The sequence below is a fragment of the Choloepus didactylus genome, chromosome 27 (genome assembly GCF_015220235.1).
Source record: "Choloepus didactylus isolate mChoDid1 chromosome 27, mChoDid1.pri, whole genome shotgun sequence".
Classification (NCBI taxonomy): Eukaryota; Metazoa; Chordata; class Mammalia; order Pilosa; family Megalonychidae; genus Choloepus; species Choloepus didactylus.
In genome coordinates, this window is record NC_051333.1 from 2,729,827 (window position 1) to 2,796,129 (window position 66,303).

At 40.4% G+C, this 66,303-nt stretch overlaps 3 protein-coding genes and 2 pseudogenes across 3 annotated transcripts in view; 4 read left to right on the forward strand and 1 right to left on the reverse strand.

Annotated features, from left to right (window-relative positions):
* Positions 1–13,451: 13,451 nt before the first annotated feature.
* On the forward strand, positions 13,452–16,448 carry LOC119520926 (ret finger protein-like 3). The gene is made up of 2 exons (XM_037818784.1): positions 13,452–13,737; positions 15,831–16,448. Exons 1-2 carry the CDS (start codon positions 13,452–13,454, stop codon positions 16,355–16,357), a joined length of 813 nt encoding a protein of 270 aa, XP_037674712.1. The 3' UTR covers positions 16,358–16,448.
* Positions 16,449–22,404: 5,956 nt separating this feature from the next.
* LOC119521841 lies at positions 22,405–23,974 on the reverse strand (annotated as a pseudogene).
* Positions 23,975–29,676: 5,702 nt separating this feature from the next.
* Positions 29,677–30,980, forward strand: LOC119520925 (ret finger protein-like 4A). The gene is made up of 2 exons (XM_037818783.1): positions 29,677–29,962; positions 30,388–30,980. The coding sequence occupies exons 1-2, from the start codon at positions 29,677–29,679 to the stop codon at positions 30,957–30,959; spliced, it is 858 nt and encodes a 285-aa protein (XP_037674711.1). The 3' UTR covers positions 30,960–30,980.
* A 13,275-nt stretch (positions 30,981–44,255) lies between these two features.
* Positions 44,256–44,971, forward strand: LOC119521842 (annotated as a pseudogene).
* A 20,523-nt stretch (positions 44,972–65,494) lies between these two features.
* Positions 65,495–66,303, forward strand: part of LOC119521843 (ret finger protein-like 3) — a 2,657-nt gene continuing 1,848 nt past the window's right edge. Inside the window, exon 1 of the mRNA XM_037820517.1 lies at positions 65,495–65,795. Coding sequence (XP_037676445.1) covers positions 65,510–65,795 — 286 coding nt within the window. The 5' untranslated portion in view covers positions 65,495–65,509. The remainder of the gene's footprint in view (positions 65,796–66,303) is intronic.

A 66,303-nucleotide genomic window follows, 5' to 3' on the forward strand; every position in this document is an offset into this window, starting at 1 on the left:
GAATTCTTCAAATTTCCTTGGAGGTTCGCTAGTATTTTCCCCCGATATGTGTATGTATATTGCATATATATGAATATGTAACGACACAAATACAGTATTTTGATCACTTAAAATTAATCTGGCTTCTTCCACCCTGTCCTCTGAGTCTGCATTCTCCTTCCCCAAGCACAGAATCACTGGGCGTCATCTAATCCGATAGAAATATTTGAAGAGGAAAAATTCTTTTAAAAATTGTACAAAGAAATGACAAACATTCATTTAATATGTGATAAGTTTGAGGTGGTGTGATAGCAAAATTGTATTCAAATTATAGGACATTTGAAAACAAAGCTGTAAAGATACCAATTAATGAATAGAAGAGGGAAGAGTATGAAAGAGATATTATAACAAAAAAATGCAGGGATGAGACAAAAAGAAGAAAGTGCAACTTTCCTGCCTGTCACCATCTCTGTTTGAGGACAGTCTCTATTCTTTCCCCCTGGCTGGTGTCCTGGTGCTAATGAAGGGTCTGTTGTGGATGAGGAGTTTAATGGCTCATTTCTCACTTTTACCAATTACTGCTAAGAATTATCATATTTTTCAAACCAAATATACATAAGTGAAGGTGAAGACGCTACCTGAAGTCTCATAAGTGGCCATAAGCACTGAGCCTTTGGTTCTAACGTATATAAAATGAGTTTGTACCATTGAGTAAAAAAGCAAATGCAATGATAGGGAATAATCCATTTTAGGAAAGTGTTAAGTGTATAAAACATAAAGAACCATCACAACTGTCAATTGATAGGCACAAAAATCTCTGAAATAAGCTTCTGAAAATAGTTAGGTCTAATCTAATTTTAACTGATAGCAATGTAATCTTATGTTTATATTAAAATAAATATATGCTCAAGATTAAAGGTTTCCTAAGTTATTATTAACTCTAAATATATCACTGGTGAAAATCTCCTTCTATGCTACTATTGATAATAGTCTGATTAGGTTAAGGAGGAGTGGCAGGTGTGAATAGGGAGGAAGGAGGAAACCTCCCCAATAAAAAGCCCTGGTATGTAAATTTCTCACAAATCCTAAACTACTCCTGGGAGAAGCTGGGGGCCAGAGGAGAGATTTAGAATGGGGGAAATAAGCCCAATGTTAAGTATTTTCTTCCTAGGTCTCAAGTGTCTAGAGATGACAGTTAAGAATGGGAAGATAACAGGAATTAATTAATTTGACAAATGTTGTCCAAGTGTTAGTTCAGTCACACTGGCTCCTGCTACTCTAGGAGTCATAGGCACTGAATTTGGTCTCAGTTCCCAGGCTACACAAATGGCATATATCTAATCTTTGTAAATCCAATAGTTAGTTGCATGGGTTACTCTAGGATATAGTCAGTTGCAAGCCTCTTTAACTGTTTCTAGCAGAGATGGTGCCAGGTAACATATCCAGATGGACCCATTAGAAGGGCTGGGGGGGGTCCCCATAAGCATGGACTCTTCCTCTACCTTAGCTCAAAGAATTATGGTTTCTGCTTTAATCCCAATTAGAACTTCAAACCTCTGAAGATATGGACCATGTGCTTTCATATTTGCACTTTCATTGCTTTGTTCTAAGGATGGAAAGAATTGGGACATAACTCTATGCAAGTCAGTGTTGTCAGATGTCAGAATTAATGGTCATTAAATTCTTGGAAATTCATTTTCAAGTATGTTTTCCTCCTTGTAGAAGACATGTCTGAACTCCTGCAAGAAGCACAGTAATGTGTGATCTGACCAGCCTATACTGAGAAACCCATGTATCTGAAATGTGAACATTTCTTCCATCTCCACTGCATTTCCAATTTGGAAATAAAGTTAAGGGAGCCCTTGACACATGTTCAAGTGGCCTTTCACACTCAATTACAATTTTGGTTCTGAACTTAGCTACAAAATAAAGCTTCTCTGTCAGTTTTTCAGTCGCTTATTAAGAACTTCTCATTAATTGCTAAAAGTTGTCATTAATCACAAGAATTAGTTGATGGTGTTTTGCACTGGAGGTAAAATTTGCTCCTCATTGGAGATTCCCCTATTCTCTGTGCAGACATAGTCACTGATAACAGCTGATATGCTATTAGGATCTCTCTCTCTCTCTCTCTCTCTCTTTGTATTATATATATATCTACAATTTTACAACAACAGGGTGAGCCCCTTGGATCTGGTCTGTGTCTACTGTATGGGTCCCTGGTCCTGTATTGCCCAGGAAATACTGATAAACCAAGTGTCGAAGAGAAGCCTTAACACAAACACAATCGACAAAAAACCCTAGAGAAGATGGAGAAACCAACCTTCAGAATTAACCCATCAAGATAATCAGATGCCCAGATATCAGCAAAAAATCACAAGCCATGCAAAGACTCAGGAAGATATGGCCCAGTCAAACAAACAAATGAAAAAGCCATAGGAGATACAGGGTTTGGAACAACTAATCAAGGATGTTCAAACAAATCTCCTAAATCAGTTCAAGGGGATGGCTAAAGAGATAAAGGATGTTAAAAAGACACTGGTGAGCATAAAAAGAGGAATTTGAACACATACTAGGAAAACTAACAGATCTTACAGGAATAAAAGGCACAATTTAAGGAAAGAATGGTTGAAAATTTCCCAAGTGTTATAAAAGAAGTAAATATGCATATCCAAGAATGACAATATACTCCAAATGGAGTATATTTGAATAGACCCACTCCACAACACATACAAATCAGAATACCAAAATGCCAAAGATAAACAGAGAACTCTGAAAGCAGCAAGAGAAAAGCAACTCACCGCATAAAAGGGAAGCCAAATAAGACTAAGTTCCAATTTCTCATCAGAAACCACGGAGGCAAGAAGGCAGCGGTAAGATATATTGAAGAGATGGAGAGAAAAATTTCCAGTCAAGAATTCTTTACCCAGCAAATCTGTCCTTCAAAAATGAGGGAGAGTTTAAAATATTCACAGATAAACAGAGGCTGAGGGAATTTGTTAACAAGGACCTGCTGTATAAGAAATACTAAAGGGAATTCTGCAGGCTGAAAAGAAAAGATAGGAGAGAAAGGTTTGGAGGAGAAGGTAGAAATGTAGATTATCAGTAAGGGTAACCAAAAGGATGAAAAAGAGACAGGAAAAAATAAGATAAGACAAATAAAAGCCAAAGGATAAAATGGGTGAAGTACATACTGCCTTTACAGTAATAATGCTGAATGTTAATGAATTAAGCTCCCCAATTAAAAGACATAGATTGGACTTCTTCTTTGGCTGACCAGTGAAGTGTTTCCTGAGGAATTTGTCAAAGTTGCCAGTTCATTTCCTGAGGAGTACATCAAACATCTTCATTGGAGTTACCAGTTTGCTGACTGCCCTATGGAATTTGGACTCATGCACACCCACAGTTATATACCGAGTTGGGAAGGTGGAGCAGTGTGAATTAACAAAGCCCCATTCAGCCATCATTTCAGCAGACTGGGAGCCTCCCTACACAGCCCAGCAGCCCAGAACTGCCCTGGGGGGACGGCACTCACCTGTGACATAGCACAGTCATCCCTCAACAGAGGACCCGGGGTGCACGGCCTGGAAGAGGGGCCCACTTGCAAGTCTCAGGAGCCATACGCCAATACCAAGGACTTGTGGGTCAGTGGCAGAGACAAACTGTGGCAGGACTGAACTGAAGGATTAGACTATTGCAGCAACTTTAAAACTCTAGGATCACCAGGGAGATTTGATTGTTAGAGCCACCCCCCGCTCCCTGACTGCCCAGAAACACGCCCCATATACAGGGCAGGCAACACCAACTACACACGCAAGCTTGGTACACCAATTGGACCCCACAAGACTCACTCCCCCACTCACCAAAAAGGCTAAGCAGGGGAGAATTGGCTTGTGGAGAACAGGTGGCTCGTGGATGCCACCTGCTGGTTACTTAGAGAAAGTGTACTCCATGAAGCTGTAGATCTGATAAATTAGAGATAAGGACTTCAATTGGTCTACAAATCCTAAAAGAACCCTATCAAGTTCAGCAAATGCCACGAGCCCAAAAACAACAGAAAATTATAAAGCATATGAAAAAGCCAGACGATATGGATAACCCAAGCCCAAGCACCCAAATCAAAAGACCAGAAGAGACACAGCACCTAGAGCAGCTACTCAAAGAACTAAAGATGAACAATGAGACCATAGTACAGGAGACAAAGGAAATCAAGAAGACCCTAGAAGAGCATAAAGAAGACACTGCAAGACTAAATAAAAAAATGGATGATCTTATGGAAATTAAAGAAACTGCTGACCAAATTAAAAAGATTCTGGACACTCATAGTACAAGACTAGAGGAAGTTGAACAACGAATCAGTGACCTGGAAGATGACAGAATGGAAAATGAAAGCATAAAAGAAAGAATGGGGAAAAAAATTGAAAAAATCGAAATGGACCTCAGGGATATGATAGATAATATGAAACGTCCAAATATAAGACTCATTGGTGCCCCAGAAGGGGAAGAAAAGGGTAAAGGTCTAGGAAGAGTATTCAAAGAAATTGTTGGGGAAAACTTCCCAAATCTTCTAAACAACATAAATACACAAATCATAAATGCTCAGCGAACCTCAAATAGAATAAATCCAAATAAACCCACTCCGAGACATATATTGATCACACTGTCAAACACAGAAGAGAAGGAGCAAGTTCTGAAAGCAGCAAGAGAAAAGCAATTCACCACATACAAAGGAAACAGCATAAGACTAAGTAGTGACTACTCAGCAGCCACCATGGAGGCGAGAAGGCAGTGGCACGATATATTTAAAATTCTGAGTGAGAAAAATTTCCAGCCAAGAATACTTTATCCAGCAAAGCTCTCCTTCAAATTTGAGGGAGAGCTTAAATTTTTCACAGACAAACAAATGCTGAGAGAATTTGCTAACAAGACACCTGCCCTACTGGAGATACTAAAGGGAGCCCTACAGACAGAGAAACAAAGAAAGGACAGAGAGACTTGAAGAAAGGTTCAGTACTAAAGAGATTCGGTATGGGTACAATAAAGGATATTAATAGACAGAGGGGAAAAATATGACAAACATAAACCAAAGGATAAGATGGCTGATTCAAGAAATGCCTTCACGGTTATAACGTTGAATGTAAATGGATTAAACTCCCCAATTAAAAGATATAGATTCGCAGAATGGATCAAAAAAAATGAACCATCAATATGTTGCATACAAGAGACTCATCTTAGACACAGGGACACAAAGAAACTGAAAGTGAAAGGATGGAAAAAAATATTTCATGCAAGCTACAGCCAAAAGAAAGCAGGTGTAGCAATATTAATCTCAGATAAAATAGACTTCAAATGCAGGGATGTTTTGAGAGACAAAGACGGCCACTACATACTAATAAAAGGGGCAATTCAGCAAGAAGAAATAACAATCGTAAATGTCTATGCACCCAATCAAGGTGCCACAAAATACATGAGAGAAACACTGGCAAAACTAAAGGAAGCAATTGATGTTTCCACAATAATTGTGGGAGACTTCAACACATCACTCTCTCCTATAGATAGATCAACCAGACAGAAGACCAATAAGGAAATTGAAAACCTAAACAATCTGATAAATGAATTAGATTTAACAGACATATACAGGACATTACATCCCAAATCACCAGGAAACACATACTTTTCTAGTGCTCATGGAACTTTCTCCAGAATAGATCATATGCTGGGACATAAAACAAGCCTCAATAAATTTAAAAAGATTGAAATTATTCAAAGCACATTCTCTGACCACAATGGAATACAATTAGAAGTCAATAACCATCAGAGACTTAGAAAATTCACAAATACCTGGAGGTTAAACAACACACTCCTAAACAATCAGTGGGTTAAAGAAGAAATAGCAAGAGAAATTGCTAAATATATAGAGACGAATGAAAATGAGAACACAACATACCAAAACCTATGGGATGCAGCAAAAGCAGTGCTAAGGGGGAAATTTATAGCACTAAACGCATATATTAAAAAGGAAGAAAGAGCCAAAATCAAAGAACTAATGGATCAACTGAAGAAGCTAGAAAATGAACAGCAAACCAATCCTAAACCAAGTACAAGAAAAGAAATAACAAGGATTAAAGCAGAAATAAATGACATAGAGAACAAAAAAACAATAGAGAGGATAAATATCACCAAAAGTTGGTTCTTTGAGAAGATCAACAAGATTGACAAGCCCCTAGCTAGACTGACAAAATCAAAAAGAGAGAAGACCCATATCAACAAAATAATGAATGAAAAAGGTGACATAACTGCAGATCCTGAAGAAATTTAAAAAATTATAAGAGGATACTATGAACAACTGTATGGCAACAAACTGGATAATGTAGAGGAAATGGACAATTTCCTGGAAACATATGAACAACCTAGACTGACCAGAGAAGAAATAGAAGACCTCAACCAACCCATCACAAGCAAAGAGATCCAATCAGTCATCAAAAATCTTCCCACAAATAAATGCCCAGGGCCAGATGGCTTCACAGGGGAATTCTACCAAACTTTCCAGAAAGAACTGACACCAATCTTACTCAAACTCTTTCAAAACATTCAAGAAAATGGAACACTACCTAACTCATTTTATGAAGCTAACATCAATCTAATACCAAAACCAGGCAAAGATGCTACAAAAAAGGAAAACTACCGGCCAATCTCCCTAATGAATATAGATGCAAAAATCCTCAACAAAATACTTGCAAATCGAATCCAAAGACACATTAAAAAATCATACACCATGACCAAGTAGGCTTTATTCCAGGCATGCAAGGATGGTTCAACATAAGAAAATCAATCAATGTATTACAACACATTAACAAGTCAAAAGGGAAAAATCAATTGATCATCTCAATAGATGCTGAAAAAGCATTTGACAAAATCCAACATCCCTTTTTGATAAAAACACTTCAAAAGGTAGGAATTGAAGGAAACTTCCTCAACATGATAAAGAGCATATATGAAAAACCCACAGCCAGCATAGTACTCAATGGTGAGAGACTGAAAGCCTTCCCTCTAAGATCAGGAACAAGACAAGGATGCCCGCTGTCACCACTGTTATTCAACATTGTGCTGGAAGTGCTAGCCAGGGCAATCCGGCAAGACAAAGAAATAAAAGGCATCCAAACTGGAAAAGAAAAAGTAAAAAAAAAAAAAAAAAACATAGATTGGCAGAATGGATGAAAAATAGGTTCCTCTATATACTGTTTGCAAGATAGGTTTTCAATTCAAACTACATTATTATAAACTTAGGATGTTAATAGTAATCATCATGGTAACCACTAAGAAAATAACTAAAAGGTATACCGAAAAGAAAGTGAAGAAGGATTTAAAAACATACACTAGAAAAAATATCAATCAAAAATCAAAAGGCAGTATTGGAGGTAATGAAGACCATAAAAGATAGAATTATAGAAAAAAAATGGCAAAATGGCAGAAATAAGTTCTTCCATATCAGTAATCAACTTAGATGTAAATGAATTAAACTCACTGTTTGGTTTGCTAATGCTGCCATAATGCAAAATACCAGAAATGGATTGGCTTTTATAAAGGGGGTTTATTTGGTTACAAATTCACAGTCGGTAGGCCATGAAAATGTCCAAATGAAGGCATCAACACAAGTATGTCTTCACCGAAGGAAGGCCATGGGCATCCAGAAAACCTCTGCTAGCTGGGAAGGCACATGGCTGGCATCTGCATGCTCCCAGATTGCATTTCAAAATGGCATTCTCCAAAATGTCAGCGTCAGCTTTCAATGGCCTTCTTCAAAATGTCTCTGTAAGCTGCAGCACCAAAGTCCTTCTGTCTGAGCTCTTAAAGGGCTCCAGTGATTTAATCAAGATGCATGAGGAATGAGCGGGGCCACACCTCCATGGAAATAATCCAATCAGAGTTATCATGTATAGTTGGGGGGGTCACAATTTAATGGAAAAAAACGTAATCCAAATATTCCAACCTAATGAAGACCAATACCTCTATTCCTACAAGACCGCATTAAAGAGCATGGCGTTTTGGGGGACATAATACATCCAAACCGGCACATTCACCAATCAAAAGACAGAGGCTGAATATTAGTAACACTGAAAGTTTGGGATTTTTGAAAGTTATCACAGTTAAATTAAAATGGAGTTTTTATTATACATGATTGAATTGATTACAGATCAAGCATGAGTTGTATCAAATATATATATATAATTAAGCAGAATATCCAGATTTAATTCTGTATATTAAATAAACCTCCTCCCACAGGTCAAAGCCACATTGATAAACAGTGGCTACAAGCAAGGCTTTGTGAGATTTGCAAATGCTTAGAACATGGAAAACTAGGGATAAATCCTCCATGAGCACAGGTCAATGAAACTACAAACATGAGAATAAGTATCCAAAAGTATGAAATATTGTAAAATGAGTTATAAAATAATTTAAACCTAATAAAATATTAGGATAAGAATTGAAGACTATATTTATAGAAGGGTGGACAGTGTGGTAGGTCGAAATTAATCGGTCACAATTTTAGTTGGAGTTGTTTGATTTTCAGTTGCCTTAATCAGTTCTTGAGATAAGCCTTTGTTTTGCATTTGAAATATAAGATTATCCAGGAAAAATCAGTAATAAAGCACTATTTAATTTAACCATCTAAAAGTAATATATCCCACATGCTCACCCTTCTCCCATAATTCCCAGTTTTTCATTCTCACTCCTACAACCCTGATCACTTATGAATCATCTAAAACCAAATATATTTGTTTTAACAAAGAAAATCTGCACGATTTTTTAAAATAACATTTGAGGTAAAGGAACTAGTAAGATTTTAAAACAGCAGCTCCTTTTGATTCTATAACTGAATACAAAAACAGGACCTTAGAGACTTCACACAAGGTATCAAAGTAGGCAAATTCTTGGTGAATTTTACCAAATAGTTAAAGAAGAATTAACACCTGTCTTTCACAGATTCTTCCAAAAAATTGAAGAGGAGGGATTACTACCTCACTCAGTTTATGAGGACAGCATTGCTCTGACACCAAAGCCAGAAAAAGACAGCACAAGAAAAAAAGAGAAAGAAATGGAGGAAGGAAGAAAGGAAGGAAAGAAGGGGGGAAGGAAGGAAGAAAGAAAGGAAGGAAGGAAGGAGGGAAGGAAAAGAGAAATGAGGCATCCAAATTGCAAAGAAAGAAATAAGACTATGTCTTATCACAGATGACGTAATCCTATATCCTGAAAACCTCAAAGAATTCATAAAAATGATACCAGAACTAATAAACCAATTTAGGAAAGCAGCAGGGTACAAAATCAACATGCAAAAATCCATTCTACACACCACCAATGAGCAATCCTAAAAGAAAATTAAGAATACAATTTTGTTTGCCACAGAATCTCAACAGATACAATGTAAGATACAAGATACAAGACATTGTACTTGGAATTAATTTCACTCAAAAGGTGAAAGTCTTGAACACTGAAGACTACAAAATGCTGCTGAAAGAAATTAAAGAAATTAAAAGTGACCTAAATAAATGACAAGACATCCCTTGTTCATGGTTGGGAATAATTAATATTGCTAAGATGTGAATACTACTTGCTCCGGTTTGAGAAAGCCCCTGGTATGCAAAATACCAGAAATGGATGGGCTTTTATGATAGGGTTCTATTAGGTTACAAATTTTCATGACCTTGGATTTTGCAGATTGTTAGATATGACACCAAAAGCAAGAGCAACAAAAGAAAAAATAGATAAATCCAACATCATCAAAATTTTAAAATTCTATCCATTAAAGGACATTATCAAGAAAATGATAATTTACAGTTCTAAGGCCATAAGTGTCCAGATTAAGGCATCAGCAAGAGGAAACCCTCACTGAAGAAAGGCTGATGGCATCCAGAACACCTCTTTTAGCTGGGAAAGCACATGGCTGGCATCTGCTGGTCCTTTGCTCCTGGGTTCTGGTTTCAAAATGGCGTTCTCCAAATTGTCTCTGGGTTTCTGTCTCTCTTAGCTTCTCTAAGCTCTCTGCTTAGTCTTCCTGAGGCATTTCTCTCTAAGCCTGTGGGAGTCTTCTCTTAGCTTCATGGGGGCAAACTCTGGGCCTTATCTCTTAGCTAAGCATCTCCAAATGTCTTTCATTTTGCATCTCCAAGCATCTGGGTCTGTATCTGTCTTAGCTTCTCCCAGGGCCATATCTGGATGACATATCTTAGCTTCTGTCCAAAATGTCTCTCTCAGCTTCTAAGGATTCCAGTAATCTAATCAAGACACACCCTGAATGGCTGGGGCCACACCTCCATGGAAATAATCTAATCAAAAGGTCTCACTCACAGCTGGGTGGGTCACATCTCCTTGGAAACAACCTAATCAAAAGGTCACACCCATAATAAGCCTGCCCCCACAAGACTGCATCAAGGAACATGGTCTTTTCTGGGGCACATAACAGCTTCAAACCTGCATGGATGTATTATATGGTTAATAAGTATATCTCATTAAACTGCATAAAAAAAAATCCTGCAGTCTTTTTTTGCAGAAGTGGGAAAGCTGTCACCAAAGTTCTGTGGCATCACAAGGGGCCCCAAACAGCCAGAGCAATCATGAAAAAGAAGAACAAATTTGGAGGACACAATCTTCCTGATGTCAAAATTTACTACAAATAGAGAATATCAAAATAATGCACTACCATCAAAAGGATAGATATGTAGACCAATGGAATAAAATTGAGACTCCAAAAAAAAAGCACCCACATATCTATCGCCAGTTTGATTGTCCACAAGAGTGAAAAGTCTATTCAATGAGTAAAGAGTAGTCACTTCAACAAATGGTGAAAGGAAAACTTGCCACCAACACAGAAAAGAATGAAGTTGGATGCCTACATCATAATATACACAAAAATTAATCCAAAATGTATCAGTGACCTAAACATAAGAGCTAAAACCATACAATTCTTAGAAGATAACAGAAGGTCAAATTTTCATGACCTTGGATTTAACAGATTGTTAGATATGACACCAAAAGCAAGAGCGACAAAAGAAAAAATAGATAAATCCAACTTCATCAAAATTTTAAAATTCTATCCATTAAAGAACATTATCAAGAAAGTGAAAATTCTTTCTATATAGTGGGAGAAAATAGTTAACACATCATGTATCTGATAAGGGTTAAATATCCAGATTATAGGAAGAACTGCTACTACTCAACAATCAAAGACAAATAACCCTACTGTAAAATGGGCAAGGACTTGAATATTAATCCAAAGATGATATCCAAATAGCCAATAAGCACATGAAAAAATTATACACCATTAGTCATCAAAGATACGCAAATCAAAACCACAATGAGATACCACTTCAATGCATTATGATGGCTGTTATTAAATACAGCAAAAAATGGAAAATAAGTGTTGATGAGGATGCAGAGAAATTGGAAACTTAAGGCATTATTTGTGGGAATGTGGAAAACAATTTAGTAGTTCCTCAAAAAGTTAAACATAGAAGTACCATATGACACAGCAATTGCACTTCTTGGTATATATGCAAAGGAATTGAAAACAAGGACTCAAACAGATACTCTTATGCCAATTGTTACAGTAGCATTATTCACAAGAGCCAAAAGGTAGAAACATCTCAAGTCGCCATCAGCAGATGAATGGATAAATAGAATCCAGTATATCCATACGATGGAATGTTGTTCAGCAATAAAAAGAATGATATTCTGATGGGTTACAGCATGGATGAACCTTGAAGACATTATGCTGAGTGAAATTACCCAAACACATAAAGACAAATGTGGTAAGATTCCACTTACATAAAATACCTGAAATAAGCAAATTACTAGAGGCAAAAAGAAGACTGCAGGGTAGCAGGAGCTATGGAGGGTCAGGAGTGGGGAGTTATTGATTAATGGATACAGAGTTTCTGTTGGGGGAGAGAAAAGTTTTGGGAATGGATGGTGGTAATAGTACAACATTGTAAAGGTAATTAATTTCACAGAAATGCACACTTAAAAATGGGTAAAATGGCAACAATTATGTTTTGTTGACACATTTTTAAAAATAAGAATTATTTTTTAAATAAGAAGTAATGATGATGTCTAATATGTTGTTTAAAATTTTTCTGTAATAATTCCAAATGTTCTCATCAACGGAAATAAAAGTTAGATGTCATCCATAATGACAATATGATATTTTGTCCATATTAAGAAAAAAACATTCTCAGGATACAATGTTCTTTGTTTGTCCTAACCTTTCTAAGTCATTAGTAGAACATTCATTTCTGCCAAATTAAATCAAAATCTGATTGAATTAAAGAGGAGGGAGTGGCAGGATGTGATGAGGAGGGAGGAGGGGCCTATGTATAAAAGCCCCTGATCTGTGGCTCTCACTCCAGAACTGAGCTGTCAGTGGAACCAGCTAGAGGCCAGAGGAGACTCTCGTGGAGGAGAGGTGAGTCCACTCTTATCACATATATTTCTTTAGTTATCAGATTTCTACAAATGGAAGATATGATCGAGCAAGGTCCAAATACTTGAGAAAAATATTAATGCTGCAAATACTTTCTGGGGCCAATTCAATGTCACACAATATGTCCATTTAGGGACTCTTGAGATCTCTGTTCTACGAGCAGTCAGAGAACCTGGATTTTCAAGATCCAGGCTGAAGAAACCACAGGATCTTTCATCATTAATCAAAGCATAGCTTGGCCAACTCTACCAGATGGTGAACTGAGGTTCTCCATTGACTTGTTCAACCTCACAGCTGCTCCAGAGGCTTTTCCCATACTCGGTTGGATTATCAGGGGGAGTTGGAAGATCTCTGCATCTAGACAAGCAATGTCCAAGAGAAACATCATAAGACTCACTTATATAATTATATTTATTCTAGTATCCACATTAAAGAAAATAAAAAGAAATAGGGCAAATTAGTTTTAATCAGCAAAATATTAGTATTTCAACATGTAATCAAATTTTAAAGTACTTAATGAAATAGTTCACATTCTCTTTCTCACTATGTCTTTAAAATTGGTGTGCATTTTGTACTCACACCACATCTCAGTTCAGAATTGCCCCATTTGGGTGCTCAATAGCCACAGTGTCTCTTGACTACCCTATTGGACAGCCCAGGTAGAGACTTCTCAACACCTAAACTTTTATTTTCTAATTTTACTTTCTTTTATTTATTTTTTATTTTAGTTTCAATTTTTTAAAAACTTTTTCTTCGCCACCTAAATTTATGGAGTGAATTTGAACCAGCGTTTCAAATTTCAGAAGTTCAGGACCATGACTCTTTCTATTTGTATTTATATATTATCTTCATTACCTAGTACTAGGGATTGCGCAGAGAAGGTAAAAAATTTCTCTAGGCATGTAGGAAGAATGATGTCCAAGGTATATTAGGCAAATTATCATTTAACTCTTGGAAACTCCATTATCATGCTTGTTTTCCTCCCCAGATAGTGGCCATGGCTGAATACTTTAAAGAAGCAAGTAGATGTCTCGTGTGTCTGGACTATCTCGAAAAACCAATGTATCTGAAGTGTGGATTTGTCTGCTGCTTCCGCTGCATCACCTCCCTGCACAGGGGGCCCCGCGGGGAGAGCTTGCTGTGCCCCTTCTGCTCCGTAGTCTCTCGGAGGAACCACCTCAGGCCCAATCGGCGGTTGGGGGGGCTGGTTTCCAGGGTCAAAGACCTGGACCCCCACCTGAGAGCTGCTCTGCAGATGAACCCGAGGATGCTGAAGTTCCAAGGTAAGGCCTCTGCACAACTTTTCCCCAACCCATAAAGGGCCCTTGAATGAGCAAATGTTCAAGATGATCTCTATTGAATACGGGCATGAGCTGAATTCTGGCACCTCAAATTTTTATTTCCTGCAATCAACAGTTGTTCTTACCTCTGAGAATACATTAGATCCACCTGGAGATATAGAAATAAATATAATATTTATTTCATGCCTAGACCTGTGCTGTCCAATATGGTTATCACTGCTGGCTACTGAGTATTTTAAATGCAGCTAATGTGAGATACAGAAATTATAATCTTTTTCTATATATTTGGTTAAGTAAATTATGCTTTAAAATAATTTTCATATGCCTTCTGATTTTTTAACATCCCTAAAGAAATGTTAAACTTTCACATGTGGTTCACATCATGCTTTTATTGGGCAGCAAAAAGTCTTTTCCTGGTTTCTCAATTTGAAAATGCATTAAATCACCTGGGACCCTTCTTAATATGTGGATACTGTTTATGTGGTGCTTGTCTGCCCTGAGAATCCGGATTTCTGCCCGAGCTGAGGTGTTGCTGAGGCTACTGGTTCCCAGAGCACACTTACCTGCCCCCCTCCTTGGCTCCACGTCCCAGGAGTCTGCAATGTTCAAATCACCCAGGTGACCCTAATCCACAGTGAGCGAGGGTAACCGCTGTGATGAACGCATCTATCCCTGAGCTCAGGCTTCCTAGCACCACCTGGAAAAGTTCTGCGTGGCTGTTGGTTCTGTAGACCTAGGTTCAGTTGCAGACAATAGACGGCAGCTCATCCTTCCTACACTGATCAGGAGCTTGAGAAAATAATCCTGAATTGGATGTCACGATTGTGAGTTGTGGTAGAACCTGGAGGAAGTTATGCAGTTACACGGAATAATCACAGCTCAGCTGCATGTGTATTGGTTCTAACGTCAGGGTCCCAGGCCAGACCTACCACATTCCCGAAACCAGGCTCCTCTGAATGTGCCAGGTACTTGCTGATTCTCTCTCTCTATGAACAATATCTGTTAAACTGTGTCATATAATAACAGTGTCTTGGGTGTCCACAGGATGAGTATATTTTGGTAGATATCCCAGCCCACAGAATCAATTGGGAAAATGAATTACTTGTGTTTTCTGAGTTACTGTGCTTTTGGGTCCATGCAAACCTGCATTTGTAATGGGCAGAAATAACCCAGTTATACTACATCCTTGAGAACACCTCTGCAGGTGCCAGAAATGTCCCAGTGCCCTCCACCAAGCCAAGTCATGAGGGAGCCACATGAAATAATTGGTCATGGTCCAAAAGGCTCACTTCTGATTCTCATATTGGCTCTGTCCACACTGTTGCATCAGTACAAGCAGTTCTGCACCCAGATCCTATGAATTTGAGCTGGTTTAGATCCTGGAAATCCACAGAGCCACTCCTTTCCAAGATTACCAGCCCCTCTGAGCACTGCACCCTGCAGGTTCTGGGTGTAAGTTGCTACATAGACCCAAAGCAAACTCTCCTCACACCCAGGGAATCCCTTCCTCTGTCTTCACTCCCACAGAAATGACCTTTCTTGTCTCAGGACTCCTCGCATTACCTCTTCATTTCTGTTATAACTCTGGGAAAACAAAAGCCTGGAATGCAATCACATAGTCAACAAGATTCAACAGGGGAGCCTAATTGCAAAGAAAAACAATTTTTAATATTTGAACATTATTCTACAATAATTCAAATTTTTTTCCATTATTCCAAATACCTATTAGATACCTATATTTTCATAGGATGTGTGAAAATTTGTATAAAATTTTAGAACAGACAAGCATCATAGTCTCTACTTTCATGTATCTCACACATTAAGGTAAGAAAAATATTGAAACAAATAATGTATAAACAATACCTACCATGACTAAGAGGACTGGTTACAATTATATCCCTCCATTCTGGATATAAAATTTGATTAAGGAGGACAGGGAAGTTTCCCAAGGAAAATTTTGACTTAGTGATATAGACATAAAGAAGTGAAATTGAAGTGGACATTTGGGCTGTGGCAGTAGAAGTAAAGAGGGGGGAGTCTATGTATTTGCTGAGCTCCTTATATTTTTTCCACAGTGGATATGACCTTGGATGTTGACACGGCAAACAACTACCTCATCATTTCTGATGACCTGAGGACTGTCCGATGTGGGAATTTCAATCAGAATCGGAGAAGACGTGCTGGGAGATTCAAGTCTTCAATCTGTGTCTTGGGCTCCCATCAGTTCACCTCTGGCCGCCATTACTGGGAGGTGGATGTTGGCGCAAGCAAAGAGTGGGACCTGGGTGTTTGCACAGAATCTGTTAATCGAAAAGGGAAAATCCATCTGTCTTCAGAACTTGGATTCTGGACTGTCGGTTTGAGAAACGGAGAGTCCTACTCAGCCAGCACGACTCCCGTGACAACCCTAGGTGTGAACCTCCGGTTACACCGAGTAGGGATTTTCCTGGATATGGATATTGGCAACATTTCCTTTTGTGATGTCAGTGATGGATCCCATATCTTTACATTCACCAAGATTTCTGCTATGGAGCCACTGCGTGCATTTTTCGCTCCTTCAATCCCAAGTAATGACGAGCAAGGCGTCTTGCGTGTCCTGTGACAAGTCTAAGCACTGCTATGCCTCCACTTTATCCTGGGAAAGACAAATGAACTTTTGACCACAAAAAACATACATGGAAAATTACTTTGTATTCAGAGCTAAAACATTTTCTGTTGGGTACACATGGTATAAATTTACAGCAGATATGGAATATTTTATGAATTGTGAACATAAGTAAATGAATTCGGGGAAATTACATTTCAAATGTTTAGTTTCTGTATGGTTTTCTTCTTGGAGTTTTATATTTATATATCATATAAACATACGCTGAATTTCAGATCTATTTCCAAATGTGTTCCTTTTTATTTTCTATAAGATCAACTGTGTTATGGTTTTAAACTATGTAAACATTTGGGTGTGAACCAACAGATTACATAATTTTCTAAATGATAAGGAAACAAAGCCTGATGTAAACTAAAAAAATGTGTGTGTTTCAAGTTGAGAAATGGATCAATGCCTGTACAATATCCAGAATTGAGAAGACAGATTTTCCACCTCACAGCAAAGCTCATCTAAAGTGTTTTTTTATATCTGTGCATGTCTAAGCCTGTACTTGTGGTTGTATAAAGATGGAATGGTTTAGTTTCCAATTTAGGCTCTACTCCTAGTACCATCTGACCTCCACACTCATCATTTCCTCCTACGGTACCATTTAAATTCATGGAGGAACAAGGCACGGGTAATTCTTTCCATTATTAACTTTTTCAAAAGATAAATTAGAGTGACAAGTTCAACTTGACAAAGGGTATCTAAAAAGACTCTACACCAATCATACTAAATCATGATAGCCTGGATGATTTTTCCCTAAGTGTGGAACAAAACAAGGATATCTCTCTTATTCAACATTGTACCCGTGATTTCAGCCAGTGCAATCAGGCAGGAAAATGCATAATGGGTGTATGGTTTCTGACTTTGGAGATAGAAAGGTTTTAATATTGGAAGATGGTGAGAGTACTAGAACATTGTGAATGTCATTAATCACAATGAATGGTGTACTTGTGAGTGGTTGAGATGAGAAAGTTTATGTTGGATATAAGTTTCCACAACTTAAAAAAAAAAGAGCAACTAAAGAGACAATGACAATTGAATGCAATACCTGATCCTGAATGGAATCTAATAAAGGAAGAGAAAAGGCTCAAATGGACATTACTGTGACATGTAAAAAATTGGAATGTAAACTATAATCTTTTTATAAATGTTAAATTTCTTGAGTTTGACAGCTGCATTTAGGTTGATTGTGTATGAATATTCTTGTTCTTAGGAAACATACATGGTTGTACCAAGAAGCATGATGTATACAGCTACATTCAAATGTTCAGAAAATAGATTGCTAGGTAGAGAAGGAAGGAAGGATGGAAGGAAAAGAGGGAGGGAAGGAGGGAGGAAAGAAGGAACAAATGAAGGAAGGATGGAACGAAAGAAAAACAATACATGTGCAAAAATGCTAAAATTGGTGGACTGGGTACCTAGGGAATGGGGATATGTTGGAGTTCTCAGTATGGAATTTGTATTATTTTTTCCATGTCCTGGAAGTTTGAAATTACTACTTAAAAAATGTTTTTAACCCTCTAAACTGCCCCCAGGAATGTAAACACATGTTGATGTCAAATGATTGGCTCTATCTCCCCTCCTATCCGTTGAGCCCACTTCTTTCACCAGGTGCTTCTCAAGCTCAGAAATGTGCTCATTCAATGGCCGTTCATGAAAGGTCCTTGTGCGTGGCTGGATGCAGGCCCAGGAGATGCAGCCTCAGACAGAATGAAAGTTTTTCTCTCATGTAGGCTACATTCAGGTGGGAACACACATCATCAGCTCAAAGCACATTTCAGCCAGCTACAGAGGCGCATAGAGGACAGGGGCGATCGTTCTGAAGGGGAGGGGTAAGGACGGTTGGTAGATTTCCCAGAAGATGCTGTTTGAGTAGAAGCATCTTGTACCATGAATGAGCTGGCCAACTGGGCATTTAGACATCTCAGAAGAGGGCACCAAATACTGCCAACATTCCTAGTTTTGTTTAGGATGAGCTTTCAGGAGGGACTTGGGTTTTTATCTATTTAATAGGGTTCCACAGAATGTACAGTAGGCAATTCTGGTGAGCCGTGGTCCAAGTGGAACTCTATCAGCTTAGAAAACCCAGTGCATTATGAACACTACTGAACTGTATACCTGAAAGTGGCTAAATGGGAAATTTTGTGTGGTCTATATGTTACCACAATAAAAAAAATTTAAATTCCTGCCCAGAATTTTTGTTTTAAACCACTAGAACATATTCTAGATTTTTTCATGTAAGTGTATTCATACAGTATTTGTCCATTTGTGTCTGGCATATTTCATTCAACACAATGTTTTCAAGGATCATCAGTGTGGTAGCATGTATCAGAAATTCATTCCTTTTTAGGCCTGAATAATACTCTATTGTATGTATATGCCATGGAGACAGAAATCAGACAGTTGGCCATTTCTTCAAAAAGCTAAGTATAGAACTATCATATGAGCTTGCAATCCCACTGCAAGGTATATACCAAAAAAATATTTTTTTGAAAGTAAGGATTCAAGCAGATATTTGCACACCAATGTTCATAGCGGTGTTATTCAGAATTGCCAAAAGATGGAAGCAACCCAAGTGTCCACTAACAAATGAATGGATAAATAAAATGTGGTATATTCATACAATGGAAGGTTATTCAGCCATAAAAATGAATGAAGTCCTGATACTTGCAACAACATGAATTCATTTTGAGTGAAATAAACCAGACACAAAAGGAAAATATTGTAGGATCTCATGGATTTGAAACAATTAGAATAAGCACACTCATAGAGTCAGAATATAGAATATAGGTTACCAGAGGATAGGGAATGGGACATTAAGGCTTAAAACGTACATGGTTCTTATTTGGACTAGTGGAAATATTTTGGTAATGGATGACAGTAGCACAACAGTGTGAACACAATTATGCACACTGAAATATATATCTGAATATGATTAAAAGGGGAAATGTAGGTAGTATATATGGTAACAATAAAAAAAAATTTAAATCCATGCACTACACAGTGAACTCCAGGTTAAAAACCATGGCCTGTAATTTATAATAGAATTATAAAGATGTGCTATTATCAATTTTAACAAATGCTCAACACCAATGCAATGTGTTGGTGATGGGTTGTATATAGGAATCCTGTATTTTATGCATGATTGTTCTGTAAACCCCCAACTTCTCTAAGAAAACTGGAAAAACCCAAAACAAAACAAAACGTGAGGGCTCTCATGGTCTCTTCTCATATCACAGAAACCCATGAAGAAGATATTACTCTGCTAGAGACAGCTGTAAATGGATCATGGAAAATACCACTAGCCCAAGCCAAACTTATGGGTGTTCCGTTCTGGGACCTTAACAAGGGGTAGACAAAACAGCCTTATTTTGGAAGACGTTGCCATCTAGGACTTTCACAGCTAAAGAGAGGAAGTCAATGTCTGGCTTCAAAATATTGGCCACCTGTCTTGTTTGGGGTACTGCAGCTCATGAGTTTAAGTTGAAGCTGGTGCTCATTTTCCATTCTGAAAATCCTAGAGATTAAGAATCCTTAAGAATTATGCTAAATCTACTCTGACTGTGCTCTATAAATGGAACAGCCTCCCCCCTACGTGGGATCAGACACCCAGGGGAGTGAATCTCCCTGGCAATGTGGAATACGACTCCCGGGGAGGAATGTAGACCTGGCATCGTGGGACGGAGAACATCTTCTTGACCAAAAGGGGGATGTGAAAGGAAATGAAATAAGCTTCAGTGGCAGAGAGATTCCAAAACGAGCCGAGAGGTCACTCTGGTGGGCACTCTTATGCACACTTTAGACAACCCTTTTTAGGTTCTAAAGAATTGGTGTAGCTGGTGGTGGATACCTGAAACTATCAAACCACAACCCAGAACCCATGAATCTCGAAGACAGTTGTATAAAAATGTAGCTTATGAGGGGTGACAATGGGATTGGGAAAGCCATAAGGACCACACTCCACTTTGTCTAGTTTATGGATGGATAAGTAGAAAAATAGGGGAAGGAAACAAACAGACAAAGGTACCCAGTGTTCTTTTTTACTTCAATTGCTCTTTTTCACTCTAATTATTATTCTTCTTATTTTTGTGTGTGTGCTAATGAAGGTGCCAGGGATTGATTTGGGTGATGAATGTACCACTATGTAATGGTACTGTAAACAATCGAAAGTACGATTTGTTTTGTATGACTGCGTGCTATGTGAATATATCTCAATAAAATGAAGATTAAAAAAATAAATAAATAAATAAATAAATGGAACAGCAAAGCCTGGATGATGGTTTGTCAGTTTACAACATGATTTACTGAATATTTTCAGCCCATTTGTTGAGACCTACTGCTCAGGAAGAAAAAGATTCCATTAAGAATATTACTGTTCATTAACAATTCACCTGGACACCCAAGAGCTCTGATGGAGCTGTAAATAAGAATAATGTTTTCATGCTGCTAACACAACATCCGTTCTGCAGCCCATGGATCAAGGAGTAATTTCAACTTTCAAGTCTTATTTAAGGAAAACATTTTGTAAGGCTCTATGGTCTAGCTGCCATGGATAGTGATTCCTCTGATGGATCTGGGCAAAGTAAACTGAAAACCTTCTGGAAAGGATTTGCCATTCTAGAGGCTGTTAAGAACATTCATGATTCATGGGAGGAGGTCAAAATATCAACAGTAATAGGAGTTTGGGAGATGATTCCAACCCTCATGGATGACTTCGAGAGTCTCAATACTTCAGTGCAGGAACTTGCTGCAGAAGTGGTGGAAAAAGCAAGAGAACTAGAATTGAAGTGGAGCCTGTAGACGTGACTGAATTGCTACAATCTCATGATAAAACTCAACTGAATTAGAAATTGATTCTTATGGATAAGTGTGTTAGGGTTCTCTAGGGAAACAGAATCAACAAGAGATATCTGTAAATATAAGATTCTATAAAAGTGTCTCACGCAACTGTGGGGATGCACGAGTCCAAATTCCATAGGGCAGGCAATGAACTGGCAACTCTGATGAAAGTGTTCAATGAACTCCTCAGGAAACGCTTTGCTGACTAGCAGAAAAAGAAGTGAAGGTTCTTTCTCTCTCTCTCCCTTAAAAGTCTTTAACTGATTGTATTAAATCCAGCTGATTGAATTCTCTCATTGTGGAAGACATACCCTTTGTTGATGTAATCAGTCAGTTGCAGTCAGTTGACTGATGATTTAATAAACCAGAAGGCTGATGATTTAATTAACCAGACACAAATGTCCTTGCAGTAATGGTTAGGCCAGTGCTTGCTTGACCAGACACCTGGACACCATCACCTGGCCAAGTTGACACCTGAACACAACCATCACACATAAGCAAAGAATGTGGTCTCTTGAGATAGAATCTACTCCTGGTGAAGATGCTGTGAACATTCTCAAAATGACAACAAATGATTTAGAATATTACGTCAACTTCATCGATAAAGCAGCAGCAGGGTTAGAGAGGACTGACTCCAATTTTGAAAGTAGTTCTACTGTAGGTAAAATGCAATCAAACAGCATCACATGCTACAGAGAAATCTATTGTTAAAAGAAGTGTCAGTCAAATCAGGACTTCTTGTCTTTTTTTTCAAGAAATTGCCACAGGCACCCCAAACTTCAGCAACCACCACCCTGATCAGTCAGCACACATCAAGATGGGGACAAGACCCTCCATCAGTAAAAAGATTACAACTTGCTGAAGGCTCAGATGAGCGTCAGCAATTTTTAGCAATAAAGTATTTTTAATTAAGGCATATACATTGTTTTTAAGAAATAAATAATGTTTATTTGTTTTTGTATACTTCATAGTGTTTTATACACTTCATAGAATACTTAGTGTGGTCATAACTTACATAGGTACCAGGATATAAAAAAAATTCATGTGATTCACTTCACTGTGATTTTCACTTTATTGCAGTGATCTGTAACTGAATCTGCAATATCTCCAAATAAGACTTTTTTGATGGCTGACAAGCCCACTGGATTTTTAATTAGTTTCTAATAAACAGGCATAGTTAGAGGAACTGTGTCTTGAGGAGCCAGGCTCATTTCATGGCCATAGAGAAATAAAGGTGGGGCCGTTCACACTTCTTTTATCTATTGGTGTTGATTTAACTGGGTGTTCACTTTTGTTTTCTTCTGAGTTATGGTTTGGAACATGGCAATCGTATTCAACTTCTGGTTTAGATAAGTCTCAGCAGAAATACAAATCCACTCTTTGCTTGGAAATTTTGTCAATGTGGGCACCTGACAAGAAAAATGGGATGCTCTGAGAAACTTTTCAAAGCATCAGAGTCCCCTCCATTCTGACAAACTGCACACCACTCCTCGTTGGGGTCACCCTCTTTCCTCATTGCTCCAACATGAAGCAGAGACTCCCGGGAGGCATCAGTCACTCAGCCTTTCTGTTTGAGGAATTTTCCTGGTGAAGTCCTGACTGATCTGTGCTATGGAAGCCTCTAGGTTAGCACAGACTCCTAGGAGGAGCCCTGACTGCTATTTAAGAGTAGGGATGAGAGTGCACTCCTTGAATAGTCAGTATTTTGATGTCTAGAGTCTTCATCTGTTTATTGTTTCTCTATAACAGGAAAATCATAATTTTTGGTGGTCCCCTGTCCACTTCTTTTATTCCAATCAGCTCTACCATGACCACTGGGACTTTGCATGTAGGATCAGCTCCTGTTGGTTTCCTAGAAGAGCCCGAGCATCCTCAACTCCCAGAGCTGGAGGCACTGGTGCACATCTCAGCATATACACTAGTCACAGCAACAGGTCCTGCACGGCCTGGAGATGGCACTGGATAATCTGGAGACTGGACGGTTCTGCTTGAGGGAGGTCTTGGCTGGCCATGATCTATGCTAGTATCTTCCATCCTGATATCATCCAGAATAATAGATCTTGAACAGTCAGTATCTGGAAGAGAAGGAAGATTACAAGCACCTCCCACTGGTGAGCTCAAACTGATCCTAGGGGAACCCAAAGCCTGTCCACGGTATCCTGCAGTATTGGTAGTGGTGGCACTGGAAGTTGTACGGGATGTGCCGTTGGCAGTCGATGGGGCAGCCGTCCACCGCTGACCTGCAACTCTTTATGGCTCACTGAGTCAAGAAAGGGGTCGGGAGCTATTGCTTGCCGTGGTATATTCTGGTACAGTAACTTTAATATCCTGTTCCACCAGCGTTTGATTTTTATTTACTTCAATTATTGTGTTTTGGATCTGATTTCCTCTGAACTGTATGTATTTTGTCTTTCCATCCGTTTTATGATCAGTGTATCCATGATCAATTTCTGACTCTGAAAAGCTTCTTCTATAAATTGATGTCTTTGTTTTTATCGTCTAATAATTGGCAGTCCCGATTGGTGAGTTTGTCACATGTCTCACGGTAAAGCTTCCGCTGTTCCTTTTCACGAAAAGGACAATACACTGGTCGCTGATGCTCACAGCAGCTGCCCCTGGAGACACTCCACCCTCTGCTGAGCTCTCAGGCAAGTCTCCCACTCGCTCTGCCCTGTCCTCACAGCGTGTCCACAGCTGCCGAGACTTCTCTGCTGTATGCTGGAACCTCATAGTGTCCTTCACAAAGAAACCGTCTATGAAGGGGCTTTCTGCAGCGAATGACTCCAACCCGGGTGGGGAACCGTGAGGAGCTGCCCCTGGAGAGCCGGGCGCGGGGACCCGCGGGGGGACTGTGGGGAACCAGCATCCAGGCGGAGCAGACGCGGCGCTGGGGCTGGGGCTGGGGGTGCCCCGGGAGGTGCCGGGGGGCCAGGGAGCTCCAGGGGCGCGGGCAGCTCGAGGGCGCTGGGGCGCGCGCGGGCAGGCAGCGGCTGGGCGCGGGCTCTGGAAGTCTGGGGGCCCCTCGCAAGGCTCCCACAGGCCGAGCCGGCCGCCTCGCACTCGCGCTCCGCGTGGGGACCTGCGGGGTCTCGGCTTGGTTCTCCCCGCTCAGCGCTGCGGAGCCCCCGACCCCTTCTCCAAAACCACCTCCCCGTGCTGCCCCCGATGGCCCCTCCTGCTCCTCCTCGGGCCGCGCTGCTGACCCCGGTGGGGGGGGACGAGGGAGCCTCCAGGCCCCGGGGATCTGCGTCCCCGATGGCGCGCGCGGAGGAGGGGCTGTGTCCGACTTTCCAGCGCACTGCCAGACTCCCTCCGTCCTAGACATTTCTTTTGACAGCGCTTTTCAGCAAACCCGAGGCGATAATGTGATTCATGACAATCGTAAAATAAACCCTTCAGCTTGGTTATTGAAAATCAAATCTACACCCACAGCTCCTGAAGGGCAGAGTCAACGGGCGACAAATTGCACACGCAGTAGTTTCTCGGCAGAAATAGCTTCACTGAGGATGCAGAAAATGTCCATTTGCTGTCTCCTGCCACGGTTTTCAGGTCTCTGATTAAATTTATTAAATAAAGTCATTTAGGACCCACCGCTCCTGAATTCTCCTCTGACTCCAACGTGCTTATTCACCGAGCTCAGTTCTGATGTGAAACGGACCCACGTGCGTTGTTCTTTATTGGAAAGTTCTCTCCTCTCATCTTACTCACACTCTGCCAAGCTTCCCTAAGACCATCTCATTTTGATTTAAAGAAGTCACCAAATCGAACGTTATGTCCTAAAAAGTTAAATGGGAAACATTATCTTGACTTCCAGTGGTTCTGCCCTAGGGATGATTTTGCTGCTTAGGGGACTTTGAGAAATGTCTGGTGAGATCCTTGGTTTCCACAACTGCGGGAGGGGGTGCTGCTGGCATCTGGTGGATAGAGGCCAGGGGGCTGCAGAACATCCGGCAGTGCCCGCCCCCCACCACCACCAAGAAATCATCCAGCCTTAGGTGCCAACACCCCAGGTGGGGAGACCCTGGCTCAGGCTGTGCCCAGTGAGGGTGTCCAGGACAACGGGATTCCTGCTGGGTTCTTTTCACAGGTAGTAAGGAGGTAATATCCATCCACATAGAATGAGGTCGCTTATCCAGCTGCTGAGAAAGGAATAACACTATTCTCATATTTAGATGAAGAGAAGTCATGAAACCTTGTCAGAAGTGTGCTCTAAAATCTCACTCAGTAGCCACAATCATTTCTACCAAATGTTTCTCTCATTGATTGCAAAAATGTATTATCAGAAGTTTTTTAAGAAAAAAGACTAGAAATTGCCCCAAGACTCTGTGTAGCTGGACAATCACCTACCTTTAAAACAAAAATATGCCAGGAAGTATAATGCAAATAAAAGACATCATCTAAAGACCAACAAATCATATAATCTGTGTTTTTAACCAAGCCTAAAACTCAGATCCACATAAAAAAATTGTGACTCATCAGCTTATTCCAAAGATATTTTCATCCCTGGTTAACCCTAATTGTACATGCATTTCAATTCTGTTAGTGGCTTGAGAAAAGCACAAACCTTTACATTTGTAGTAGTTTGGAGTGACATACCTCAATCTCACGTGTAACCATAGTTTCTCCTTTCTGGTATTAAATAATTATCATATGTTTTCATTTGTTTATCAGAGATTTGGAAATGTTTGATAATGCACAAGTGTTTACAAAAAAAATCATAATCTGAGATATTAAATTGCAAAAAAATTTAATATAATTAAATATTTTCCCTTCTGAATTCTATATTAAAGTTCAGAAGAACTCCATTTTTTTTTCTTTTTGATGTATAATCAATTTTGTGCTCTTCAGTTATAGTATATTAGTGTTTTACCTGACCCACAGAGGATCCAGGATTATGTAGAAAGGATGAAATATCACAGAAAATTATCAAGAAGCCAGCTGATTTCAAATCATAGGATGGAGGTAGGAAGCCAGGCTCAGAACGGGGAAGGAGGACGCTGTGCAAACATCGACACAGTGCCTGGGAGGTTGCTGGAGACACCAGATGTGTGTGTTATTATAACTTCATGGACCAAATGCTGTTAAAAATGACTACATTGTCACACAGGAAAAAAATCTGTGTGGGATCATTATACTGAAATAATAAAGGCCAAAAAAATGTTTAACATCAAAATTTCAAACTGCATTGAGGGTTCTGTAATATGGATATTTAAAATATGTACAATTTGTGAAGGGTCATTTTGACCTTCTCATCTTTTGAATGTGAAAAAAAAGTTTTAATGGCATCATGATTTTTGGCTCAATTTTATTTTTACGTCTAAATGAGCTGTAAAACAAGAGGACACTAAGGTTTCTGCTCTCTAGGCATTGGTTGGAAGTAAAATCAAAATCAGAAATGCCTATCCTGTAGAATGATTATAGCATGGCCAAATTCCATCCCACTATGCCTTCATACAGCATGGTTACTGTGATGGTTAGGTTCATGTGTCAACCTGGCCGGCTGATGGTACCTAGCTGTCTGGTCAAGCAAGCACTGGCCTAACTGTTGCTGTGAGGACGTTTGTTGCTGGTTAATAAACCAACAGGCTGGTTTATCAAATCATCAGTCAATTGGCTGCAGCTGTGACTGATGACTCAAGGAAGGGCGTGTCTTCCTCAGTGAGAGAATGCAATTGGCTGGATTTAATGCAATCAGTTTAAGTGAGACAGATAGAGGACCTTCACTTCTTCCGCTAACCAGCGAAGCGTTTCCTGAGGAGTTCGTTGAAGCTGCCAGTTCATTTCATCGAACATCTTCATTGGAGTTGCCAGTTTGCTGACTGCCCTACGGAATTTGGACTCGTGCATACCCACAGTTGTGTGAGTTACTTTTATAAATCTTATATTCATAGATATCTCTCATTGATTCTGTTTCCCTAGAGAACCCTAACTAATAAAGTTACTTAGAAAGATGCTTAGAAATAAGGGGAATGAGACTATATATCATGTATTAATGTATGGTGAATGTTAACAAGACAAGGCTGAAAGTTTTAGATCTTAACAAGGTAAAAGGCAAAAATAAATGTACAGATCTAATTTTTTCTTCAAGTCAGGAAAAAAAATTGTGAATATTTACCAGGAAAATCCTCTTGAGATTTATAAACACTCAATATGAAATTTCTGAACATGCAATTCATTTTGAAATTTAATTACAATGTGGTATGAAACAATTTATGGTTTTCTTTGTCATTGGTAAAGATCCTATGACTGCCACAATTAAATCAACATAGGATTGGATTAAAGACGCGTGGTCTGATGTCAATGAGAAGAGAGGAAGGGACCTCAGTACAAAAGGCCCTTGACAGCTGATTTCACTCAAGAACCTTGGGAATCAGCTGGAGGCCAGAGGAGAATCTCCTGGAGAACAGTGAGTCCAATTTTATGTGATTTCTTTTTCACTTCTCAGACTCCTATGAAGGGCAGGTGTGAGTGAACAAGGTCTGGGGAATTAATACTCCATGAATGGAGCAAGGGTTGTGTGAAGCCAACTCGGTGCCACACACGGTGTGAGCTCCCAGGGCCACTCAGGCCCCAACTCCAGGAGCAGTAGGCAGAGCCTGGGGTTTCCATATCAGCCAGAATAAATGAATATTCTTCATTTTCCTTAGACCAATAATAGCTTGGGCTAGTCTACCAGAGAGATGAATTGAGTTTCCACTGAAACTTCAATCTCTCAGCGGCTGTTGTGGGTTTTTTCCTAGTCAGGTCACACCAGCTGGAAGGATTGGAGTGTCCACCAGCCCAGACCAGTGTTGTCCAGTGGAAAGATGATGTGGCCACACATGGGATTTTACATTTTCTAGCAGCCATGGTAAAGAAAGTAAAAGAAACCAATGTAATTTTAATAGAATAATATTATCATTTCAACATTTAATCAATTTGAAATGCTTGTCAACCAAGAAATAACAAATGAAGCTGCAAAGCAACAGAGGCATTTAATGGGGTCTTAGAACAACAATTTGGGAGCCCAGATTCAGGCAGCAACCCAAATTGTGCTCCATCTTGGCATTTCCAGACAAGGTTTTTTAAAGGAGAAGATTAGACAAGTTGTTTGTGGTTGGTAGATATTTGGGGTACTCTCGTTATCCTTCAGGTTATACAGTTAACTGGGTTCTTCATCTTGTGGTTTGTTTTATGGTTTGGATGTCCTTGGGGTTTTGAGGAACTTGTTCCTTGAGGCTTTGCATGCTGTGGCAGCCTGTGATCCATGGTTGAGCCCTGCACAAGAGTCACCTCCAGAATGACCTCCTGCTCCATGTTAAATCTTTTAGACATAGTGTGCCAGTTGGAATGTATTATGTCCCCCAAAACACCATTATCTTTGATGTGATCTTTTGTGGGCAGACGTATCAGTGTTGATTAGATTGTAATTCTTTGAGTGTTTCTGTGGAGATGTGTCCCACCCAACTGCAGGTGATGACTCTGATTGGATAATTTCCATGGAGCTGTTATCCCACCCATTCGGGGTGGGTCTGAATTAAATCACTGGAGCCATATAAATGAGCTGACAAACAGAAGGAACTCAGTGCAGCTGACAGTGACATTTTGAAGAGGAGCTACACCCAAGAGGGACACTTTGAAGAACGCACAGGAGCTGAGAGAGGAACTACAGCTTACAGACATTTTGGAGACAGCCATTGAAAGCAGACTTTTGCTCCTGAGAATCTAAGGGAGGACAAACACCCCAAGAGCAACTGAGAGTGACATTTTGAAGAGAAGCTGCTTCCTAGAGAGGAACGTTCTGGTAGAAAGCCATTTTGAAACCAGAACTTGGGAGCAGACGCCAGCCATGTGCCTTCCCGGCTAATAGGTTTTCCAGATGCCATTGGCCATCCTCCAGTGAAGGTACCCGATTGTTGATGCCTTACCTTTGACACTTTATGGCCTTTAGACTGTAACTCTGTAACCTAATAAACCCCCTTTATAAAAGCCAATCCATTTCTGGTGTTTTGCATTCCAGCTGCATAGCAAACTAGAACACAGAGTAACACCAGTTTGTTTTATTTCTTTTAACACAGTAATCAGTGAGACAGCTTACATTCCCTTTTTCTCAGGATGTCTTTGAACTCAGTGTGTACTTGATGCTCACAGCACATCTCAATTCAGACAAGTTCCATTGCAGAGGATCAGTAGCCCCCATGGAGAGTTCAGCTCTAGACCCTTTCACCACTTCAACTCAAGCTTGAATGGTGAATTGTGTTCCTCGTTCCACCTGGCATTTCAGGGACATGAGTCTTCATATTTGCAAGCTTACTGCCTAGTACCAGGGACAATAGCTTTATGCACGTAGATGTGAAAGAGCCCTAGTTCATTCATCTCATGGAATCTCCATTCTATAAATCATGACATTATATGACACAATTAATATCCTCATTCTTTCTCCTGCAGGAGACATGGCAGAGCACTTTCGAGAAGCCAGCAGATGTCCTGTGTGTGAGGCCTATTTTGAGAAACCCATGTACTTAAAGTGTAGATATATCTGCTGCCACCACTGCATCACTTCCCTGCAGGTGGACGCCCACGGGGAGAGTTTTTTGTGTCCTTTTTGCTCTTTGGTCTCTCAGAAGGATGAGGTTAGGACAAATTGTCAGCTGGGGAAGCTGGTTTCCAAAATCAAGGACCAAGAACCTCACCTGAGAGCTGCTCTGCAGATGACCCCGAGGATGCTGAAGTTCCAAGGTAAGGCCTCTGCACAGCCTGCTCCCTTCCCATCAAGGGCCCTGGAATAAGCAACCAGGCAAACCATCTCCATTAAATATCAGCAGAATTCAGGCACCTAAAATGTCCATGGTCCCTGAGCACATCCGAGTATTGATTAGAATCACTGAGAGATTCTTAAGGAACTAAAATGTCAGTGTGCCTAATTTCAGCTGTGAAAATAAAGGGTTTATTTATTTCCAAGAGTTTTTCTTTTTACTCCATACAAACTGATGCTTCAGTTGGTGAAAACTCTCTCAGATGTTTTTCTTTTCACGGGAAATTTTTATTTAGGGGAAAAGCAAAATTAAGAAAATAAGATGAGTGATTAAATTGGACCCTTGCACTAAAAGTGAACTGTGGGTGTGATTCATTGTTTTGCTGAGTTCCGTATTTTTCCTCCACAGTGGATATGACCTTCGATGTTGACACAGCCCACAACCGCCTCCTCATTTCCGAAGACGGGAGGCAGGTCCGATGTGGACACAGCATCCAGAATCGGGAAGAGCGCGCTGAGAGATTCAGCTACGGCATCTGCGTCCTGGGCTCCTCTCGGTTCACCTCTGGCCGCCATTACTGGGAGGTGGACGTGGGAACGAGCGAAGAGTGGGATCTGGGCGTCTGCAGGGAATCTGTTCCACGAGAAGGGAAGGCCATGTTGTCTTCAGAACTCGGATTCTGGACACTGAATTTGAGAAAAGGGAAACACTTCTCTGCCAGCACTAATCCAAAGACTGCTCTTTGGGTGAACCCCCGGTTACACCGAGTGGGAATTTTCCTGGACATGGATATTGGAAACGTTACTTTTTGTGACATTAGCGATGGATCCCATATCTATACATTTACGAAAATTTCTGCTTCTGAGCCACTGCGGCCATTCTTTTCTCCTGCAAACCCGAGAAATGATGATCCAGACATCTTGAGTATCTGTTTGCCAGTGATTCCAAGTATCCCATTCCTCCAGCACAAGCCAGAATAGACAAATAAAGCCAAGACAACAAACACTTTTATTGAAATTCACTTTGTGCTTTTTGTTAGGTTTAGGCCCTGGCCCTCACCCCATCCCCGTCCTTAGGAATTCTGTGACAGAGCCAGGGCCCCTCCTCATCCTAGGAGCCCTGCAGACCTGCAATAAGCCGACACCCCCACCCTTAGGAATCCTGAATGTTGAAATTTAAAATTTTCCTGTGCCCCAGCCCCGCTTTCAAACCGGCCAATGGAAACTTGCCAGCTATCCCCTTTCTCCAAAGTAGCCGACGAGAAACTGCCCTACAAGGACCCACCAGCCTCCCTGTCCCGGGACAGAGAACTTCCCGCCAACTGTCCTGCGTGAGCCCCACTGTTCCGGGGCTCGGGGCCGGCACCTGCGCGTGGCTGGACAAAAGACTCCTTTTGATTGAGTTTTCATCTCTTCTCTTCTCAATTGAAAAACCCAACACTTATAGCTATACCTGTCCCACACAGAGTACTAGAAAAATGTGGAACATTTTATGAATCACAAACACCAAAATTTAATAAGAATATAATTTGCATTATAAATATTAAATGTTGTCATGGTCAAACTCATTGGATTTCATATTTATATTTCTGTTCCTTTATTATGTCCTGAACTCTCAGATAAATTTGACATGTTTTCCTTTTTCTGTAAGAACGACTTCACTAGTTATGTAAGTTATGAATTAACACTTGGATGTGACCAAATGGATTATGTAATTTTCTAAATGTTGGGAAACACTACTACTCTTTATTCACAGTAAGCAGAGAGAGCTGGATAAATGCTTGAATGATATCCAGAAGTGACAAGCTTATCTAACACTTGCTTGGACTTGTGCTCTGCTAGGTCAGCAGGGGCCGCACGTGCTTTAGAAGTTGAGCTCTGTGGTCTCCTGTGTGCTCTGGAAACATCCCACATGCTCAGCCTTTCCCTCCTCCTTCTCCGCTCCCATGTCCTCAGCACTGCCCTCACCTCCTTCTCCTGAAATAGACCAGGTCACTGTGAAGACTGAACCCTGTGTGCCAGGTATGGATGTTCTTATCCCAATTTGTTTCTTCCCCCATGGCTACATTTCACCATCTCTTAGAATTTCTAAGGGCTTCCTTGAAGTTTGAAACTTGAAGAATATTCCTAACGAAAATTTAGAAGGATTACTGAAGAAAATTTTCAAGAGTCTTGTCAATTGTGAGTTCACATGAGAGAGATCCAGCCTCACAGTTGCAAACACGTGCTGGCAATATGTAAAAGCATTATTTAATAATTTAAAGGTGCCCCATCCATAGAGACAGGGAAGTCCCAGGACACAGATTTGAGGAGTGGACTGGAAGTCAGATGATTAACTCTGCAAATTGTTTGGGGATTGGGTGGACTAACACTCATAAGTGACTGGAGGCAGAGAAACTGGCACTGTCAAAGTAGGGTTTTCCACAACTGGATCTTTTCTAAAGAATAACAATTTTGAAGCAGTGATCTGCTCATGTACATGGCAGAAAACTCATTATCTATATCCATGGAAGAAGGCAACGAAGTTGATCTCAAGCTAGAGTTTTCCCTGGAAAAAGAACTGTCAGAACTAAAAGCCAACGTCAGAGATTCAACCTGCTGGGAGCAAACTGTCTCTTTCTTGGATTAGGGCTCCCTGGGCTAAGGATTTATCATAAACCCTTCTCCTGGGTAAGAGTGAATCATTCTTTCACCATGTCATGAGGGTGGGGAACACATTTTGTCCCCGGCTGCGCCCTGGTGAACACAACAGAAAACTCAACCTCAGTCACCTGCTGATCACCCCAGAGCCCACCTTTAGGGTAAAGGCTAGAAATGCCACAGAAGCCCCTCCAAGCCCTCTGTGCCTGCAGGCTGTTATACTGTTCCAGCCAATCAGATACAGGTAGTTCTGGGGGTGCCGTGTGGGGTAGTTTCCTGTCAGGAAGGAGCTGGTGGAGAAACACTCCTTCCCCACCCATGCCCTTCCTGCCTTTAGAGGCCTGGGGGGGGCTGCAGCTCTCTTGCCGCCATGAGGGAATGATGGTGAGTCCTAAATCCAACCACTTGGGAGAGTGGACCAGAAGGAATGCAGAGACCAGTCACTGGCCATCAACAGCATCTTCACTGATTTTTTGTCCCTTCCGAACCCTTATCATATAGATATTTAGTCTGCAATGCACACATAATAGGAGCTCAGTGATAGGTATATACATGATTATATTCCTTATCAGAAATAGGAAGTGCAAATATCTTCTCCTTTTTGGTGTGTTATCTTTTCACTCTCTTGGCAGTGAGATATACAAAGCGGGTGCTCAATCTTTTGAGTAATGTCTACTCTCTTGTCAATTTGCAATGTCCAGAGCCTGAGAGTAATGGTAACTCATTCCTGATGAATGGTTTTGGCTCTCAGAGCATCTCCTGGACTGCTCCACTGTAGTGTTTCTGGGCCTCTTGGTCTGGGCCAGCGGCTCCATTCGGTAAGCAGCTCTGCTCTCCCTGCTTTCCCTGCAGATCCACACCTGAGCCGTCAGCCACACTCTTTCCTTGTGCTCTTACATCCTCATCTCCTCTTACTTGCTGGACTCTGTCTTCACCTTTTCACGCCTATTGCCACAGACACAACCTCTGGTTTTGAACGTGTGAGCCCCTGGTGCTGATCCCCCAGACAAACAAGCACTGGTTCTGTTCTCTGATGAAGAGTCACCATTCAGGCAGGGAATCTGGAGATGGCCCCTTCTACACCGACCCCAAAGTCTCCTCTCTGTTAAGAGAGTTAACGCTTACTGCGGGCAATCATGTCTCAGAAACTCTGCTACTTTCAGGAAGGGAGGTTCCTTAGCCAGGGATGCTCCTGGATGAGGTCACCATGTGTTTGGGGAAAGATTCCAAATAAAGACCCCGATGCTCAGGGAAATGACAGTCTCTGCCCCACAGTGCCCCCACAAAATGGAATTAAACCTTTCCAAGTTTTGGGAATAGAGGCATAAAATTTATAAGACCTAAAATGTAAAACAGCAAATCTTATTTTTGATGATAGGCTTGTAAATGTATGTTCTCCTATTGAATTGACATAGATTATTAAGCTCATGACAGAATGTACCAAGGTTTGGAGAAAATTCTGATACATAAAATGAAATGCATTACTTTGGATAGTAAAGAACACCTGGGAATGTTACAGAATTTCGTAAGTCAGCATCAAATGTATGAACTTCTGTCATCAAGTGGAATTTATGAAATTAATATTTTCTTCTTGAATTGGAGCTTTATTTCTTCTACATGCTATCCACATTAAAGTCCTTGAAATATCTATATACATATATATGTTCATATATTTACATATATGTTTCTCACATTACTATTTTTTCCTTATTTGAGAAATTGTAGGTTTACAAAACAATCATGCATAAAATACAGGATTCCTATACACCACCCCACCCTCAACTTGCATTGAGGTGTATCATTTGTTACAAATGATGATAGCACATTTTTATAATTGTACTGTTAATTAAAGTCTGTGGTTTAACTTACGGTTCACTGTTTGTGTACTGTAGTTCCATGGCTTTTTAAAAAAATTTTATTCTGTTACTGTATCAAAGAAGTTAGGATTTAAGGGCTGATTATGATTACTAAATTATTATACAGATTTTGCTTTTCAATTTCTGATTTATTAGAGTAGACACAGGGACATACCTGAAACCTGAAATGTAATCCAGCTGCCTTGATCTCTGATAATGATTGTGTAACCTTTATCTTGTGCCCACGTGTTTGTAAAAACCTTGTGACTAACCCTCAACTAAATCCATTTATCCAATTTTCAGACTTTAGTCTTATGATCACTAAAGACAGCCCCTAATGTTTATTAATAAAGGGCCTTGGGTCAGCCCAGAACTAACCCACAACAAATCCAAAGTTATTTTGAAAACCAAAGCTGGATCTAACCAGAATGGGCCCACCTGACATGTTCAGCAGCTTAGACTTTAATCTACAAGTCACCTATACCTCATTATAGTTCTAGAAATCACACCCATCATCATATTAAGGCCAACATTTTCTTACATACCTTCTGTTACTAAGCTTGTAATCAATCTGTGCATGCTCAATAATTAGATCACCTCTAATTACATCATCTGGGGCCATTGTGCTCATTATCCTAAAACCTGCCCATCTGTTGATACCATAAAACTATCAGAATTACTGCAGTTCAAGGACACAGATTTTGGGCTGGTAGACCGTCTGCTCTCCTGTTACCCACCAAGCAATAGAACTCTTTCTCTCTTTGAAACCCACGTGTCTCAGGAATTGGTCATTTCAGCACATCAAGCAAAGAATCCACCACTTTTGGTCCAGTAATATTACCATATACACAACATAACAGTTCCCCATTCAATGATATTCAGATTATATATATTTCAGTGCGTTAACTGCATTCACAATGTTGTGTTACCATCACCACCATCTATTACCAAAATGTCCATCATTCCAAATGGGAACCCTGTACATTTTAAGCCTTAACTTTCCATTGCCTGCCCCCACTTTGTCCCCTGGGAATCTTGATTCTAGATCCTGACTCTATGAGTTACCTTATTTTGATTGTTTCAAATCAATCTCACCTTACCTATTTTAATAACTTTAAATAGAATCATTTTATGTCTGCTTTCACATGGTCTAATATCTCATGTGACTTATTTTGACCTTGGTAAAATCATCTGCGAAAGGGTCCCCATCAAATATGGGAACTAGATGAATTCTGGCACCTAAAATTATTACGTCTCTGAACAACAAATGGTTGCTAACCCTGAAAATAGATTAGAGAGACATGGAGAATTTTAATGAGATATAATATTTAGTTCTTCATGTCTTAGATTTTGAGGTCTAATATGGTAGCCAACAGTGGATACTGAGCTCTTAAAGGTGGCTATTGCCATGTGGAAATGATAATATTTTTGCCACATTGGGCTAAATAGAAGAGGATAAGATTAATTACTAGAACATTTAAAATGACACGTGGGGTTTGCGTCAGCCTCTGCTGGCAGCACTGGCCGGAACCCTCCTCTATCTGGCACAGACCTGATAACTGTGAACTCCAGATGCTGTGGGCCAGTTCCTGATGCTCACGTCAAGGACGTATTGAAACAGTTAGAATTGTCGAGAGCTCCTTTGCAATTTAGAACATTAGGAACATTCTCATATGAATGTGCAAGAATTACTGAAGATGTTCAAGAGTCAAGCTCATCAACTGTGTGAGCTGAGTTAGGGAGACTCCCATGGACGTGCTGGGGATTGTGAAATACCAAATGACACAAAGGTCCCTCTGAGTAGAGACAGGGAGATCCCAGGACACCAGTGACAGTCGCAGGTATCAGAGTGAGGCTCCCGGGAGCAGGGAAGGAAGAGGAAGAGGCCAATAAGAGGGCAATTTTAGGTAAAATCTAAGTGTGATTTATCCAGTGAAAATATACCTCAAATGTGGGCAAGAAAGAGGCTCTTTAAGATAAAATGAAACTCAGAGAATTGGTTGCCTCAAACCCTTTAGTACAAAAAACCCAACATGAAGTTTCTCAAGTTGAAGACAAAAGATACCAGGTGGAAACTCAATAGTGACTAAAGATTACCAGAAATGAAATAAATACCTGGGATAAGAGAAAATTTATTTTTACTGAATTATTTAAATTACATAAGATAGTATAATGCAGAAATGATAATGTCTCATAAATTTAAGAAAGAAGAAATGAATTTAACAAATATATCAAAGCATAAGCATAATGGACTTATATGGTTCTGAGGTTTTTATCTTTTACATGAAATGGTGCAGAATTAATCCTAAGTAGACTATGAAATGTAAACAACAAATTTTTAAGTTCCTAAAGAACTCACTTAAAAAAAAAAAAAGATAGACCTGAAAAATCCAAGAGATGAATTAAAAAGGAGTTTTAAAAATATATAAATAACCCCAAATAAGGCAGGAAGAGAAAAACAGAGTAACATGAAACAACTATATTTTGTTTACACAGGACACAATTTAAATATAAACATGCAAAGTTTGCAAGGATATATGTTGAAAAATATTTATGTTGCATACTCAACAAAAGATACTGGAGTGGCAATAATTAAGATCAGATTTTTAAAAAGGTTTTCAAAACCAAGATTTTTTCCAAATGAAGGAGACCATTTCATTACAAAAAAGGGTCACATCATCAGAGAGACAAAAACTTCTTCAATATTCATGTGACAAACAAGAAAATTTCAGAATCCATGTAACAAACCCAGTCAGAATTAAAGGATTAAATAGACAGCATAATAAAAAACTTAAAAGATATTCATCCACTCTCAGCAATTAACATAATAAGTAGATACAGCAAGTAAAGACACAGCTGATCTTAACAAAGTCATCAACTGCTGTCATGTAATTTATATTTAGAGAAATTACCTTTCCAACAACTACAAAACACAAATTCTTCTCTAAGGGGCATAAAAGTCACCAAAACAGAGAACATACTTTGCCCATAAAAAATCTCATAAGATGAAAGAGATTAAAATATATAATACAAGATATGTTTATTAATCACAGAAAAAGTAAATTAGAATGAAATAAATATAAAATACAAAGGAAAACCTCCAAGATTTGACAGTTAAACTACACACTTCAGTATAATCCATGGGTCAAATATGATCTCAAAAGAGAAATTAGAAAACATACAAACTGAATGTTAATCAATATAGAAAATTTACAAATATTTAGGAGGCAGCTAAAGCAGTGCTTAGAGAAAGTTTTACAGATTAAAACACTTAGATTATAGAGAATAACAGTATAAAATAAATGACTTCAAGTTCAGTTTATTAAGCTAGATAAATAAGAACAAAGAAAACCCAGTGTAAGTGGATGTGCCGGTTTGAAACTGTTATGGACCCCAGGAAAGACTGTGTTCTATAATGCAATGTTGTGGGGACAGATTTATTGTGGGTGGGAGCTTTTGATTAGGTTGTTTCCATGGAAGTGGGACCCACCCAACTGTGGATGACACCTTAGGATTAGATTATTTCCAGGAGGTGTGACCCTGCCCATTCAAAGTGAGTCTTGATTAGTTTACTGGAGTCCCTAAGGGAGCTCAGGGGACAACTCACACCCAGATGCTTGGAGATGCAGACAGAAAGACATATGGAGACCTAAGCCAAGAGATGAAGCCTAGAGTTTGCTCCAGAGAAGCAAACAGAGGACCCCCAGATGTTTAGAGAGAAATTCCCTGGGAGAACAAGCAAGGATGCACAGGACCTGAGAGAGAGAGGCTAAGAGAGACAGAAGCCTAAGGACATTTTGGAGAAAGCCATTTTGATTACCTGGGAGCAAAGGACCAGCAGACGCTAGCCACATGCCTTCCCAACTGACTAAATTTTAGATGCTTAGAAATGAACTATTTGGTCTCTGTTTGAGGTTTTCCCACAGTAATATTTGATGTGCTCCTTTGTTCTTCCTAGACTGCCATTTACATCAATGTGGAAACAAGACCTGGCCACCACTACCGTCACTTATCCTTCCAAAAGATCAATAAAATTGATGAACCTCTCGTCAGACTGAACAAAAAATATAGAGAAGACACAAGTCACTAATATCAGGAATGAATGAGGGATCTTCACACCAGATCTACAGAGAGTGAAGGATTCTACAAGAATATTATGAAGAATTCTATGTCTGTAAACTCAACAACCCTAATAGGAAAAGCAACCACATTAAAGAAAAGCAAATTTGCAAAAAACCTGAATAGACATGTTTCCAAAGAGGATATTTAAATGCCTGAAAAGGACAGGAAAACATGTTCAATATCATAGCTATTAGGGAAATGAATATTAAAACTACAGTGAGAGATAATTTCACACCTACTAGAATGGCACTATTAGAAACACAGAAAACTGCAAGTGTTGGAGAGGATGTGGAGAAATAGGGACACTCGTTCACTGCTGGTGGGAGGGCAGAATGCACAGCTGCTGTGGCAGAGAGTTTGGTGGTTCCTCGGGAAGCTGAGTCTAGAACTGCCGTATGATCTGGCCATCCTGCTGCTAGTTATGGACTCAGAAGAGCTGAAAGCAGGGACGCAAACAGATATTTGCACACCACTGTTCATAACGGCATTATTAACAACTGCCAAAAGATGGAAGTAATCCAAGTGTCTATCAACTGATGAATGGATAAAGAAAATGTATATGCATTTGATAGAATACTATTCGGCAGTAAGAAGGAATAAAGTACTGGTGCACACAACAACATGGATAGACATTGAGGACTTTATGTTGAGTAGAATAAGCCAGACACAAAAGGACAAATATTGTATGATAGCACTAATATAAACTAATTATATAAGTAAACTCCTGGAGTTAAAGTCTAGAATAGAGGTTACCAGGAGATAGAATGAGGGTAGAGAATGTGAAGCTGATGCTTAATATGTACAGAATTTCTAATTAGGTTGGTTGCAAGTGTTTGGAAATGGGTAGAGGTGATGGCAGCACATTATTATTGTTAATATGATTAACAGTGCTGAATTGCATAGAATGTCATTGAAAAGGGGAAGTTTAGGGTCATGTACGTCACTAGAAGGAAAGCCAGAGGATGAACATGGGACTGTACAACACAGTGAACCCTGTTGTGGATGATAACTGTGGTTAATAGTACAAATACAACAATGTTCTTTCATGAACTAGAAAAATTGTATGTCACTATTACAAAGTGTTCATAAAAGGATGGTAAATTGGAAAAATACACCCAATGTAAACTTTGGACAGTAATGTTTAATATTCTTTCATCAGTTGTGACAAGGGTACCACATCAATGCTAAGTGTCAACAATGGCGGGGGGGTGTAATGCTTAGATTTATGTGTCAACTTGGCAGGTGATGGTGCCCAGGAGTCTGGTCAAGCAAGCACTGGCCTAACCGTTACTGCAAGGACATTTCTGGCTGGTTAATAAAGCAGAAGGCTGGTTTATTAAATCATCAGTCAGTGGATTGCATCCTTGACTGATTGCATCAATGAAGGGCGTGTATTCCATAATTTGAGAATTTAATCACCTGGATTTAATCTAATTAGTTGAAGACTTTTAAGGGAGAAGAGAGGGAAACTTCATTTCTTCTATTTTGGGTATTTTGGAAGTTCAGTGAACACCTTCATCGGAGTTGCCAGCTCATTCCCTGCCCTGTAGAATTTGGACTAATTCATTCCCACAGTTGTGCAAGACACTTTTATAAAATCTCACATTTACAGATATCTCTTGTTGGTTCTATTTCCCTAGAGAACCGTAACTAATACAGGATGGTATATGGGGTGTGGGTTTTTTCTTTTTAGAGTAAGGAAAATGTTCTCTGGTTGATTGTGGAGGTGAAAGCACAACTCTGTGATGGTGCTGAGAGGCACTGATTGTATACTTTGGATGGATTGTATGGAGCATGAACATATCTCAACAAAACTGCTTAAAAAAGAGACATTGATACATCATGTATAAGTACAATGTGAATATTGATAATCATGGAAGTTTTAGATCTTAGGAAGAAATCCCAGTCAAATAAAATGGAAGTTCTACCTACCTTCATATTGTCACAGATTAAGCTAAAAATATTTATGATTCTATATGATGTAATAGAAATGAAAGTAAAGGTACAGATCTAATTTAGTCTAAAACCCAAGAGTAAAAAAATATTTATAAACATTAACCACAAACAATGCTGTTGACATTTATAAACATTCAAGTCAGAAGTATCAGAAAATGAAATTCATATTTGATTTGGATTTCTGCATTGACTAAAATGTTTGTAGTAACCCATTCCATCTGTAAAACTCGTATTTCTGCCATATTAAAGCTCAGGACCTGATTGGGTTAAAGAGGCGTGGCCTGGTGTGAATAAGGAGGAAGTGCCCTCGCTATAAAAACCCCTTCCCAATCAATCTCACTCCAGACCTCAGCTACCTTTGGAAGCACCTGGAGGTCAGAGAGGACACTAGTGGAGTACAGGTGAGTCCCTTAATATGTAAATTCTTTTCTACATCTTGTGTTTCTACAAACGGCAGATTTGATAGAACAAGGTCCAGGGAATTGAGAAACTTACTAATTCATCAAGTGTCGTCTGAGGCCATCTCACTTCTAGGCACAATGTTTCTAGTTAGGAACACTGGACCCGTGGTGTAGATGCAGTACATGGAACCTAGATTTTCAATATCCAGACTGAAGCAATGGTTTGTTTCTTCATTTCTATAATCAAATCCTAGCTTGGTCAACTCTACAAGATGGTGAGTTGAAAATTTCCCATTGACTTATTCAACTGCTGAGCTGCTGCTATGGATTTGACCTCAGACAGGTTGGACTAGCTGGGAAATTTGGAGGGTCCCTGAGTCTAGAGCAGTGATAACCAACAGAAACACAATGTGACCCACACATGTAATTATAAATTATCTAGTAGCCACATTAAGATAAAAAGAAACAAACCAAAATAATTTTAATATTAAAAATATTTAATCACATCAAGTTTTAAAACTTTCCTAATGAAGCAGCTCATGTGCTTTCTTCTCCATGAGGTCATTGAAACCCACTGTGTATTTTACACTCAAGCACAACTCAATCCAGATAAGCTCCATCTGGGGTGATCAATATCCATATGTGGCTGGTGGCTACCACACTGGGCAGCCCAGGTCTAGTCTCTTTCAAATTTCTTTCATTGCAAGGTCCTTCATTCCAACTAGATTCCAAATGTCAGAGTGTCAGGGCCATGACTCTTATATTTGTATTTATATTGTATCTTCATTACCTAGGGCTAGTGGCTGCACACAGAGGGTAGATGACAATTCCATTTATGTAAATATGACAGAGTCCCAAGTCAGTCCATTCATGGAAACTCCATTTTCATGCTCATTTTCCCCTTACAGTGGTCATGGCTGAGCACTTTAAAGAAATGAGTAGATGTCCCATCTGCCTGGAGCATCTTGAAAAACCAGTGTATCTGAAGTGTGGGTATGGCTGCTGCCTGCACTGCACCACATCACTGCAGAACGAGCCCCGCGGAGAGGGCTTGCTGTGCCCCTCCTGCCCTGTGGTATCTCAGAAGAACGACGTCAGGCCCAATCGGCAGCTGGGGGGGCTGGTTTCCAGGGTCAGGGACCTGGAGCCCCACCTGAGAGCCGCTCTACAGATGTACCCGAGGATGCTGAAGTTCCAGGGTAAGGCCTCTGTATCACCTCACTCCAACCTATAAAGAGCCCTTGAAAAGCAACTGTTCCAAAAGATCTCTCTAAAATATCAGTTGCATTCTGGCACCTAAAATGTCTCTGCTCCAAGCTCAGCTGTTTCTCATTTCTGAATATAGTGTAGAATCACCCGGGTTTCAGCAGGGTGTTATCATTTAGGTCATGCCACAGACTTCTGTGTCTAATATCACAGCCACCGGTGGCTCTGGAGCACCTGAATGTGGCTAATGCCACACATGAAGGGTTAATATTTCAATATATTGAGGTTAAATGGTAGTTACTAAAATTACGTTTTACCTGTTTCCTATTTTTGTAATGTGTTCACAAGACATTTACAATTGTACTTGTGGCTTGCATTCTATTTCTACTGGGCAGCACTGGCCTAACGAAGGCTTCTCAAACTTGAATATGGACTAAATTACCTGAGGACCTTGTTAAAATGCAGATTCCCACTCTACAGGGCTGGGGTGGCCTGGGGATCCAGATTTGGGTCATAAGCCCAGGAGTCACTGATGCTTCTGGACCCTGGACCACACTTTGAGTAGCAAGACCCTGCACCACCTGAATCTGACCCCTCAGGGGTGTGGTAGGTCCAGGAATCTGCAGTGTTTAAAATCCCAGGTGCCTCCAATCTACAGGGAGTGAAGGTTCCCACTATGGGGATGGAGTTGCCCCTGTGCTCAGGCCCCAGGCAAAGGCTGGTGATACTGGAACTGCTGACTGTTCCCGTAGACTTAGGTCCGGGTGAGACTGGATCCGCGCCCTGCAGGGTGGGCCTCCCCCACTGACACTGTGCGATGGAAATAAGACCTGATTCCATCTCAGAGCTTAACTCTGAGTACTCCTGTGATCCAATTTGGAAAAAACATTCATGTGCAAAGTGCATTATCTGATCTCAGCTACATATATAATGGCTCCACAGGCGCAAAGCCAAATTGGACTGCAACCAGCTCATCTAAGTTGCCAAGTCCTTCCTTGTTCTCTGTCTATTCTCTGCATTGTTACAATGTGTCTTACAATCAGTGGTGACAGTGTTGGCTATGAATATGAGGAGTCTGCTGTGATGGGTATCCCAGTCTTCGAATTCAATTGTGGAAACCGAGTTACTTTATTTCCCTAGTGAGTGGATTTTCTGCAATGTGCAAATGATTTGAGACACGAAAACCTGTCCCAGGCTTTTCCTTTCCTTAGTAACCCCTCTCCTGGTGTCACATATCTCGACATCTTCCACTGGGTCAACTCAGAAGGGACCCAAGTGAAGTAATGACTTGTTTGTCCAGGATGTTCACTTCTGAGATCCCATTGGCTCAATTCACCCGATCACATTAGGACCCACAGCTCTGTGCTGTGACCCTGATATTTAGAGCTCATTGGAGACACTGGCCGTCCACAAGGCCGTTCCTCTCCAAGTGTCCTCGCTGGCTGGGCACGATTCCAGACATGTTCTGGGGACAAGTTTCTGCCAAGATACAAAGACATCCTTACTCAGCCCAAGCAATCCCTTCCTTTACCTTGATTTCCAAAATGGTAACCCAGCTAGTCTCAGGACTCGTAGCATTCTCTCTTCATTTCGTTCCAACATTAGGAAAACAAAAGCCTAGGATGCAGCTGCCGAGCCAGAAACAAGAAATGGGGAAGAGTATTGTGAAAAAAAAAAAAAAAAAAGTTTTCTCTTTCCTAATTGTTGTTTTAAATATAAGTATTTTTTTTCATTCAAAATATCTATACGATTTTTATATTTGATAGGATACATGCTAACATATATCAAACTTTAGAACAGGTTCCAGTCCAAGTCTGTGCATTACTGGATCATACACTTTAAAGAGCAGAAAAATCTTTAATCAGATAACCACATTACTCACTATAAACAGAATTCCCAGTATGAATAAGAGGCCCATATTGCAATGAACATAATAGGATTATTTTCCCTAGTCAGGAAACCAGGGCTGTTTCCCCAGGAAAGAGCAGAATTAAAGGAGCTAAAGTGAATGAGATCCACGGGCCTTTGCAGTCGATGACGAGTGAGCTATACTCTGTCCATCTGCTGAGCTACTTATTTCTCTCTCCACACTGGATATGACCTTGGACGTTGACACAGCCAATGAATTCCTCATCATTTCTGATGACCTGAGGAGTGTTCGGTGTGGGACTATCAAACAGAAGCTGAAAGACTGCTGAGAGATTCAGCTACTCAATTTGCGTCCTGGGCTCCCTTCGATTCACCTCTGGCCGCCATTACTGGGAGGTGGATGTGGGAACCAACGAAGACTGGGATCTGAGCATTTGCAAAGAATCTGTTCTTCTACTAGCAGAGATCCGACTCTCTCCCAATGCTGGATTCTGGACACTGAGTTTGAGAAACGGAAGCTACCTTTGGGCCTGCACCACACCTCCGACTGCCGTCTGGGTCACTCCTCGTTTACACCAAGTGGGGATTTTCCTGAACATGGATATTGGAAGAATTTCCTTTCTCAATATTAGCGATGGATCCCACATCTTTACATTTACCAGAATTTCAACTGCTGAGCCACTGCGCCCTTTCTTTTCTCCTTCAAGTCCAAGAAATGGTAATAAAGACACCCTGAGAAGCTGCTCCATAACGAATCCGAGAATCCCATTCTTCAACACAACTCAAGATACACCAGTAAACCCAAGATAATGAAAATCATTTATTAGGATGGAACATGGGACTGTATAAAATAGTGAACCCTCTTCAGGGTGAAAACGTTCTAGAATTGATTATGGTGATGAATACACAACTCTGAATTTACTAGAAGACATTGTACACTTTAGATGGATTGTATGGTATGTGAATCTATCACAATAAAACTGCTTTTGAAAAAATTTACTGATAATTAATTTGTGCTCCAAGCTATGGTCTTCCCTAAGTGGTACACACATTGCAAAAATAATAGAGAAATACGGAATATTGTCTGATTCACAAATCCAAAAATTAGATTAGTCTGAATTTGAATTGCATTTTAAAATTTTAAATATTCACACAGTCAAAATCTTTGGGTTTCATGTCTGTGTTTCTCTATCTATACCTATATCCAAAACTCCCTGAACAATTACCAAATATTTTTCTTTTTTAAGATCAAGTCAACCTGTTATGGAAGTTATGAATTACATAAACATTACAATTTGACTCAGAGGATTATGTGATTTTACAAAGGATAGAAAAATAATACCTTTTATTCACAGTAAAATATATACATCCTTTTGAACACAGTCTTGGGTAAATGCCTGTATAATATCCAGAATTGAGAAGATACCTTTTCACCATCGTGGTGCAGTTTAGCTAACCTGTACGTGGACCTGTGCTTGGAAAGGTCAACCACAGAATTCACATCCGAAGAAACTGAACAGTTGGTCCCAGGAGCTCTCCTGGTGACACTGGCTGCTCACTGTCCCTCCCTCCTTTGCTTTTCCCATCTGACATCCTCAGTGCTGTGCTCACCGCCCTCTCCTGCCACCTGGTCACTGCCCTGAGCTGGTTGTGGACGCTCTTATCACAAGTCATTTCCTCACATCAAGGATGTACTGAACCCATTCTTGGATTTTTCAAGAGTGTTTCTGCAGTTTAGAAGTTTAAGAATATTTATATACTAAATTTTTAAAAGTTAGTGAAGAAAGACTTAAGAGTTTGGTTTGTCAAACAGTGGGAACCAACCTAAGAGTGACACAGTCTCTAAGTCATAATTAAAATGTGCTCTTTCCATAAAGATAGGGAAATCCCCAGATTTTGGACTTACAGAAGTTTGGAAAGACACACTACAAGTTCAAATGCAACAACAGTTTCTCTTTATTGACATCTTACACAGATCACATTTACTCTCTGTTCTGGTTTGCTAAAGCTGACATAATGCAAAATACCAGAAATGGGTTGGCTTTTATAAAGGGGGTTTATTTGGTTACAAAGTTACAGTCCTAAAGTCATAGAATTGTCCAAACTATGGCATCAACAAGAAGATACCTTCACTGAAGAATGACCTACGGCATCCAGAACACCTCTGTCAGCTGGGAAGGCATGTGGCTGGTGTCTGCTGTTCCCGGTTGCATTTCAAAATGGCTTTCCCCAAAATGTCTCTGGGCTTGTCTCTCTTAGCCTCTTCAGCTCCTGTGCATCTAACTTTCTGGGGTTCCTCTCTTAGTTTCTCCAGAACAAACTCTGGGCTTCATCTCCTAGCTTAGCATCTCCAAACATCCTTCTGTCCGCATCTCCAAGCATCAGCTTTCAACAGCCTTCTCCAGTGATTTAATTAAGACACAGCCTGAATGGGAGGGGTCCATATCTCCATGGGATAATTTAATTAAAGGTCTAGCCCACACCTGCTTGGGTCACATCTCCATGGAAGCACTCAATCAAAAGGTCACACCCTAATCAGAGAGATTAAGAAATCTGCCCCCACAAGATTGCATTAAAGAATATGGATTTTTCTGGGGGACACAATATATACAAACAAGCATAAGCTCGTTTTGCTTATCTCAGTTTTGGAAACATTTGAAAGTGCTCAAGTAAAATTTAACTGGTAAGACTTTTGATCTTTACATCTGAGATAAGATTACATAAAATTATTCATGATTTCCTAATATTTCCCCTTCTGAATGGCATCTCACAACTCAGAAATATTTTTTCTTCTTTGTCTCGTTCTTAAATTTTGCTCTCTTCAATTACAATCTATTATTGTTCCAGATGATCCCCAGAAGATGTGGGATTATGCAGGAAGGACAAAAAATCAGGGGAAAAAAACACAAAAGAATCCAGAATGGTCACAAATTTATAAATTAAATTGTAAGCACTCACTGTCCACTTTTTGCTAGAGCCTCTTTGTATTTCATATCTAAAATCAAGGCCTCAGTTCCACCTGTCAGGTAAGTTACTCTCATTAAGTGAAATTTGAAGAACACAGAAACCTACGTTAAAATGATAATGAGTCCCTTAGAAGTGGTTGCAAATTGCCCTAGGACAACACCATGGATAAAGGATATCTCTTGCAAACAAAGGAAAGGTTCCTGTAGGGAGAAACCTCTGGGGGGTCCTTGGCTTAGTGGACTCTTGTGAGGTCAATCAGGCTTTAAGGTTTCCGGGAAGAGGGAGGGACTGAACATTTACCTATAAACCTAAACGGCCATAATCTTAAATAATCCCATAAGGAGCACATGGTCAAGAGGTCCCTGGGTGTGAAGAGACACAAATGATTACTCTAATGAACAGTGCTGGGGTTGGGTGAGTCCGGGAACTCTGGTGGGCGTTTCAAAAGTTAGGATGGAGGCCGGAAGCTTGGATCAGATCCGGGAAGCAGGAAGTTTTAGTAAACGTCGCCATGGCACCCCCTGGAGTGTCGCTGTGAGATGACCGGAGGAACATATTATTATTACTTCTTTAATAAATGTCTGTATGTGTTCACAACCGTCACTCGTAAGGTAAAATCTGCCCAGACGGCTTATAGTTGGAGAATAAAGGCCAAAATAATTTTAAAAACAAAACTCCCCGAACCTCAAATGCTGGGAAAAATGTAGACCAGCGGAAACTGTCATTCTTTGCTACTGGGAATGCAAAATGGTACAGCCTCTTGCAAACCTGAACATAGTCTGACCCTATGATATAGAAATCATGCTCCTGGGTATTTACCTGAATGAGTTGAAAACATATGTCCTCAGAAACACCTGCACAACTGTGTGTATAGAATTTTTATCCATAATTGTTAAAAACAGGAAGCAACTGAAATGTTCTTCAATTGGCAAATGGATAAAAAAAATCCTGCAGTATATCCACACAATAACTATTATTCAACAATGAAAGGAATGAGCTACCAAGCCATGGAAAGATATGGAGAAAGCTGAAGTGCATCTTGCTAAGTGAAAGAGGCCAGTCTGAAAAGGCTGCCACCTGTGATTCCAAGCATGTTACAATCTGGAAAGGGAAAACTATGAAGACAATGAGACGATCAGTGGTTTAGGTGGGGAGGAGGGAGGGGTGGACGGATGGAGCACAGGGGTATTCGGGGAGTGAAACTTCCGTCTGGTACTGACGGTGGATACAGGGCACGAAGCCGTGAACACCCGTAGAAACTGCACAACACAAAGGAGAACCCTAATGTAGACGAGGGACTTGAGTTCATAAAGGGTATCCACATTGGGTCATTATTTGTAACAAACGCATCACATTAATGCAAGGTGTTCTTAATAGGGGAATCTGGGGTGGGGAGAGAGGACACATACGGAACCCCTGTGCATTCTGCTCAATTTTTCTGTAAACCTAAACCTGCTCTAAAATATAGTGTATTAATGTAAACAAAAACACATGTTTATTGTGGTTCTACTAATTTATAAAGGTATTAAAAATATTTCAATTTATAAATGGTCCCTATGGCCAACTACATGAATTTCAAAAACTATTTAAAACTAGTTTCATTATCTCTGAGCACATAAATTTCTACAGGTAATTGATGCTTAAAATTGACTGGCAATAAAACCAAGGGGAGGAATTTCTCTCATAAGATGAGAATGATGAACAGTCAAATTCCATCTTATCTCACTTCAGCCCAAAGTACACTTGCTTCCTCAACAAATATGCTTCTCCAGTTGTTCTTAATCAAACAAGAATACATGAGGGCTGGGTTGTATCTTTTTATATTTGGATAAGGAATGTTCCAGGAATACAGCAAAAAAAAAATTTAGCAAATGAATTCTTTCTAAATTAAAAAACAATTAAACTTATTCACTTAAAATTAACTTGTCATCATCCATCCTGTCTCTTGATTCTTCATTCCCCTTGCTCAAACTCGAAATAGCTAGGAGACATCACGTATCACAAGAAACCAAATTAGAAGACAGAAATTAGGTCTTTTTATTTTGTATGTATGTGTATATATATATATATATATATACAGATACATACATGTGCTGGTTTGAATGTATTATGCCCCCCCAGAAAAGGCCATATTCTTTGATGCAATCTTGTGGGGCAGATGTTTTAGTGTTGATTAGATTGGAATCCTTTGAGTGTTTCCATGGAGATGTGCCCCACCCAACTGTAGGTGATACTCTGATGAGATAATTTCCGTGGAGGCATAGCCCCACCCATTCAGGGTGGGCCTTGATTATCGGAGCAGTATATAAGCTCAGACAGAAGGAGTGAGCTTGACACAGCCAAGAGGGACACTTTCAAGAATGCACAGAAGATGAGAGAGGAACTGCACATGAGAGACAGTTTGTAGACGGCCGTTGAAACAAACTTGCTCCGGAGAAGCTAAGCGAGGACAAACACCCCAAGAGCAACTAAGAGTGACATTTTTGAGGAACTGCAGCCTAGAGAGGAACGTCCTGGGAGAAAGCCATTCTGAAACCAGAACTTTGGAGCAGACGCTAGCCACGTGCCTTCCCAGCTAACAGAGGTTTTCCGGACACCATTGGCCATCCTCCAGTGAAGGTACCCGATTGTTGATGTGTTACCTTGGACACTTTATGGCCTTAAGACTGTAACTTTGTAACCAAATAAACCCCCTTTATAAAAACTGATCTATTTCTGGTGTTTTGCCTTCTGGCAGCATTAGCAAACTAGAACAGTACACATTTAATATGCGGTAAGGTTTGAGGTAGAATAAATAATGGTATATTCAAATTATTTGAAATTTGTAAACAAAGCTGTAAAGACCCCAACTGACAAACAGAGGAAGGAGAAATGTTGGAGAGGAATTACGAAGAAAAGACTCAGGGGTGCTGCAAACAGAAGAAAGTGCTATTTACTTGACAGTTAACAATCTCTGTTCTTCCCCCCTCCGGCTTGTGTTCTGTTTCTGAGTAAAGTGTCCACACAGATGAAGAGTGTAATGGCTAATTTCTAACCTTTATAAATTATTCACATGAATTATCAGAATTTTCAAAACTTTTCATATGTAAGCCAAATACATTAAAACTATTTAAAGACTCATTAACCAGATATAAACAGATTACCTTTCATTTTCATATATATAAAATGAATTTTTACTATTTTGTAAAAATGCAAATGTAATCATACCGATAATCTGCTTCAGGACTATAAGCAAAGCTTTAAGTATACATCACATATAGAGCCATCCCTACTTTTAATTGCTGGGGAAAAACCCCTGAAATAAGCTTGTGAAACTAGTTAGATCTAATCTAATTAATGTCATGTATTGTTGAAACAACATGAACTCTCAAGATTAAAGATTACTTTAAGGTTACTGTTAACTCCAGACATGTCACTAGTAAAAACCTCATTCCCAGAAATAAATCAGACTCTAATTAGGATAAAATATGTGTCAGGTGTGAACAGGAAGAGGCAGGACCCTCCCCGGTGTAAGGCCCTCCTGGGTCCACTTCCCACAAGACTGAGCCATTGGGGGAAACACCCAGAGGCCAGAGGAGGGTCAAGGGCAGGAGGGAGGAGTCCAGTCTTGTGTAGTTTCTTTATATTTCTCAAATGTCTAGATTTGGCAGTTATGATCTAGGGAGATAATGGGAATTTGGTAATTAGTTTAAGTCCACAAGGGTCTGAGCCCTGGCTCCACGTCAGGCTCGCTGTGTGAAATTCACCGCACTAGACCCTGCCACTGTGGGAGTGGAAAGCAGCAAGTTTGATTTCAGTTCCAAGGCTGCAGAATGACAGATTTCTTATTTCTTCAATCACATTGCAGCTTTGGTGACTTGGGAGATGATGAACTGACAACCCCTTACCTGCTTCTAATCCAGAGGCTGCCGGGTAACATGTCCGGCTGGACCTGCCAGCAGAGCTGGGGGTCCTCACAACCGTGGACCCTTCCTCTACCTCAGCTCAAAGCACAGTGAGGATTTGTGAGCCTTGTTCCAAATGTGCTCTCAAGTCGCTGCTTTCGTTGCCTTGTTGCAGACGGGGCAACAGGTGGAACACAAGAAATCTGTGCATGTTACCGTCGTCGTGTGCTGGGACAGTCACTCAACCCCGGGAAAATCGCTTACCGCATGCATTTCCCGTGCAGTGGATATGGCAAGGAAGCAAAGCAGACACCCCATCCGCCCAGCCTTTATTGAGGAAGGCACCTGAAATCTGGATGGATCTTCTGCCCCGGCTGCATAAATTTACTGCAGAAGGACCCCCAGGGGAGTGCCTGCCCTGTCCCCTCTGCCCACTGCCTCTTAGGATAAGGATATCAGGCCCCAGTTGGCAGCTGGGCAAGCTGGTTTCCAAGATGAAGGCACAGGAGCCACATCTGAATTTAATTCAACAAGTGAACCCAAACGTGCTGAAGAGCCTGGGAAAGGAATGGCTCCACCTGACCACGTCTCACTAACAGACCATGAAAAAGCACCGGCGCAAGGGGTCGCCACTCAATATGGGAATTAGCCGAGTTCTGGAACCCAAAATTGTAATGGCTCACCACCCTGACGGCACATAGAATCACCTGCTGATCTTTACTGAAAACTACTGATGTGGCTATGTCATCGCCTACACAGGGGTTCTCAAAACTTAAAATGTGTTAGGATTACTCAGGGATGCAGATTATGAAACGGAAGATTTCAAGGGAATCTCCCAGTTTAGAGTTTGACCATACTCAAAACTGGTCCCAAAGTGCAGGAACCACAGTTTGAGTAGCAAGAACACAGAGCAACTGAATCTGCATCTTTCTCTGGATGAGTGACAAGGGAACATAATATTAAAAATCTCCCAGGTGGAGGCGGGGCAAGATGGAAGACTGGTGAGCTGTATGGTTTAGTTACTCCTCCAGGAAAGTAGGTAGAAAGCCAGGAACTGCGTGGACTGGACACCACAGAGCAATCTGTCTTCGGGCATACTTCATACAACACTCATGGAGGTGTCGAACTGCTGAGATCAGCGAAATCTGTGAGTTTTTGCGGCCAGGGGACCCGCGCCCCTCCCTGCCAGGCTCAGTCCCGTGGGAGGAGGGGCTGTCAGCTCCGGGAAGGAGAAGGGAGAACTGCAGTGGCTGCTCTTATCGGAAACTCATTCTACTGATCCAGACTCCAACCATAGATAGACAGAGACCAGACACCAGAGAATCTGTGAGCAGCCAGCCCAGCAGAGAGGAGACAGGCATAGAAAAAAAAAAAACAACACGAAAAACTCCAAAACAATAGCAGAGGATTTTTAGAGTTCTGGTGAACACAGAAAGGGGAAGGGCGGAGCTCAGGCCCTAAGGCGCATATGCAAATCCCGAAGAAAAGCCGATCTCTCTGCCCTGTGGACCTTTCCCTAATGGCCCTGGTTGCTTTCTCTCTTAGCATTTCAATAACCCATTAGATCTCTGAGGAGGACCCCTTTTTTTTTTTTTAATCCTTTTTTCTTTTTCTAAAACAATTACTCTAAGAAGCCAAATACAGAAAGCTTCAAAGACTTTCAATTTGGGCATGTCAAGTCAAGAGCAGAACTAAGAGAGCTCTGAGACAAAAGGCAATAATCCAGTGGCTGAGAAAATTCACTAAACACCACAACTTCCCAAGAAAAGAGGGGTGTCTGCTCACAGCCACCATCCTGGGGGACAGGAAACACTCCTGCCCATCGCCAGCCCCATAGCCCAGAGCTGCCCCAGACAACCCAGTGTGACGGAAGGGCTTCAAATAACAGGCACACACCACAAAACTGGGCGTGGACATTAGCCTTCCCTACAACCTCAGTTGATTGTCCCAGAGTTGGGAAGGTGGAGCAGTGTGAATTAACAAAGCCCCATTCAGCCATCATTTGAGCAGACTGGGAGCCTCCCTACACAGCCCAGCAGCCCAGGACTGCCCTGAGGGGACGGCACTCACCTGTGACATAGCACAGTCATCCCTCAACAGAGGACCTGGGGTGCACGGCCTGGAAGAGGGGCCCACTTGCAAGTCTCAGGAGCCATACGCCAATACCAAGGACTTGTGGGTCAGTGGCAGAGACAAACTGTGGCAGGACTGAACTGAAGGATTAGACTATTGCACCAGCTTTAAAACTCTAGGATCACCAGGGAGATTTGATTGTTAGGGCCACCCCCCCTCCCCGACTGCCCAGAAACACGCCCCACATACAGGGCAGGCAACACCAACTACACACGCAAGCTTGGTACACCAATTGGGCCCCACAAGACTCACTCCCCCACTCACCAAAAAGGCTAAGCAGGGGAGAACTGGCTTGTGGAGAACAGGTGGCTCGTGGACGCCACCTGCTGGTTACTTAGAGAAAGTGTACTCCACGAAGCTGTAGATCTGATTAATTAGAGATAAGGACTTCAATAGGTCTACAAACCCTAAAAGAACCCTATCAAGTTCAGCAAATGCCACGAGGCCAAAAACAACAGAAAATTATAAAGCATATGAAAAAACCAGACGATATGGATAACCCAAGCCCAAGCACCCAAATTAAAAGAACGGAAGAGACACAGCACCTAGAGCAGCTACTCAAAGAACTAAAGATGAACAATGAGACCATAGTACGGGATATGAAGGAAATCAAGAAGACTCTAGAAGAGCATAAAGAAGACATTGCAAGACTAAATAAAAAAATGGATGATCTTATGGAAATTAAAGAAACTGTTGACCAAATTAAAAAGATTCTGGACACTCATAGTACAAGACTAGAGGAAGCTGAACAACGAATCAGTGACCTGGAAGATGACAGAATGGAAAATGAAAGCATAAAAGAAAGAATGCGGAAAAAAATTGAAAAAATCGAAATGGACCTCAGGGATATGATAGATAATATGAAACGTCCAAATATAAGACTCATTGGTGTCCCAGAAGGGGAAGAAAAGGGTAAAGGTCTAGGAAGAGTATTCAAAGAAATTGTTGGGGAAAACTTCCCAAATCTTCTAAACAACATAAATACACAAATCATAAATGCTCAGCGAACTCCAAATAGAATAAATCCAAATAAACCCACTCCAAGACATATACTGATCACACTGTCAAACACAGAAGAGAAGGAGCAAGTTCTGAAAGCAGCAAGACAAAAGCAATTCACCACATACAAAGGAAACAGCATAAGACTAAGTAGTGACTACTCAGCAGCCACCATGGAGGCGAGAAGGCAGTGGCACAATATATTTAAAATTCTGAGTGAGAAAAATTTCCAGCCAAGAATACTTTATCCAGCAAAGCTCTCCTTCAAATTTGAGGGACAGCTTAAATTTTTCACAAACAAACAAATGCTTAGAGAATTTGCTAACAAGAGACCTGCCCTACTGGAGATACTAAAGGGAGCCCTACAGACAGAGAAACAAAGACAGGACAGAGAGACTTGGAGAAAGGTTCAGTACTAAAGAGATTTGGTATGGGTACAATAAAGGATATTAATAGAGAGAGGGGAAAAATATGGCAAACATAAACCAAAGGATAAGATGGCTGATTCAAGAAATGCCTTCACGGTTATAACGTTGAATGTAAATGGATTAAACTCCCCAATTAAAAGATATAGATTCGCAGAATGGATCAAAAAAAATGAACCATCAATATGTTGCATACAAGAGACTCATCTTAGACACAGGGACACAAAGAAACTGAAAGTGAAAGGATGGAAAAAAATATTTCATGCAAGCTACAGCCAAAAGAAAGCAGGTGTAGCAATATTAATCTCAGATAAAATAGACTTCAAATGCAGGGATGTTTTGAGAGACAAAGAAGGCCACTACATACTAATAAAAGGGGCAATTCAACAAGAAGAAATAACAATCGTAAATGTCTATGCACCCAATCAAGGTGCCACAAAATACATGAGAGAAACACTGGCAAAACTAAAGAAAGCAATTGATGTTTCCACAATAATTGTGGGAGACTTCAACACATCACTCTCTCCTATAGAAAGATCAACCAGACAGAAGACCAATAAGGAAACTGAAAACCTAAACAATCTGATAAATGAATTAGATTTAACAGACATATACAGGACATTACATCCCAAATCACCAGGATACACATACTTTTCTAGTGCTCACGGAACTTTCTCCAGAATAGATCATATGCTGGGACATAAAACAAGCCTCAATAAATTTAAAAAGATTGAAATTATTCAAAGCACATTCTCTGACCACAATGCAATACAATTAGAGGTCAATAACCATCAGAGACTTAGAAAATTCACAAATACCTGGAGGTTAAACAACACACTACTAAACAATCAGTGGGTTAAAGAAGAAATAGCAAGAGAAATTGCTAAATATAGAGAGACGAATGAAAATGAGAACACAACATACCAAAACCTATGGGATGCAGCAAAAGCAGTGCTAAGGGGGAAATTTATAGCACTAAACGCATATATTAAAAAGGAAGAAAGAGCCAAAATCAAAGAACTAATAGATCAACTGAAGAAGCTAGAAAATGAACAGCAAACCAATCCTAAACCAAGTACAAGAAAAGAAATAACAAGGATTAAAGCAGAAATAAATGATATAGAGAACAAAAAAACAATAGAGAGGATAAATATCACCAAAAGTTGGTTCTTTGAGAAGATCAACAAGATTGACAAGCCCCTAGCTAGACTGACAAAATCAAAAAGAGAGAAGACCCATATCAACAAAATAATGAATGAAAAAGGTGACATAACTGCAGATCCTGAAGAAATTTAAAAAATTATAAGAGGATACTATGAACAACTGTATGGCAACAAACTGGATAATGTAGAGGAAATGGACAATTTCCTGGAAACATATGAACAACCTAGACTGACCAGAGAAGAAATAGAAGACCTCAACCAACCCATCACAAGCAAAGAGATCCAATCAGTCATCAAAAATCTTCCCACAAATAAATGCCCAGGGCCAGATGGCTTCACAGGGGAATTCTACCAAACTTTCCAGAAAGAACTGACACCAATCTTACTCAAACTCTTTCAAAACATTCAAGAAAATGGAACACTACCTAACTCATTTTATGAAGCTAACATCAATCTAATACCAAAACCAGGCAAAGATGCTACAAAAAAGGAAAACTACCGGCCAATCTCCCTAATGAATATAGATGCAAAAATCCTCAACAAAATACTTGCAAATCGAATCCAAAGACACATTAAAAAAATCATACACCATGACCAAGTGGGGTTCATTCCAGGCATGCAAGGATGGTTCAACATCAGAAAAACAATCAATGTATTACAACACATTAAAAACTCGAAAGGGAAAAATCAATTGATCATCTCAATAGATGCTGAAAAAGCATTTGACAAAATCCAACATCCCTTTTTGATAAAAACACTTCAAAAGGTAGGAATTGAAGGAAACTTCCTCAACATGATAAAGAGCATATATGAAAAACCCACAGCCAGCATAGTACTCAATGGTGAGAGACTGAAAGCCTTCCCTCTAAGATCAGGAACAAGACAAGGATGCCCGCTGTCACCACTGTTATTCAACATTGTGCTGGAAGTGCTAGCCAGGGCAATCCGGCAAGACAAAGAAATAAAAGGCATCCAAATTGGAAAAGAAGAAGTAAAACTGTCATTGTTTGCAGACGATATGATCTTATATCTAGAAAACCCTGAGAAATCGACGATTCAGCTACTAGAGCTAATAAACAAATTTAGCAAAGTAGTGGGATACAAGATTAATGCACATAAGTCAGTAATGTTTCTATATGCTAGAAATGAACAAACTGAAGAGACACTCAAGAAAAAGATACCATTTTCAATAGCAACTAAAAAAATCAAGTACCTAGGAATCAACTTAACCAAAGATGTAAAAGACCTATACAAAGAAAACTACATAACTCTACTAAAAGAAATAGAAGGGGACCTTAAAAGATGGAAAAATATTCCATGTTCATGGATAGGAAGGCTAAATGTCATTAAGATGTCAATTCTACCCAAACTCATCTACAGATTCAATGCAATCCCAATCAAAATTCCAACAACCTACTTTGCAGACTTGGAAAAGCTAGTTATCAAATTTATTTGGAAAGGGAAGATGCCTCGAATTGCTAAAGACACTCTAAAAAAGAAAAACGAAGTGGGAGGACTTACACTCCCTGACTTTGAAGCTTATTATAAAGCCACAGTTGCCAAAACAGCATGGTACTGGCACAAAGATAGACATATAGATCAATGGAATCGAATTGAGAATTCGGAGATAGACCCTCAGATCTATGGCCGACTGATCTTTGATAAGGCCCCCAAAGTCACTGAACTGAGTCATAATGGTCTTTTCAACAAATGGGGCTGGGAGAGTTGGATATCCATATCCAAAAGAATGAAAGAGGACCCCTACCTCACCCCCTACACAAAAATTAACTCAAAATGGACCAAAGATCTCAATATAAAAGAAAGTACCATAAAACTCCTAGAAGATAATGTAGGAAAACATCTTCAAGACCTTGTATTAGGCGGCCACTTCCTAGACTTTACACCCAAAGCACAAGCAACAAAAGAGAAAATAGATAAATGGGAACTCCTCAAGCTTAGAAGTTTCTGCACCTCAAAGGAATTTCTCAAAAAGGTAAAGAGGCAGCCAACTCAATGGGAAAAAAATTTTGGAAACCATGTATCTGACAAAAGACTGATATCTTGCATATACAAAGAAATCCTACAACTCAATGACAATAGTACAGACAGCCCAATTATAAAATGGGCAAAAGATATGAAAAGACAGTTCTCTGAAGAGGAAATACAAATGGCCAAGAAACACATGAAAAAATGTTCAGCTTCACTAGCTATTAGAGAGATGCAAATTAAAACCACAATGAGATACCATCTAACACCGGTTAGAATGGCTGCCATTAAACAAACAGGAAACTACAAATGCTGGAGGGGATGTGGAGAAATTGGAACTCTCATTCACTGTTGGTGGGACTATATAATGGTTCAGCCACTCTGGAAGTCAGTCTGGCAGTTCTTTAGAAAACTAGATATAGAGCTACCATTCGATCCGGCGATTGCACTTCTCGGTATATACCCGGAAGATCGGAAAGCAGTGACACGAACAGATATCTGCACGCCAATGTTCATAGCAGCATTATTCACAATTGCCAACAGATGGAAACAACCCAAATGTCCTTCAACAGATGAGTGGATAAATAAAATGTGGTATATACACACGATGGAATACTACGCGTCAATAAGAAGGAACGATCTCGTGAAACATATGACAACATGGATGAACCTTGAAGACATAATGCTGAGTGAAATAAGCCAGGCACAAAAAGAGAAATATTATATGCTACCACTAATGTGAACTTTCAAAAATGTAAAACAAATGGTTTATAATGTAGAATGTAGGGGAACTAGCAGTAGAGAGTAATTAAGGAAGGGGGAACAATAATCCAAGAAGAACAGATAAGCTTTTTAACGTTCTGGGGATGCCCAGAAATGACTATGGTCTGTTAATTTCTGATGGATATAGTAGGAACAAGTTCACAGAAAGGTTGCTATATTATGTAACTTTCTTGGGGTAAAGTAGGAACATGTTGGAAGTTAAGCAGTTATCTTAGGTTAGTTGTCTTTTTCTTACTCTCTTGTTATGGTCTCTTTGAAATGTTCTTTTATTGTATGTTTGTTTTCTTTTTAACTTTTTTTTTCATACAGTTGATTTAAAAAAGAAGGGAAAGTTAAAAAAAAAAAATTGAAAGAAAGAAAAACAAGGAAAAAAAAATGATGTAGTGCCCCCTTGAGGAGCCTGTGGAGAATGCAGGGGTATTCGCCTACCCCACCTCCATGGTTGCTAACATGACCACAGACATAGGGGACTGGTGGTTTGATGGGTTGAGCCCTCTACCATAAGTTTTACCCTTGGGAAGACGGTTGCTGCAAAGGAGAGGCTAGGCCTCCCTATATTTGTGCCTAAGAGTCTCCTCCTGAATGCCTCTTTGTTGCTCAGATGTGGCCCTCTCTCTCTGGCTAAGCCAACTTGAAAGGTGAAATCACTGCCCTCCCCCCTACGTGGGATCAGACACCCAGGGGAGTGAATCTCCCTGGCAACGTGGAATATGACTCCCGGGAAGGAATGTAGACCCGGCATCGTGGGACGGAGAACATCTTCTTGACCAAAAGGGGGATGTGAAAGGAAATGAAATAAGCTTCAGTGGCAGAGAGATTCCAAAACGAGCCGAGAGGTCACTCTGGTGGGCACTCTTACGCACACTTTAGACAACCCTTTTTAGGTTCTAAAGAATTGGGGTAGCTGGTGGTGGATACCTGAAACTATCAAACTACAACCCAGAACCCATGAATCTCGAAGACAGATGTATAAAAATGTAGCTTATGAGGGGTGACAATGGGATTGGGAAAGCCATAAGGACCACACTCCACTTTGTCTAGTTTATGGATGGATGAGTAGAAAAATAGGGGAAGGAAACAAACAGACAAAGGTACCCAGTGTTCTTTTTTACTTCAATTGCTCTTTCTCACTCTAATTATTATTCTTGTTATTTTTGTGTGTGTGCTAATGAAGGTGTCAGGGATTGATTTAGGTGATGAATGTACAACTATGTAATGGTACTGTAAACAATCGAAAGTACGATTTGTTTTGTATGACTGCGTGGTATGTGAATATATCTCAATAAAATGATTTAAAAAAAAAAAAATCTCCCAGGTAAGATTCTTCTGTAACCTATACTTCTAATACAATTAATTCATTTTTTTAAAAATGTCCCAAGTAAATCTAACACACAGGGGGTTGTAACCCTTTGCCCTCAATGACTTTCTCCCAGGGATTGTAAGAAGTGGGTATGAAGCACACGTGTGCTTGTTTGTGTGGGTATATGACCATCATAGCATCTCTTTTTAATTCAACAAACTCAAATCATCACATCCATCTTTAACTTGAAGGATATTTACGTTTCATGGACTTTTTAAAAAATCTTTTTCAATATGACCCAGACATTTAATTCTCTCTATGCCAGATCACATCCCTTTTCAAAATTCCTCCACTAATATAGTGATTTCACCTTTCAACAATACGTCCAACAACTTAAAATGCTCTCTTAGTTTAAATGTGCTGACCTCATTCCCTACACTGAATCAATTATGAAAACGGAAATCTTAAGAGTGTCATATTCCAGAGAAACTCTGTCCAATACAGATATGATGTGTCTCTCCCATAATTTTGAATATTGTAAAATATACAATCAAAAAAGGAAAATAAGAAAGGTGATAAAAATATACATATATTTTAGTTAAGCCATTAAATTCAAAATATTGTCATTTCTATATGTGCCACCAGCCACATCAGTGCTCAAAGGCCACATATAACCAGAGGCCACCATATTGAAAAGCACAGATATGGGTCATTTGTGCCCCAGAAACTTCTACTGCAAAGCGGGTGGGCTACTGGCATCTAGTGGTGGAGGCCATTAGTGCTGCTAAAAATCCTACAACATCCAGGTCAGCACCCACACAAAGAACCGTCTACACACAAAATGTACATGTCAGTAGAGCCAAGGCTGAGAACCACTGGCTCACATCAGGCCAGCTGGATGTGTTTGTGAAACTGGGACATCTCCTCCTCTCCTTTAACCAAATATTAATGGGTCAATATCTATGTCATGGCATGTTTTCACAGACCCCCTTGCTGAAAAAGGAAGATGAATCTTCCATTCAGATCAAGAAATGTAATAAAACACACTCAAAACTGTCGCCTAAGAACACACCCTGTGGACACAATCATTTCATCCAAAATATTTTTAGCCATAATTGCCAGTATGTATTTTTAGAAGTTTGTTTTAACGAAAAACTAAAAATCTGGAACCATCTCAAACTGGAAAATCACCCTTCTTTTTTAAAATTTTTTCAGAGAGTATAACAGAAATAGAGGACACCTTACATTCCAGTAAAACATATATCCAAGGCCTGACACATATGCACATAGAATTATGATTCATCACCTGACTTCAAACATTCTTCATCCCTTATTAATCCTAACAGAGCATATTATGCATTTTCATTCCATTGGTGGCTTGACAAAGTGTGTGAAGCCTGAGTATTTGCAGTCTATTGGAAGTACCTACCTCAAATCAAATTAACCAATTGATTTTCTTTATTGATATTTTGCTTCATACTTCTTTAATTACCTTCTCTCAAATTTGAAAACATTTGAAAATACACGAGTATAATTTTACATAATGAAAATTATGAATTTAATAACTCAGGAAATCATGAATGATTTGTATATAATCTTACTATTTCCCCTTCTCAATGTGGAATTACCACTCAAATGAATCTCATTTGCGTTCTTCTTTATATTATGTACGATCACTTTTTCTCTCTTCAGTCATGAAATATAATTGTTTTAGATGACCCCAGAGAATCAGGAATTCTGTAGGGAGGGTGAACAATCAGGAGAAGACATGGAAGAACCCAGACTGACTTCAAATTAAGTTAAATGGAAATTATTTGCTCTCTACTTTTTGCTGGATACTCACTGTATTTCGTATCCAAAATCAAGACACAATCTCAGTTCTCAATACGGTTGCTCACTGCCACAAACGGAACCCACAGAGCCGGTACCAGCAGTAACTGGCTGCATCAGAGGTGGTTCCATCGTCCTGGGAGAACAAGGGGGGAATGATCTGTCCTGGGACGTCAGGAAAGGTTCCTGAGGGGACACCGCTGAGGGCCTCGGGTTCAGGGGCGTTTCCCGAGGTCCGTCCATCAGGCTTCAAGGTTTCCAGGCAGAGAAGGAAGGGCCCAACATGTCGCTGTGACTTTAAACTGCTGTAGTTATGAATAATCTCGTGAGGCTCAGGCGGCCATGATGTCCTTAGGTATCAAGAGACACAAATGTTTCAGGACTGAGCAGTGACGGGACTCGGTGAGTCTCCCGCCTCTCTCCGGTGCGCGTTTCAGGAAGCAGCACGGAGGCCGGAAGCGCGGGCAGAGCCGGAAGCAGGAAGTCTCCTTGTGAGCGCGGACACAGCGCCACCTAGGGGCTCGCTGCGCGGGGACCCGGAGCTCATTTTATTATTTACTCAATCACATGTTGTCAAAATTGTCTGCAGTTGTCACTCACAAACTCAAACCCGTGTAGTCTTATTCTATCTAGACTATAAAGGCCAAAAAAAGTAGAACATTATTTAACAACCAATAAAAATCCAAAATTTCATTAGGACTTTAATAAGATGGATGGATAGATATAGGTATAATTTATGGAGTGTCTAAAGACTTTAGCTAAAGTGAGAAGAACTTATATCACAAATTAGTGGAGAGTGAATATTAATAACACTGAAACATTTACATCTTAAGGAATCAATCACAGTAAATCAACATGAGGTTTTAAAACATCATGGGGTTTATTAAAGGTTCAGCATGCACATATAAAGTAATATTAATGAAATTAAATTTCCAGATTTAATTTTGTATTCAAAATAAATTTCCACCCACAGTTGAAAGCAACATGAATAAGCATTGGCCACAACAATGCTTTGGGAGATTTGCACACAAAAAAGAAATTTCCGAAAAAGCAATCTATTTACTTGATACCAAAAGAATAAAATATAAATGATTTTGGATGATTATTTTTAAATAATTTTAAAATAATATATAGAACGTTAAAAGTTGCTGGATCTGGGTATCTGGGGAGGGGGGTGTTCCAGTTTGCTAATGCTGCCCCCTTTGCAAAATACCAGAAAATGGATTGCCATTTATAAAGGAGGTTTGTTTGATTACAAAGTTACAGTCTTAAAGCATAACCTGTCCAAGGTAACGCATCAACAATAGGGCACCTTCACTGGAGAAAGGCCATCAGCATCCAGATAACCTCTGTTAGCTGGGAAGGACTGTAGCTGACATCTGCTTGCTCCCAGGGTGTGTTTCAAAATGGCTTTCTCCAAAATAGCAGCATCAGCTTTCAACGGTGTCTTCAAAATGTGTCTCTAAGCTGCAGCCAATGTCCAGGGTCCACAACTCCAAGAATCTCTGACCTAAACCAACTAGCATCTGGGGCTGTGCCAGTGTTTTTAAAGGACCCCAGTAATTAAATCAAGACCCAGGCTGAATGGGCGGAGCCACATCTCCATGGAAATAATCCAATCAGAGTTATCACCTACAGTTGGGTGGGTCACATCTCCATGCAAACAACTTAATCCAGATAGTCCAACCTAATCTACACTAATACATCTGCCCCCACAAGACTACATGAAAGAACATGGCACTTTGGGGGGCATAATACATCCAAACTGGCACAGGGGGTATGTTAGAGAACTCTGTATGAGTTTATATTCTTTTTGCAACTGACCTATAAGTTTGAAATCATTTCAAAATAAAAAGTTTTTTCATAATAATATGTACTTTAAAAAAGACTAAAAAAGGCCAACTGTGAACTATAGTGATTTTTTCATGATGATGTCAACAGCATTTCCGTAATGCAAAAAATTAGGCAACTTAATACAAATCCACGAGATGGACACACCCGGCCCACGCCTGCCGTCCTCCCTGCCCACCATCAGCCCCTCCAGTGCTGAAGGCAGCTGGCTCTGTGCACTGGGGGCGTTGGTGACTCCACCCAAGGTGGGTGACTTTCCCCCAAGGTGTGGGAGAGAACAGTATGGCATATCCCTGGGCTGCACGTCCAGCTGCAGACCCTGCTGTCTTGTCCATGGAGCACGTACTTCCCAAACAGCTGCCCACGGCTATAGAAAACAGGACCTGACCATGAAACATTATTGTCAAACTGATCACAATTTATAGAGCTGTGTAACCTAACCCACTCCCGCTTCATATTTGCATCTCCCTCCACAAACCCTGATCACCTGTGAATGAAATAAAACCATGTTGAATCCTTTTTGAAGAGAACAAAAATGTTTAAATAAAGGAAATATATTATTTTCTATGTCAGATAAAGGAAATTGTAAGATTATAAGAAATACCTTTAAATTTTCATTCTGTAACTAATAAAAATAGGCTCTTGACTAGCTAACTGATTACAGAGGGATCACCCGAGGGTTGATTCACCAAACTTCTAAACCTGGACCTTGCCCACTGAAAGAGAAAGGACTTTTGAAAAAATGACTGTGGAATAGTGAATGCGATTTTAGGAAAGACTTCTGAGTAGGTTTAATTTGTCATTTATTTTAATTTATGTCCTTGATCTAAACCTGAGGTTTTACTTTTAGAAACAAAAAGTATTTGAAAGTACCTCCATTCATTTAGTAAAGATTAATATTGATGCCAAATGTTTAGTATTAAAAATTTCTCTCCTAATTCTAAATTGTATCATTAACAGACATAATATTCAATATGGAAACCTAGCACGAACTATGGCAATAATTTGTTTATATTAATAGGGGAAAAATGCTCAGGATAAAATGATTTCCATTGTTTGTGGAAATTTCTCTATATTTTCAGAAAAACGTCATTTCTGCCAGAATTAAATCACAGCCTGATAGAGTTAAAGAGCAGCAGCAGGATGTGAAGGAGGTGGGGGAGGGGTCCTCTGCATAAAAGCCCCGGGTGGGTCCATCTCTCCCCAGAACTGAGCTGTCCCTGGAAGCAGCTGGAGGCCAGAGGAGAACCAAGTCCACAAACGGTGAGTCCAGACCTAGGGAACTTATTTTTTTTACTTCTCAGATTTCTATGAAGATCAGATATGAGAAAGCAAGTTCTGGGAATGGAGAAAATTATTAATTCTGCTAACTCAGTGCCAGGTAGAGGGTGTGATCTTAGGGACGCTTGGCCCCTACCAAGGACCAGTAAGTAGAACCTAGATTTCAATTCCTGGGTAGAAGAAACAAATATTTCTCATTTTCCATAGTCAAATCACAGTTTGGTCACTTTAACAGAGATGACTTGAGTTTCCACCATCGACCACTTCAGCCTCTCGGGTGCTGCTGTGGGTTTTTCCCACAGTCGGGTTGGACCAGCTGGGGAGGTGACAATCTCTAAGTCTAGAACAATGATATCCAAGAGAAATACAGTGTGACCTACACATGTAATTATAAATTTCCAAGTAGCCACATAATGAAAGTTTAAAAAAAGGAGATATTAATTTTAATATCCAAAATATGATCAAGTCTATATGTGATTAGTTTTTAAGGTTTACAATTAGATATTAAAATCCAGGGGTATTTTACACTTTCAGCACATTTTAATTCAGAGAAGCTCCTTCTCCCGTGTTCAATGCCCCACGTGTCCGTGTCCGTGGCCACCCTCCTGGACAGCCCAGTCTAGGCCCTTCCGTCATCTCAACGTAATGCTGAATGATGGGTCCTGTCCTTCAATCCGACTAGCGTTTCAAATATGGGTAGTTCAGGGCCATGTGTCTTCCGCATTTGTATCTGTGTTTGTATTTTATCTTCATTACCTGGTACTAGGGATGGCATCATTTCTCTAGGCCTGTATCGATGAAAGAGCCCCAAGGACTATTGTCAAATTGAATTCACAGGATCTCTATTAATAATCCGGCACATTTCCCCCAGCAGTGGCCATGGCTGAGCACTTTCAGGAAGTGAGCAGCTGTCCTGTCTGCCTGGCTTACCTTGAAAAACCCATGATCTTGAAGTGTGGCTACGTCTGCTGCTCCGGCTGCATCACCTCCCTGCACAGGGGGCCCCGCGGGGAGGGCTTGCTGTGCCCCTCCTGCTCCGTGGTCTCTCGGAGGAACCACCTCAGGCCCAATCGGCAGCTGGGGGGGCTGGTTTCCAGGGTCAGGGACCTGGAGCCCCGCATGAGAGCCGCTCTCCAGATGAACCCGAGGATGCTGCGGTTCCAAGGTAAGGCCTCTGGGCAGCCTCCCCCTCCCACGAGGCTCTCCCCTAACCTCGGGCCCCTCCTGTGCCCCAAGGGACAGCTGATCCCACCTGGGCGCAGGTTAGACCCACCTGGGGATTGCAAAGGGAGGAGCGTTTATGTCAGGACCAGACTTGCGCTAGCTACGGAGAACCTGCAGTGTGGCTGCTGCCGCCTGTGCAAGGAGTATTTCTGGATCCATTGAGTTAAAGGTTTTCCAAGCAGTTTTGCGTGTATCTTACTTTTTAAAACTGTAGCCAATAGGAAGTCTCGGGTCACACGTGTGGCTCCCGGGACTCCACTGGTGCCCTGCCTCCCACGGCGTCTCAGCACTCGGGTTCACATCCATTTCCAGCCCTTTAAAGTCCGGGTGTCCCCACCCCACACGAGGGAGCGCAGCGCGGCCCCGGGCGGAAGCGGGAGACACTGCGCGGGGCGGTGGGGCCCGGAGAGAGGGGTCCGCGCAGGGCTCGCCCCGGGCCCACCCTGACC

Excerpts from the sequence above, each read along its gene's own strand:
- LOC119520926 (XM_037818784.1), top strand. The coding sequence starts at position 13,452 with ATGGCTGAATACTTTAAAGAAGCAAGTAGATGTCTCGTGTGTCTGGAC. Across the intron at positions 13,738-15,830 it reads GAGGATGCTGAAGTTCCAAG|TGGATATGACCTTGGATGTT; the intron begins GTAAGGCCTCTG and ends TTTTTTCCACAG.
- LOC119520925 (XM_037818783.1), top strand. The coding sequence starts at position 29,677 with ATGGCAGAGCACTTTCGAGAAGCCAGCAGATGTCCTGTGTGTGAGGCC. Across the intron at positions 29,963-30,387 it reads GAGGATGCTGAAGTTCCAAG|TGGATATGACCTTCGATGTT; the intron begins GTAAGGCCTCTG and ends TTTCCTCCACAG.